The 72,089-nt window shown below is 41.0% G+C and overlaps 1 protein-coding gene and 1 pseudogene across 3 annotated transcripts; one reads left to right on the forward strand and one right to left on the reverse strand.

Moving 5' to 3' along the window:
• Positions 1-4,368: 4,368 nt before the first annotated feature.
• Positions 4,369-54,150, forward strand: LOC127486336 (zinc finger protein 717-like). Of its 3 annotated transcripts, none has more exons than XM_070054816.1 (4): positions 4,369-4,671; positions 48,337-48,463; positions 48,707-48,799; positions 52,216-54,150. In XM_070054816.1, the coding sequence occupies exons 2-4, from the start codon at positions 48,340-48,342 to the stop codon at positions 54,003-54,005; spliced, it is 2,007 nt and encodes a 668-aa protein (XP_069910917.1). In that variant the 5' UTR covers positions 4,369-4,671; positions 48,337-48,339; the 3' UTR covers positions 54,006-54,150. The 3 variants fall into 3 exon arrangements, with proteins under 3 accessions (XP_069910917.1, XP_069910918.1, XP_069910916.1); XM_070054817.1 differs by having other exon boundaries at positions 4,377-4,675; XM_070054815.1 differs by lacking the exon at positions 4,369-4,671 and adding an exon at positions 41,972-42,133.
• LOC127486337 (vacuolar protein sorting-associated protein VTA1 homolog) lies at positions 22,286-25,415 on the reverse strand (annotated as a pseudogene).
• Positions 54,151-72,089: the final 17,939 nt, after the last annotated feature.

Genomic DNA, 72,089 nt, shown 5'->3' on the forward strand with positions numbered 1-72,089 from the left:
GTCTTCCATACACTGGTTCACTTCACAGTTGGTGGCTGCAATAGGCAGAGCTGCACCGCTTAGAACCCAGGAGCCAGGAGATTCCTCCAGGTCTTCCCATGAGGATGCAGGGGCCTAAGGGCTTGTGCCATCTGCTTTCCCAGTCCACAGCAGAGAGCTGGATCAGAAGTGGAGCAGCTGGGAATTGAACCAGTGCCCATATGGGATGCTGGCACTGCTGGGGGTGGCTTTACCCTCTACACCACAATGCCAGCCCTGAGATCTGACCTTAACCTGGTGGTTCCTGCCTTATGGGCATGGCATCCACAAATGATGTAGGTGATTGTATTGTGCACCTACAACTTTTGTCACATTGTTTTTAATTATCTATGTCCTTGTCATCCATCTACCAGGACTGAAATTGCCTTTAGGGTAATCATGATATTCACATTATTCATGTTGCATCAATTATACCCCAGGAGAGTACCAGGCATAATGCAGACAAGTCACCCCTGTCTCCATTCATCCTCGGCTCCTCATTCCCACAGTGCTAGGGGCTCTTGCTCTTCTCCTCCTCCTCCACCCTTTCCTCTGCACAGCTACCACCACCATGAGTCCCTCACACACCTTGCTCCTATACTCCCTCTGACCCCATACGCTCTCCAGTTCCAGTGGATCCAAACAGGATGACATATCAAGTGTGGAGGATTAGTTGTACTCATGAAGCAAAGCTACAGTGCTCCCCTATCACTAAGTGAATTGTGGATGTTGGACTTGAAAGCTCTGATTCTTGTGCTCAGTTCTATGGTCCTAGAACAACTGAGAGTATGACAGAAATTAAGGAGATGCCTGCCTGCATATTACATTCAGTTAGGAGCCACAGAGCTCTGCAGCATTGTTGTTGGAGCCCTTTCCATTTATCCACTGCTCAAACCTATTGTTTTCTTTTCTGCTTTGTGTCCATCCACTCATATCAGAGTAGCCAGGACAGAGTGAGTTTTTATGAGTCAGGATGGTGAGCCAGTGGCTAGACACCTTACTTGGACTTTATAATGTGCATTTTGGCTATTCTAGGAAATTGTTTTTGAAAAGATTTATTTATTGATTTGAAATAGTTACACAGAGAGAGAAGGAGAGGAAGAAAGAGAGGGAAAGTCCTCCATCCGTTGGTTCATTCCCAATTGGCTGCAATGGCCAGAGCTGTGTCAATCTGAAGCCAGGAGTCAGGAGCCACTTCCAGGTCTCCCACATGGGTGCGGGAGCCCAAGGCCTTGGGCCATCTTCTACTGCTTTCCCAGGCCATAGCAGAGAGCTGGATCAGAAGTGGAGCAGCCAGGACTTGAACCGATGCCCATATGGGATGCCACACTGCAGGTGGCAGCTTTACCCACTATGCCATAGTGCCGGCCCCTCTCTAGGGAAATTTTTTTTACTTCTTTCCTGCTTAATTGTGCTTTAGTTACCTAAGGTTGGTGAATATATAAATTGTGAATTAGCGAGGTATTCCAAATTTAGCTTTGAATTATATGATTTTGTGGTTTTTTTAACTTAACTTTTTTATAAATATTGACCATTACTACTCTTTTTAAAAATATTTATTCATTTATTTATTTATTTATTTGAAAATCAGAGTTACACAGAGAGAGGGGAGGCAGAGAGAGAGAGAGAGAGCTCTTCTATCTGATGGTTCACTCTCCAATTGGCCACAATGGCCAGAGGTGTTCTGATTTGAAACCAGCAGCCAGGAGCCTCCTCCAGGTCTCCCATGTGGGTGCAGGGGAGCAAGTATCCTCTACTGCTTTCCCAGGCCACAGCAGAGAGCTGCATTGAAAGTGGAGCAGCCAGGTTTCGAATAGGGGCCCATATGGGATGTTAACTTGCTGCGCCAAACTTGCTGTGCCACAGCGCAAGCCCCTGAATTTTACTTTTTTCTTTAGACCTTTCTTATAGACACGGATTATGTCTTCTAGTCTCTAAGTAACTGCATCATAATGAGGACCATTGTAGATTGTAGCAGTTAAAAATATTTGGCTTGATGATCAACATAAGGCTTATAGATAGTAGCTACCCATGAGATTGTGTGCTGGATTTAGGGGAAGTTTATGTCAGTTGCAGGTAGCCTTTTATTACTGATGAACATGAATGTACTGAGAACTCCTTGTCCATTAAATAATAAAATCCAAATGAAGATTTACACATGAGTTCCCTCCTGCCTTCATCTACCACTGAAATCCTGTTGTTTCTGCCGTTTGGATCTCCCTGTAATCTGTTGCCTCTTCTTCATTCCCACTACCACCATACCTTGGTTCAGGTCCTACTAAATTACCATTGATATACTTTTTAATTGACCTCTCTGCTTTTTGTTTTTCTTACCTTTGTGTCAAAAACCTCTTAGTTCATCCCAACTTTTTCTGATTGCTCAGGTTCTCTTGCTCCAATATCTAGGAAAATCATGTTGCTGGTAGTTCTTTCAACACACCACACAAAAGAATGCTCAGTAAATGCTTACTAAATAGTGAATGGAATGCCTTACAAAGCTAGGGTGAACATTTAACCTGCTTGGCCCTGGATGGTTTCTGCTTATACATTTCAGCCCTGTGTCATTATTAATATGTCTCTTTTATTATCAAAGTTGTCTCTGAGCAACAAATTATACATTCATCTAATTGTGTCTGTTATCAAATAGATATCTATTTCATTGTCTCTTCAACTAGGTAGTTATTGGGGATCAAAAATTGTATTTGTTTAATTTTTATAGCCTCATTTATTCATTCAACTAACAGAATGACTATCAAGATGCTGAGTTTTAATGTCAAAGCAAACATGTTTCTTGCCCTCCTGAATTTTCAATCTGGCAAGAAAAAGCAGTCTACACAAAGAATATTGCCTGACATAATAAACATTAGTGTGAAATGAATGGATCCATTTAAGCATTCCTAATCCAGCAATTCTAATCCCATGAATTATAATTTTCAGAAGTAATCACAAATAGAACTCCATGTCATCCTGCTTCCATTTACATTTCTACTTAAAATCTTAAAAATCAAACACCACACATATACCTAAGAATGCATAATATTTACACTATCTTGATATTAAACTTGAGAAAAATAACCATACAGCAATTAGCAACTTTGAACCTCCTTTCTTTTTTAGATAAGTTATAATCCTATGTGTTTCTCTACAGTGAAGATTAGGATTGTAGATACTCCTCCTCTCCCTCACTTTTTATTTTAGAGATGAGAAATCTTGGGTTTTAGAAACTGAGCCCCAAGATAAAATAAATATTTCTTTTTTTAAAGAAGATTTTTTTTATTTGAAAGGCTGAGTTACAGAGAGGCAGAGGCAGAGAGAGAGAGAGAAGTCTTCCATCCACTTGTTCACTCCCCAAATGGCTGCAATAGCCATAGTTAAGCTGATCCAAAGCCAGGAGCCAGGAAATTCTGGGTCTCTGATGTGGATGCAGGGTCCCAGGCATTCAGGCCATCTTCTACTGCTTTCCCAGGCTAGAGCAGAAAGCTGGATTGGAAGTGGAGCAGCAGGGACTTGAACCAGCCCCTATAAAGAATGTCGGTGCTGAAGGTAGAGGCTTAGCCCACTATGCCACAGTGCTGGTCCCGAAAGATTTCTTAAACCAATATTTCACTTTGGCCTTTAACCTAGACTTTTTTACCATACTTCCATGGGCAAATTTAATTCGAATCTCTTTCCACCTCAGCTTTCTCTTTGTAAATTGAGAATACGGTCTCCAGAATTAACCTGAGGTATAATTGATACAAAGTAAGGCATTTACTCTGTTAATCTGGCCCCTAGAAGATACTTGGCAATGTTAGTCCTGTATCCAGTTCTCTTTTTTTCTTTTTTTTTTTTTTTGTACTTGGTGAATTAGAGGGTGGTGTAAAATACTTTGAAAAGAACCACAAATAAAAGACACAAGTAAAAATTGTATTCTCAAATCTAGATGTTAAACTGTGCCGTGTACACCTGTGCTGAGAGTTACATTGAAATCCTTGTCATGGGTTACTTGAGAGAAGCTGTCCAGGAATAAAGCAGCAGGGGATTTTCCTGGGGGAAACAGCATGTGTGAGGGAACCGGGATTTGGGACTCAGCAGCAGTGGCTGTCACTTCTTAAGATTTTGTTCAAGAAAGGAAGAACAGCAGCTGACCCTCGAGATCTGGGGTGGGAAGGAAGGGAAGGAGGGATGGAAACAAAAGCAAACACCCTCTGGTTCCCAGCCTGTCTCCACCCACCCCATACTGAAGTCCTAGGAGAGGGCCAGTAAGTCTATCTAGGAATGCCCTGGCCTGGATACCATTTCCCAGAGTCACCTGGTGCTCTAACATTTTCCGTGCTCTGAGCGCCTGTGCGTGTGCATGTGGGAGAACGTACGCATGCGCGTGCCTTTCCCTGTGGCCCGGGGGTTGAGAACAGAGGAAGTTCATTTACTGATCAGAGTGTGCCCTGAGAGGCCGCACTGCTCGTTCTCCCACATTCCCTGGGGAGTCTTGCTCTGCAAGTGCAATTGCAGGCGGTTCGGGAGCACACACCCCAGACCTGCCGCCCGCTGCTTCTGTGCCTCTGCATCTGCCACCGTGGGCCCCAAGTTCCAGCGACTTCTCCTGTCCCACACTTTCCGCTTTGCTCTCCAGCTGTCCTGAAGAAAGGGGACGTGCTCCCGAGAGTTTCCACGGCAAGTATGGAGAACAGGAAGGGGCATCTATGCGTGTGTGGGAGAGAGTGGGTGCGATGGCGGGTAGCGGCTCCCAGACATTGATCACTTGGTTCTCAGTGATCCTGGGAGCGTCTCTGGCAGAGTCAAGGCTGGAACCCAGGTGTTGTGTCTCCCACCGCCGCTTCCCAGTCTCCCGATGCACGGCCAGTCCCACGGGCTGCCTCGCTCAAATTCTCCTTACAGTACACTGGACGAGGGACAGCACAAGCAGGGCAGTTGAGAGCATGGCAAAGGAAGGAGTCCCATTCCCTAGATTTAAATTAGCCCAGTTCTCATTTAGGGTGGGTCAGAGAATGCCTTCTGGCTGGGCTTCCAGCAATACCCCATGGTTGTTCCAGCTGGGTGGGGCCCAGTGGCCCTCAGCTGGGAGCCTGAGGCAGCAGAGAGGTGGAGATGGAAGATCAGAGTAGGATCTGGCTCCTGGCCCCCAGGCTGGACCCTGTGGACACATCTGACAGCCAGGGCGCTATGAGTTTGGCTGTATTTCCCAGCGGCAATGTGAAGCTTGTGCAGTAGCTTAGTAGATTGATCTCTCCTCCGTGTTTAATTAACAGACTCTTTTTCAATCTGGAGCTTGAGGCCATGGAAATGTAGCTGATTTATTTTCCTGCTTTTCGATTTCTGTCTTCAACCCTTTTTTCTTATGTTATTAGGGATGTCAACTATTATTACCTGCTGCTAATCCCTTTGCAAAGTGAGAAGTGAACTGAAATTAATGCAAGTCTACCGTGTGAGTTAATAATGAGCTACTTTAATATGGATTTTCATAAAATGGAGAGCTATGAAGACATAAATACAGAAAAGTAGCAATTTTTCTCTTCTAGTTCTTTAAAGTGACTCAATGCTCCACCAAGCTGATTATCTTATGGTCCATATGGTTTTAATTAAGAGGGTCAGTTACTTTTTAATTTATTTATTTATTTATTTGAAAGGCAGAGTTACAGAGAAGCAAAGGCACAGAGAGATAGAGAGGTCTCCCATCTGCTGGTTCACTCCCTAGATGGTCACAATGGCCAGAAGTGCATGGAAGTCAGGAGCCAGGAAATTCTTCCAAGTCTCCCACACAGATGCAGGGGACCAAGCATTTGGGCCATCTTCCACTGTTTTCCCAGGCCATAGCAGAGAGCTGGATCAGAAAGTGGAGCAGCCAGGTCTCGAACCAGCACCCTTATGGTTTTACCTGCTCAGCCACAACACCAGCTTCAAATTACTTTTCTTATTCTGAGTTCTGTGTTTAACCCCATGCCATTTTCAACATGGGAGGATATTAATGACAGATTTTCATAATGACTGTGGTCTATGGAAGCTTTTATACAAGGTGTTAATGTGAGGAGGGGTAAGGAAGAAAAGAGAAAATATGCTCCCCTCCCCCCACAGAGATAGTATACTATACTTTTACTATACACAGTATAGTAAAAGATGTGGCTTTGGGCTGGCACTGTGACTCAGTATGTTAATCTTCTGCCTGTGGTGCCAGCATCCCATATGGGCACCCTTTGAGTCCCAGCTGCTCCTCCTCTGATCCATCTCTCTGCTATGGCCTGGGAAGGCATGTGGGAGGTCTCCATGTGGGAGACCCAGAAGAAGCTCCTGGCTCCTGGCTTTAGATTAATGCAGTTCTTCTGGCCATTTTGGCCAACTGGGGAGTGAACCAGCAGAAGGAAGACCTTTCTGTCTGTCTCAATATCTGTATTTCTACCTCTCAAATAAATAAATAAAACATCTTAAAAAAAAAAAAAAGAGACATGTGGCCCTAAAAACTATTGCTATAGACTAACTTTCAGTATAATGAAGTTATCACTTGATTAACTGAGTGGTTCATAGATTCTGTTAGAGTCCTGTTGTCACCAGATTATTAATCTGTGAAACTCATTTAGCATAGTAAGGTTACCTAGGAAGTAAAAATAGAAAGTGAATCCTGGATAGATGTTGTTAGGGTAACAACATCTTCCTCTGAAACCCAGTGTGTTTTTGAACTTTTCTCCCATGTACTCCCTAACACAGTGCTTGCGAGTGGACAGGCAGTTACGTGTTTCTGCTGAAAAGAGCTGCTTCACACCCAGGAAACAACTGTAAGACACTTTCTCAGCAACTATGTTGTGTGTACATTAATATGAACTTGAAAGGGCCGGCGCCGCGGCTCACTAGGCTAATCCTCCGCCTAGCGGCGCCGGCACACCGGGTTCTAGTCCCGGTCGGGGTGCCGGATTCTGTCCCGGTTGCCCCTCTTCCAGGCCAGCTCTCTGCTGTGGCCAGGGAGTGCAGTGGAGGATGGCCCAGGTGCTTGGGCCCTGCACCCCATGGGAGACCAGGAAAAGCACCTGGCTCCTGGCTCCTGCCATCGGATCAGTGCGGTGCACCGGCCACAGCGCACCAGCCGTGGCAGCCATTGGAGGGTGAACCAACGGCAAAGGAAGACCTTTCTCTCTGTCTCTCTCTCTCACTGTCCACTCTGCCTGTCAAAAAAAAAAAAAAATGAACTTGAAAACAGCCAAGAACAGGATTCCTGGACTACTCAGGCTAACTCACTGTCCTTGGCACATCATTCCCTGCTCTGTTATAAGTTTCTGGCAAGTTCTTTAAAATTTTTAGGAGAGATATGTTTCACACAAGAGACATAATCTGGTAATGTAGCAGTGATGTCTTTAAGGAAAAGTGCCTTATGAGGAAGCAGTCTGATGGTGTCCATTCATTTTCCCATTTTTTTTTTTTTTCTGACAGGCAGAGTTAGACAGTGAGAGAGAGAGACAGACAGAAAGGTCTTCCTTCCATTGGTTCACCCCCCAAATGGCCGCTACGGCTGGCACGCTGCACTGATCCAAAGCCAGGAGCCAGGTGCTTCTCCTGGTCTCCAATGCGGGTGGAGGGCCCAAGCACTTGGGCATCCTCCACTGCCTTCCTGGGCCACAGCAGAAAGCTGGACTGGAAGAGGAGCAACTGGGACAGGACTGGCGCCCCAACTGGGACTAGAACCTGGAGTACTGGCACCACAGGCAGAGGATTAGCCTAGTGAGCCATGGCTCCAGCCCATTCATCTCCCCATTAATAACTTTCATTGATGTCTACCACAGGGTGGCAGAAGGCAATCATCCTTCTGAATTGCATCAAGCCAGGAGGATTCATCTACAGTTTATCTGAGCTTTCTTTGTATGAGGAAATAACCAAAATACTACATTGTATACAGTGTATTTTCTTTTAGATTAATTTTATTTACTTGAAAGGCAGATTTACAGAGAGATTGAAAGAGAGGTCTTCCATCTGTTGGTTCACTCCTCAAATGGCCACAATGACTTGGGCTGAGCCAGGTGAACCCAGGAGCTTGGAGCTTCTTCTGGTTCTCACACTTGATTTCAGGGGCCCAAACACTTGGGCCATCATCCTCTGCTTTCCCAGGTGAATTAGTAGGGAGCTATATTGGAAATGGAGCAGCCACATCTTGAACCAGTGCCCATGTGGGGTGCTGGCACTGCCAGGGTCTGCTTAACTTACTATACCAGTCCCATGTGCATTTTTTCAATGGGGGAGGGATTAATTTTTTTCTAATATGACTCTCAAAATAAAGATTATAATGTGTAGTAGATGATGATTTTGGTTATTTTTGAGTTTCCTTAAATTTCTATATTTTTGAAGTTAATGAGTACTAGTAGTTATCTTTTTAAAAAGATTTATTTATTTTACTTGAAAGTCAGAGTTACAGAGAGGAGAGGCAGAGAGAGAGAAGTCTTCATCTGCTGGTTCACTCCCCAGTTGGCTTCAGTGGTTGGAGCTGTGCCGATCCAAAGCCAGGAGCCAGAGCTTCTTCTGTGTAGTAGTTATGTTATCCTTGCTTTGGATAAACAAACTCTCTCCCATCCCTCAGTTAAAATGCTTTTTAAAATAGGTTTATTTTGAGGGCTGGCATTGTGGCATGGCAGGTGAGGCTGCCACCTACAGTGCTGCCATCTCATATGGGTGCTTGTTTGAGATCCAGCTTTCTGCCATAGCCTGGGAAAGCAGTGAAAGATGGCCCAAGTTCTTGGGTTCTGCACCCGCATGGGAGACCTGACAGAAGCTTCTGGCTCCTGGCTTCAAGTAAATCCAGCTCTGGCCATTGCAGCCATTTTCAGAGTGAATCAGTGCATGGAAGACTTTTCTCTGTGCCCTGACTCTCTGTAACTCTGCCTTTTAAATAAATAAATAAATTTTTACATGCTTCACCATGGAGCTGGCCCTAAGACCTAACAGGTTTTCTGGGTGCTTATCCTGGGGTTGGTTCACTTTGAGCACTAAGCACAGTTATTCTGTGTGACTGAATATTTCATGTTCCTTCTTACGGAAAAGTTTTTCTCATGTTCTGAGTGATTGGGCTACATATGCCCATAGTGGAAACTAAAACTTAATTTGGCATTTGAACACCCAGAGTGCTGATTCCTGTAATCTTCTGAATTTAATCAGAAAATATGTTTTGAAACATTTGGTTTATGGGTAGGCAGGGCAGTTTTCCTGGATCCCTGTGAGAATTGATGAACTGATGGTGTGTTTCTACCCCATGTTATATTCTGAAATTACTTCCTTTTATTTTCTTAAAATAACTATATTTGAAATTTGCTCCTGCCTTCTGAAATGTTTGTGCTTCTGTCCTCTTTGTAACCATGGACATGAGTAGACCTTTTCCTTCCCTTTATGATGCTACAAGAGCAATGGGACATTGTAGCTCTCTCCCCTGGCAGCACATCTCCCTCAGTACATCTCTTTGAGTTAGACCCTGGGTTAACTTGGCTGCACAAAAGGCATATACCTAAACCCAGTGTACCTAATGAATGAAAGTCATCATAAAGTCAATATGCCTTGTAAACCTCTCATCTCTTGTTTTGAAATGTGTTTTGAATGTGTCTTTTATGTCAGTGTCTGTAAGCCAGAGATTTCCCACTTAAGGCAGAAGGCTGCTGAGGGACAGCACAACTGTAGCTTTGCTCTGTTACTTTACTGTGGACACTCTCTCACCCTTTCTCTTTATTTTATTAAGATTTAAAATTTTTATTTTAAAGGCAGAGTTACAGAGAAAGAGGCAGAGACAGAAAGATGGGGATCTTGCATCTGCTGGTTCACTCAAGAGACTGCAATGAATAATGCTGGCCCAGGCTGGAGGTCCAACCCAGTGTCCCATGTTGGTGCAAGGACCCAAGTACTTGTGCCATCTTTTTCTGCTTCCCCAGTTGTGTTAGCAGGGAGCTGGATCAGAAGTGGAACAGCTGTGATTCAAACTGGCACTCATGGGGCTGGCATTGTGGCACAATGGGGAAAGCCACCATCTGCAATGCCAGCTTCCCAGATGAGCAGTAGTTCATGTCCCAGTTGCTCCACTTCTAAACTAGCTCCCTGCTGATGGCCTGAGAAAAGCAGCAGAGGATGACTCAAGTGTTTGGGCCATTGTAACCCATGTGTGAGACCCGGATGAAGTGCCTGGCTCTTGGTTTCTGTGTGGTTCAGCCCTGGCCATTGCAGCCATGTCAGATGGCAGATCTCTCTCTTTTTTAGCATTTATTTATTTATTTGCAAGGCAGAGATAGAGAAAGGAAGAGAATGAGAAAGAGATTTTCCATCTGCTCGTCTACTCCCTAGATGGCTACAATGACCAGAACTGGGCCAGGCCCAAGCCAGGCACCAAGAGCTTCATTCAGGTCTCCCACTTGGGTGGCAAGGACCCAGGTATTGGGCCATCTTCTACTTTTCCAGGGCCATTGGAAGAGAGCTGGATCAGAAGTGGAGCAACCAGGACATGAACTGGTGCCTATACCAGATGCCAGCACTGTAGGCAGCAGCTTTACCTGCTAATCCACAATGCCATCCCATCTGACTCTCCCTCCTCTCTATAACTCTGACATTTTTTTTAAGATTTATTTTATTTATTTGACAGAGTTACTGATAGAGATAGAGACAGATAGAGAGGTCTTCAGTCTGCTGGATCACTCCCCAAATGGCCGCAGTGGCCAGATCTGAGCTGATCTGAAGCCAGGAGCCAGTAGCTCCTTCCAGATCTCCATGTGGATATATGGCCAAGGACTTGGGCCATACTGTGCCACTTTCCCAAGCACATTAGCAGGCAGCTGGATTGGAAGTGGAGCAGCCAAGACCTGAACCAGGGACCATATGGAATGCAGCCCAGGGCCTCAATCAGCTGTGCCACAGCACTGGTCCCCAAAACTCTGACTTTCAAATAAATCAATCTTTTTTAAAGGGTGGACACACATATTGGATCCCAGCATTTTATTTTGTGGTGGCTTAATCCACTGTGCCACAAAGCCAGCCCCACCCTTTATCCTTCTGATGACTGTGTGTCAAGATCTTGGTGATATCTGCTGAACAACTGTTGGTATTAGGTTAAACTCTTCTGTTTTATTTTGGTTCTCATTTGTTGAGTTTATTTTGGCTGCCACTTTTGGGTAGCAAGCTGTGATGTCATCAGTGGCTAAAGCTGCCATGTGTTAGGCTGGCATGGATTCTACTATTCCATTTCTTCAAATAGAAGTGGAAAATGAAATCCAGTGTCCCTCTCTCCCATCCCTCATTTAAAATGCTTTTTAAAATAGGCTTATTTTGAGGACTGGCATTGTGGCATGGCAGGTGAGGCTGCCACCTACAGTGCTGCCATCAAGCTTCCTTTCTTCTCACGTAACAGACCCAGCTGGTCTCTGTGTTTCTCATTTTAGCCCTAAACTATACCAGATTCCTAGAGCAGAAGGAAGCTTATTTTTCAAGGCAGAATTCATAGATGTGGTTGTCCATTCACCTCTGAGAATTAAAGCCATCACTCTGCTTTTTGACTGGTTTTCAGTCTGTGGTGGTGCCCTCTCTCACAGGAAGACAGATTCCTCACATAAGAATACACCTAGGTGGAGAAAACTTTATGGAGTGGGTTTTCCAAAGTGAAACGGAATTCTGGCCTGGACATCCTTGAGATCATGATCAGCAGAGTGGGGAAATTCTTAGCTATGTCCATTCACATCCTTTCCTTTTTGTTCAATGTATTCCTCCCTTGCATACTGCTCTGTGCTCTCCTTCTGTTGCACACACATAAGGTGTGTCTGTGAGGCTGTTTGTGTACTGCTGCAGTATCTGGAGTTGCCTTTGTCTCCCTCTCTAATCAGAAACTCAGATGCAGAGTGAGGAGGGGACTGCCAGCCGGCCACACAGGGTTTGGGCCCCTTGCTCCTTTACTTTTCTTCAGTGCAGGAGCAGCCTTGAACAGAGTTGCACTGGGTAGTATTATTTCTTTTAGATTTGAGTGCTTGGACAGCAAAAGAAATAAATGTATTTTGCTTATAGAAAAGATTGAGGAGGCACTACATAAAGTCAGCAGCAACTTTCTTGTCTCCTGTTACATGTCAAGATGAGTCAGAATATTTAGGGCCATTTGTTAAATTTAAAAAAAAATAAAAATATTTATTTATTTTTTGACAGGCAGAGTGGACAGTGAGAAAGAGAGACAGAGAGAAAGGTCTTCCTTTTTCCATTGGTTCACACCACAATGGCTCCTGTAGCCAGAGCACCGTGCTAATCCAAAGCCAGGAGCCAGGTGCTTCTCCTGGTCTCCCATGCGAGTGCAGGGCCCAAGCACTTGGGCCATCCTCCACTGCACTCCTGGGCCACAGCAGAGAGCTGGACTGGAAGAGGAGCAACCGGGACAGAATCTGGTGCCCCGACCAGGGCTAGAACCTGGGGTGCCAGCACCGCAGGCAGAGGATTAGCCTGTTGAGCCACGGCGCCAGCCAATATTTATTTGAAAGGCAGAGTTACAAAGAGAGAGAGAGAGAGAGAGAGAGAGAGATAAATCATTTATCCACTGTTTCACACCCCTAATGGCCACAGCAGCTGGGGTTGGAACTGGATTAAAGTCAGGAGCCAGTATCTTCTTTTTTTTTTTTTAACTTTTATTTAATGAATATAAATTTCCAAAGTACAGCTTATGGATTACAATGGCTTCCCCCCCATAATGTCCCTCCCACCCAGGAGCCAGTATCTTCTTCCACATTTCCCATGTGGGAGTAGGAGCACAAGCACCATTCTTTGCAGCTTTCCTAGGCAGATGAAGGAGCTGGATCAGAAGTAGAGCTGCTGTGGCCCGGGAATACAGTGGAGGATGGCCCAAGTCCTTAGGCCCTGCACCCGCATGGGAGACCAGGAGAAGCACTTGGCTCCTGGCTTCAGATCAGCATGGTGCACTGGCTGCAGTGACTATTGGGGGGTGAACCAACTGAAAAGGAAGACCTTTCTCTCTGTCTCTCTCTCACTGTCTACTCTGCCTGTTAAAAAAAAAAAAAAGAAGAAGAAGAAGAAGTAGAGCAGGTGGGACATGAACTCATGCACAATATAGAATACCAGCATCACAGGCAACAGCTTTCCCACTATGCTATACCACCTTTTTTTAAAAATTTTATTTATTTTATTTTATTTTATTTTATTTTATTTTATTTTATTTTATTTTATTTGAGTTACAGAGATGCAGAAGCAGAGAGAGAGGAAGAAAGGTCTTCCATCTTCTGGTTTACTCCCCAGATGGCTGCAATGTCTGGAGCTACCCTGAACTGAAGCCAAGAGCTGGGAGCCTCTTCCAGTTATCCCACATGTGTGCACGGGCCCAAGGACTTGGGTCATCTTCTACTGCTTCCCCAGTAGAAGAGAGTTGGATCAGAAATGGAGCAGCCGAGACTCAAAGCAGCACCCATAAGGGATGTCAGCAATGCAGGCAGTAGCTTTTCCTGCTAGGGCACAGTACCAGCCCCTCTATTGTCTGTTTTATAGAAATATATATTTATGGGATATTAGAAGGCCATTCAGGCACTCCCTACAAAACATTTTGAAATAATGATTGACAGCCTGCAAGACTGCTTCCAAAGGGAGAGAGCTGCAGGGACAGAGAGGCAGTGATATTGAAAGGGTATGAGGAACAAAGGAAGATGGGAAGGTCAGAAGAAATCTTGAAAAGTATTCCAAAGGATAAAATAATAGGACACAGGTCATTTGTGCAGATTGCCAAAATTAACCACTTCTATTTTAAGGTTTTCCTTTTTTATTTAAATTAGAGATAATTTCTAACATAGTTTGTGATATACTTGACTAACTTTTCAGTTTTTTTCTTACAGATAAGATGTGCTTATAAGATGTAGAGGGGCTGGTACCTATATGGGCCGCAGTTCTAGCCTCAGCTGCTCCTCTTCTGATCTGGCTCTCAGCTATGGCCTGGGAAAACAGTAGAAGATGGCTCAAGTGCTTAGGCCCTTGTACCCAAGGGGGGACAGAAAAGAAGCTCTTGGCTTCAGATCAGTGCAGCTCCATCTGTTATAGCCATTTGCGGAGTGAACCAGCAGATAGAAGACCTTTATCTCTGTCTCTTCCTCTCACTGTCTATAATTTGACCTCTCAAATAAATAAATAAAATCTTAAAAAATAAAATATAGAGAAGCACTGTAATTAAATGCAATAGTACACTCCTAAATATGCAGTTAACATTAATTTTCTTTTTACATTTATTTAATGAATATAAATTTCCAAAGTACAGCTTCTGGATTGCATGGCTTCTCCCCCATAACTTCCCTCCCAACTGCAACCCTCCCCTCTCCCGCTCCCTCTCCCCTTCCATTCACATCAAGATTCATTGTCAATTATCTTTATATACAGAAGATCAATTTAGTATATATGAAGTAAAGATTTCAACAGTTTGCACCCACACAGAAACACAAAGTGAAAAATACTGTTTGAGTACTAGTTGTAGCATTAAATTACAATGTACAGCACATTAAAGACAGAGATCCTACATGAGGAGTAAGTGCACAGTGACTCCTGTTATTGCCTTAACAAATTGACACTCTTGTTTATGGCATCAGTAATCACCCTAGGATCTATTCATGAGTTGTCAAGGCTGTGGAAGCATTTTGAGTTCGCCAACTCTGATCATATTTAGACAAGGTAGTAGTCAAAGTGGAAGTTCTCTCCTCCCTTCAGAGAAAGGTAGCTACTTCTTTGATGACCTGTTCTTTCCATTGGGATCTCACTCTCAGAGATCTTTTGTTTAGGTCCTCTTTTTTATTTATTTATTTTTTTTGCCAGAGTGTCTTGGCTTTCCATGCCTGAAATACTCTCATGGGCTTTTTAGCCAGATCCAAATGCCTTAAGGGCTGATTCTGAGGCCAGAGTGCTGTTTAGGACATCTGCCATTCTATGAGTCAGCTGTGTATCCTGCTTCTCATGTTGAATCATTCTTTCCCTTTTTTTTTTATTCTATCTGTTAGTATTTTCAGACACTAGTCTTGTTTATGCTATCCCTTTGACTCGTAGTCCTATCAGTGCGATCAATTTTGAACAGCAATTGATCACTTGGACTAGTGATATGGCATTGGTATAGGCTACCTTGATTGGATTGAATTAGAATTCCCTGGCACATTTCTAACTCTGCCATTTGGGGCAAGTCCAATTGAGCATGTCCCAAATTGTACATCTCTTCCCTCTCTTATTCCCACTCTTATATTTAACAGGGATCACTTTTCAGTTAAGTTTCAACACTTAAGAATAACTGTGTATTAATTACAGAATTCAACCAAAGTATTAAGTAGAACAACCAAAAATACTAAAAGGGATAAAGTATTAAATTGTACATCAACAGTCAGGGCAAAGGGTGATCAAGTCCCAGTTTCTCATAGTGTCCATTTCACTTCAACAGGTTTCCTTTTTGGTGCTTGGTTAGTTGTCACCGATCAGGGAGAACCTATGGTATTTGTCCCTTTGGGACTGGCTTATTTCACTCAGCATGATGTGTTCCAGATTCCTCCATTTTGTTGCAAATGACCAGATTTCATTGGTATTGACTGCTGTATAGTATTCTATAGAGTACATGTCCCATAATTTCTTTATCCAGTCTACTGTTGATGGGCATTTGGGTTGGTTCCAGGTCTTAGCTATTGTGAATTGAGCTGCAATAAACATTATGGTGTGGACATCTTTATTATTTGCCAATTTAATTTCCTTTGGGTAAATTCCAAGGAGTGGGATGGCTGGGTCGAACGGTAGGGTTATCTTCAGGTTTCTGAGGAATCTCCAGACTGACTTCCATAGTGGCTTTACCCGTTTGCATTCCCACCAACAGTGGGTTAGTGTCACTTTTTCCCCACATCCTGGCCAGCATCTGTTGTTGGTAGATTTCTGAATGTGAGCCATTCTAACTGGGGTGAGGTGAAACCTCATTGTGGTTTTGATGTGCATTTCCCTGATTGCTAGTGATCTTGAACATTTTTTCCTGTGCCTGTTGGCCATTTGGATTTCCTCTTTTGAAAAATGTCTATTGGGGTCCTTGGCCCATCTCTTAAGTGGGTTGTTGGTTTTGTTGTTGTGGAGTTTCTTGATTTCTTTGTAGATTCTGGTTATTAACCCTTTATCTGTTGCATAATTTACAAATATCTTTTCCCATTCTGTCGGATGCCTCTTCACTTTCCTGACTGTTAATTTTGCAGTACAGAAACTTCTCAATTTGATGCAATCCCAATTGTTAATTTTGGCTTTGACTGCCTGTCTCCAGGGTCTTTTCCAAGAAGTCTTTGCCAGTGGCAATATCTTGCAGGGTTTCTCCAATGTTCTCTAATAATTTGATGGTGTCAGGTCATAGATTTAAGTCTTTAATCCATGTTGAATGGATTTTTGTGTAAGGTATAAGGTAGGGATCTTGCCTCATGCTTCTGCATGTGGAAATCCATTTTTCCTTGCACCATTTATTGAATAGACTGTCCTTGCTCCAGGAATTGGTTTTAGATCCTTGACCAAATATAAGTTCGCTGTAGATGTTTGGGTTGATTTCAGGTGTTTCAATTCTGTTCCAATGGTCTATCCATCTGTTTCTGTACCAGTACCATGCTGTTTTGATTACAACTGCCCTGTAGTATGTCCTGAAATCTGGTATTGTGATGCCTATGGCTTTGTTTTTGTTGTACAAGATTGCTTTAGCTATTCGAGGTCTCCTGTGTCTCCATATGAATTTCAGCATCATTTTTTTCTAGATCTGAGAAGAATGTCTTTGGTATTTTGATTGGTATTGCATTGAATCTATAAATTGCTTTTGGGAGAATGGACATTTTGATGATGTTGATTCTTCCAATCCATAAGCATGGAAGATTTTTCCATTTCTTGGTATCCTCTTCTATTTCTTTCTTTAAGATTTTGTAATTCTCATCGCATTAAATTTTTGTTGAGAAAGGGATGAGCTTGGCTTTATGTGTGTCTTGCTTAGAGCAGAATTTTTATGACTGTATTTGAGATAATTAAAAATAAGTTTTATAGTTGAAACATTGACCATTTTTACTGCTGCAGCTTCCCCCTCACTCTGTATCTGCAGATAGTCCATATAAAGGTACACAGAAAGAGAGGCCTGCATATCTGGAGTAATGCAAATATGCCCTTTGCTGAAACCAGTGGATCAATCCACTGGAGTTCTTTGTGATTCAGTTTGCATTTTTCTGTAGAGTGAAATATAGTGACTTGGGTAAAGTATCTTGTCTTACAGTAGATGATTCCAGTTGGCTTTCTTATCCATCTACCTGGATCACAGGCGATTCCCAAGACAGGTGTTGGGCTCTATAGAAAAAAAAAAAAAAGTAGCCTCTTCAGAGTTGATGTATTTCTCCTGGAAAATTGGAGAAATGTTTTGTAAGAAGCAGTTCATGGAGGATGTATATTTCCCTAGAAATGAGATTGAAGTAATTCCCTTTACTTGCCCCTCCCTGAGCTAGCTCCTGAGGCTGATTGTTCAGGGCAAGAATGCTAATATTTATAGGCCAATTATGAATGATCCATGTTTGTCTTACACATGAGATGTCTACAGATCTGTTTCTCAAGGCCTTTAAGATAAAATAAGAAAATTTTGCAACAAAAGAGAAGGTTTTCATTGCCTGTTGCCTTGGTCTAGGATCTGTGCATTTATTACCCACTTAGTTCTCTGCCTCCTATTGTGAGCACCTCCTAATGGTACTTTTTTGGCCATTCCTGTGTCCAGATTCCTTAATGGGTAGCAGTCTTTGACCAGACTTCCAGTCTGATAACTCAGACCAAATTGGAGTTGAGTAGTTTGTGTAGCCACTTCAGGGTTAAGGTGGTCCAAAACTGCCAGTGCCCAATGACTGGGCTGCCTTTAGGCTCACTCAAGAGATAAGACTCTGGGCACAGGTCCCAAATGGCTTTGCTTGGTCCTCTTCCCTTGATCTCCCTGGTGACCAGGCTGATTCTCAGGTAGGCAGGGAACTTGTTGGCTCACAGAAGTCTCCAGATTTCTGTTTTGCATTCATCTGCAAAATATTTGAAAGTTTTCTCTTGGATCTCTAAAGTCCTGAGTAGAGAGTTTTATTTTGTATTGAGATGTGTCTTTATAAAGACAGGTGTCACTGAAGACTGTGTATCCTCAGAATTAACTGAACTCTCCCAGGCCTGCATGGAGTTCCAGGATCCTGGCTTCAGGCTGAACATTGCCTGCTGTTGTGAGCATTTGGGGATGTACCAGAAAGTGGAAGAAATCTCTCTCCCTCTCCCTCTCCCTCTCCCCCTGCCTTTCAAATAAAATGAAAAACAGATAAAAATTGGGAAAAAAATGTGTTTTGCCTTGTGTCCTAAAGAAAAAGTAATTACTGTTGTTATAGGTAGAACTCACTTGTACACTTCACAAATACTCATCAATCTCAGGTTAATGGCTTGGTGATCACTGCTGGCTGTGCTGCCTACTCAGCTCCCATTCTGTAATGCATCCCCTTCTTCATCTGCAGTTCACTTTGGGTGCTCATAAAACACCAAACTGCCTCCTGACTTTGCATCCTATGTTCTTTATACATAGCTTGGCCATAATCTCATTTTCTTTAGCAGCATGCTAATTTATATGAGTGCTTCACAGGCAAAGAATAATGGGGACATTGATTTTCTCTGAGCTTTTGCCCTAAGTGGTTTATTTTATGCAATTGATTCTGGGTAATGTGTAGAACTTTGCTGGATTAGAAGTTGTGGTGTAGAATTTGATATTAGAGAAATAAGTCTGTCACTGCCACTTGCACTGTGCCCCACCCTGCAACCTATGCCTGCCTTTGGATTCTGTTTTTATAGAGTGTTGGAATGAGGCAGTAGTGATTCAATAAAGGAATAAATTTTCAATTGTTAAACATTTCTATTTTTATTAATACAAAGAGATCAGATTGCATAAGAATGTAATTCCATAAGAACATAACCATACTTCTCTATTTCCTCCTCCTTTCTTCCTTTCTCTTTTTAAGGAGTTAATAAGCTGGCTTTTTTCCCTAACCTAGTCTTTACCCCTTCACCTCCAGCCTTCTTGTCTATTTGTTCCTACTTTACAATCTAGTACTTTAAGCTTTTCCCCCTTCTTTCATGCATGTTTTTGCCTACTCCTACCCCAATTCCAAAGAAGGAAAAATGAATAAAAATCATGACATATTGATTCGAAGACAGGAATCCTATCCAGAAATACAGAAAAAAAAGTTACCTCCTTTTCTTTTTATTAATAATTTATTTACTGATTTACCTTTCTGGAAGAGGCAGCTAGAAGTTCTCTGAGATCTGTCCTCAGAATGTGAGGAGAGCCAGAGACATTGGATAGACTCTTTACAGTCTGTTTGTTTTACTGTGAGAGATATTGTTCCACTTGCCTGTGGCAGAAAAAAATGAAATTTCAATGATTTTTTTCTGTATTACTAATTTTTATGATGAGTCTCTTCATTATCAATGGATAGAGACCTGTCAAATTTGCAATGAGCAAAAAATTTCACAGACACAACTGCTTCCAGAGGAGGTGCATGCCCCTCCATTCCCACGTGGCCTTCTCTGAGATCTCCAGGTGGCTTCTCTTGGTCTCCTGAAAGCAAAGAGAAAATTCAACCACAGAAAATGTTCACTACGACTGTGGTGTTGTTTCTTGGAAGTTCCTGTCCAAAAAGTAATCATTTAAGAACACCAGGGGCATTTTATTAGTTTCACAGGATTCTTGTCTTCCTGGATTCAGTGAAGAGGAAAAATAACCAAAGTTGAAGCATGATTCTAGGCAAAGCACAATTATTTATCTGCATAACAAAAATACTCATATTTTTTTCTGCACATTGTTAGTCTTACATGGATTAGAAAGAAAAAGTACTATTTAATGTCTTAGAACTCTCTAATGTTAAAAAGTACAAGAATTAAAAATTGATATTTTGTGCTCTTATAAAGCTCCAAAAGCATTAACATTGTGCATTTCTGGGTGATTTGAAAATTCTAAATTTGAAATCAATTGCATTGACTGGCTTTGCAGAGTAGGAAGAAAATAATTGGCTTATTAATTATTTATATAGAGAGACTGTAAAAGAAGCTATTCATTGGTACCAATTGTCTATGATAAGCTTTAATGTTTATGAAACCATGATTCATTTTATTTTATGAGCTATGTTCACTTGAAGTTGTGAAAGAAAACATGCAATAGTGGTTGCAATTCACTTTAAAAGATTTTTTGAAAGACTTTATTTATTGATTTGAGAGGTAGAGTTATAGACAGTGAGAGGTAGGACAGAGAGAAAGGTTTTCCGTCCATTGGTTCACTCCCCAAATGGCTGCAACAGCCAGAGCTGCTCAATCCAAAGCCAGGAGCCAGGTGCTTTTTTCCAGTCTCCCATGGGTGCAGGGGCCCAAGCACTTGGGCCATCTTATACTGCTTTTCCAGGCCATAGCAGAGAGCTGGATTGAAAGAGGTGTGGCTGGGACTGGAACTGGGGCCTATATGGGATGCCGGTGCTGCAGGTGGAGGATTAACCTACTGCACCATGGCACCAGCCCCACAATTCTCTTGAAAACAGAAACATTTATTCCTGAGTCTTTTGATGAGTCAGGCCAATGAAGTCCTGACAGGGCACATATGTCTCTAGCATTAGAGGAGTGCTCATCATTCTCATACTGTGTTCTGTTGCTGTTCAGCCTGTGACAATGAGACACGTAAATAAAAAACCAGAAATTCAGCATGTGGTTACCCCACAAGGAATCTTGTGAAGAAATTTTCTAGCCAGGTGTTTTTAAGTTGCTAAATATTCTCCTAATTTACTTAAAGACTATTAACTTAGTACCACAATTTTTGTTACAATACGGTGATTGCAGATAAGGAATTATCTTCTAGATAAAACTAGAAGTTTTACTTTGTAACAATCACAGACTAGCAGAAGTCATAAACCATTAACCCTCATTTTTCTAAAATAGGAGGTTGTAATTAATATGAGTATATAAAGAATATATTTTTTAAGATTTTATTTAGTTGAGAGGTAGAATTACAGAGAGAAAGGTCTTCCTTCTGTTGATTAACTCCCCAGATGGCTGCAATGGCCAGAGCTGCACGGATCTAAAGCCAGGAGCCAGCTGCTTCTTCCTGGTCTCCCATGCGGGTGCAGGGGCCCAAGCACTTGGGCCATCTTCCACTGCTTTCCCAGGCCATAGCAGAGAGCTGGACTGGAAGAGGGGCATCCGGGACTAGAACTGGTACTCATACTGGATGCTGGCACCACAAGCAGAGGATTTACCTGCTGCCCAGCAGCACCAGCCCCACCTACAAGAAGAATTTAGAACAGAAAATCTACCAACCTCATGGAGTTTATCTCCCTTTCAAAACTTTTAATAACCTTTGGTATGGAAAATGCTAATTTAAAGTACTGTACTTAAATTCACACAAACAAAAGATGTTTTATTATGTTTTTACTTCATTATTAAGTTAGATACTATTAGGAAATTCTAGATTATTTTGTGGGTAAATTGTAATTTCTTTTCACAAGTGTATTTGATTAGAAACACAAGCTTTTATAATCAATTATTTATGTTTAAAACATTTGCTTATGTATGTTTTGTATTAAAATAACAGCATGTTATGAAGTTTAGAAACATCTTGTTCCATACAAGCCTATACTTTTTTTAAGTTTTATTTAAAAAGAATCTTTGTATTTATTTTTTTAACACAGCAAATTCAGGTGACACCGTAAGTCCATAATTTCCCACAAAATTCATAAATTTAACAATTGAGTATCTTAAGTCTTATAAGTCTTCTGAATCATTCATAGTTATGCACTCGATGGAACGTACTCCTCAGCAGCTGAGAAGAATCTTAACCAACTCTTCAGGCATCTCTACAGACCTCTATTTTTCATTCTCTAAGACATGCAGTCAGACTGCTGATGCAGCAAATACCAATTCACCTTAAGCTTGACGGATAAGAGAAAGCATTTGGGAAACCAACATTATTAATATTAAGTCTGAAAGCACTTCTACCTCTTTACTGAATGACTTTTCCTTCTGTCAACTATAAACTCTAATGAATAAAAATTGTGTTTTGAACATAATTTTTTCAGGTTAATCTAACATTTTAGGACATTTGTATTTGTTTTATAAATCTTAAGGAAAACAAAAAGGTAATCTCTAATCTAGACAATTCTGGAATCTTTTATTAGATTTACAATTTTACTGCAAAGTAATATGATCTGTTTGTCCAAATATGGCTTTTAAAAAATTCTCTTCATGTATTTAAATTAATAAAGCTTATTTCCAATATATATTTTCTGTGTTTTCACTTGCTGAAACAGGGTTCAAAGGGTGTTTTTAGGATCTTGCCAACATCAGCCCTATGTGCCCATAAATTATTGGAGCCATTAAATGGACAATAAAAACTGGTTGAGGCTACTGATGAATGCTTCAAAAGGAATCTGATATTCACAGATTTTATCATCATATTCAATTCAACTGAAGTCTTTCTTAAAACTGTCCTCTTGATAGGCTGAAGATAGGGTAATGGAGTTAGTTCTTTATGCCAAAGATTCGTGGATCTGTTGTACAAAGTCTTCATTGTCTGTCAGTCATCAGTAACTTGAGGTCTTTCTGTAGATTCTGAATGGCAGTGCTTACATCTTCATATTGCAAAGCACTGCCAGCATATTTGCAGTATCTCTGAGCTCTCACAAACTCCTCAGGGGTGAGGTGGGTATCACCTTGGGAAACCGTACTGGAAAGTGCAGGATCAATGGCTGGCATAGTCTATAGAGTAGGTTGGATGGTATTCCTTGTTACACCCATGCTATGAGGCACTTTCGCTGGTGTGTTGGCTGGGGCATGTGCACCCAGAGGAATCTGTATTCAACTATAGCTGTCTGATGGCATGCTGCCTGGGTCAACTGCTGAAGATGATGATGGCTGAGGTGTGTGGAATGGGCAGAGATGCTACTACAGCATCTTCATTTTCTTCACCATCAGTATCTTCCTCAATTGCAATACGGCCTGCTTGAGGAGTCTCCTCATTCTTTAAGCAATTATGGATATATGTTGCCTTCCACCACCTTGCATACTTTCTGTGTTTCACATTTTCATCAGTGTTATGTCAAACACGGTTATGACATCTATTAAAAGACTTGCAGTATATGTTCCTTGTCTGCATATATAAACATTTTCCAAGAATAAATCCCCAAATGGGCAGAACCAACTGCTCCTTAGGTAATAGCTTCATTATCACTCAACTGTTTCTTTTTGTTGTTGTGAAGAACCTGAGCCTGGATCAATGTGCAGCTATTTTAGACTAGGCCTCTGTGGGGAGCAACTCGGACTATACTGTTACTGGAATTAAGACTTATTCTATACATCTGCTCTCCCACAATATGGTGCTGGGAGAGGAGGAAACAGCTTCTACCCAGCTGCCTCTCACGAACTTGACAAGCTGCAGGAGCTGCTCCTGATTGGAGGAGAGCAGCGCGCTCAGCGTGTGGGTAGCAGAGCACGGATTGGTGGAGAGGACTATATAGGAGGAGAGAGATGGCATGGTGGTGTGGGTTGGTTGGAGAGTGCGTTGGAGAGTTCGTGGGGAAGTTCGTTGCTTCGTTCTTTCTCATTTCTCTCTACTCATTCTTGCTTTGGGAGTTCGCTGTTTACTTATTCTTACTTTACTATAGAAAGGACTTGTAAAAAAGGGGAACATCAAGCGTCCGGTCCGGTGCGGCTCCTCCGCGTGCGGAGGAACAGCAGGCCTCCATCTTGTAACTCGGGCATGACCAGGCCCTGAACCCTAAGCCAAAAGCTCTGGAAGAAGAAAAATAAACTCCCCTTGTGATAAACTCTCCTAGCAACAGCCAATCAGCAGATAGCAGGGAAATATCTAAAGTTCCAGGTATCTTTTCAGGCGGTTAAGGTGATTGATAGCATCCCAAAACCCTGCAGTTTGGAACATACACCCTAGCGGCTCATACCCTATACTTTAGCCAATCATTTTAAAAAGCATCAACCCAGAGCCATCCAACCACCTTTACTAGTCTATTCCCACCACTGGATTTACTAAGCAATTTTAAGAGATGTTCTTTAAATTTCCCACAGAATGAGATGATTTGCTGAATGGTGCTATAATGTATAGAATGTCTCTGAAAACCCTATATAAACCCCACAAAAGAAATGGGATGGATTCTCATCAGAAGACTGCTGTGATGATTGGAGGAGTGGACCCTAGCTCGAGCTAGAACAATAAACCTCTTTGCTTTTGTATTATTGAAGTCTCTCATTGGGATAATTGAGTCCCATCCGAGTCCAGTCTAACAGTTGTTGAGATTTATTTATTTACTTGAAAGGCAGAGTCACAGAAAGGCAGAAAGACAGAGAGAGAGTCAGCCTCTGCCATCTGCTAGTTCACTCCTCAAATGGCTGCAATGGCTGGAACTGTGCTGATCTGAAGCCAGGAGCCAGGAGATTCTTCCAAGTCTCCCACATGGGTGCAGGGGCCCGAGGACTTGGGCCATCTTCATTATTATTTTTTTTTTGACAGGCAGAGTAGACAGTGAGAGAGAGAGAGAGAAAGGTCTTCCTTTTCCATTGGTTCACCCTGCAATGGCCACTGTGGCCGGCACACTACAGCCGGCACTCTGCGCTGATCCAAAGCCAGGTGCTTCTCCTGGTCTCCCATGTGGGTGCAGGGCCCAAGCACTTGGGCTGTCCCCCACTGCACTCCTGGGCCACAGCAGAGAGCTGGACTGGAAGAAGAGCAACCAAGACAGAATCCAGTGCCCCAACTGGGACTAGAATGCTGGGTGCTGGCACTGCAGGCAAAGGATTAGCCTAGTGAGCTGCAGCACCAGCTGGGCCATCTTTCTACTGCTTTTCTAGGGCAGAGCAGAGAGCTGGGCCAGAAGTGGAGCAGCTGGGACTTGAATTGGAGCACATATGGGATGCCAGCACTGCAGGCCAGGGCTTTAATGTGCTGCACCACAGTACCAGCCCCCCAATTGTTTCTTAAGAGCTTCTAACTGACCCATTAATTTTGATAAAAATTTACAACACTCAGTTTTATTATGAATCTTCATTCTAGTTTGCATGGCATATAAAATGACCCCCTTGGTGAGATACATAATGATCGAACAATGGCTGCCAACCACCTCTCAGATCAGTTCTTGAGCAGCTATTCAGTAACTGGCCACCACAGAGTCCTGTTTGTCATGCTCCTGACCATCAGGTGGTGCTGAATGTTCTTAATGTGTGGGGAGAGTGGGGGCAGTGGAGCAAGCTCGGCCATCTCCACTCTAGCACTCGAGCATATCACCACTTCCTCAAGCCTATACTTTTTTCAAGTACATATTCTTACATTCACAGAAAAGCAGTTTAAACCAGACTGACTATTGTAAAAATAATTCAATGGTTGTAGATGTCTGCTCATACAACATTTAAAATTGTTCAGTAAAATTCTTGGTGATTTTTAAAAAATGATTTATTTATTTATTTGAATTGCAGATTTACAGACAGAGAGAGAGAGAGAGAGAGAGAGAGAGAGAGATCTCTGCTGGTTCACTCCCCAAATGACCACAATGGCCAAGGCAGTGCTAGATTGAAGCCAGGAGCCAGCAACTTCATCCAGGTCTGCCACATGGGTACAGGGATCCAAGCACATGAGCCACCATCCACTGCTTTCTCAGGCTCATTAGCAGAAAGCTGGATCAAAAGTGGAGCAGCCAGGACTCAAACCAGCACTCATATGGGATGCCAGTACTGCAGGCAGTGGCTTAACCCACTAAGCCACAGTGCCTGTCCCAAAACGATTTTTGGTTTCTGTATGATAGCCATACTAACTGGGGTGAGGAGAAATCTCACTGTGGTTTCTATTAGCATTTCCCTGATGGCTAGTGATCCTGAACATTTTTTCATGTGTCTGTTGGCCATTTGAATTTCTTCCTTGGAAAAATGCTTGTTAAAACTGCCTGTTAATATAACAGGAAAAATGCCTGTTGCCCATTTCTTGAATTGGATTCTTTGTTTTGTTGTTGAGCTCATAGAGATTTTGGAGATTTTTACTAATAGTTTGTGAAGGTTTTCTTGCATTCTGTCAGTTGCTTCCTTAGTTGCAGTTCAGAAGCTTCTTAGCTTGATATAATCTCCTTTGGCTATTTTTCCTTTTATTGTCTGTGCTTCATGGGGTCTTTTTCCAAAAGTCTTTGACTATGACAATGTCTTGCAGAGTTTCCCTGATATTTCCCCCTAGATTTAGATGATTGATCCAATTACAGTTAATTTTTGTACAAGTTGCAATGTGGGGATCTTGTTTCCTACTACAGTGTGAAGAACAAATTTTCCCAGCACTATTTTTGAAGATTGTCCTTTCTCCAGAGATTGCTTTAAATTTGTTTGTCACAAACTAACTGGTTTTAGATGTGCAGATTAATTTTCAGAGGTTCTATTCTGTTTCATAGGTCTACATGTCTTTTGGCATGCCAATAACAAGCTATTTTTATTATAACTGCCCTGTAGTAGATCTTGAATTCTGGAAGTGTGATGCCTCCCTCTTTGCTTTTATTAAGATTGCCTTGGTATTTCATCCCAATTTTAACATCATTTTTTTCCTAACTCTGAGAAGAATGTTGTTGATATTTTGATTGAGATCACATTGAATCTGTAAATTGCTTTTGGGGGACTGGCACTGTGGAATAGTAAGTTGAGCCTCTGTGGCATTGGCATCTCATGGATGCCAGTTTGGGTCCCAGCTGCTCCTCTGATCCAGCTCTCTGCTCAAGGCAGAGGAAGATGGCCCAAGTGCTTGGGCTCCTGTATCCACATAGAAGATGAGGAGGAAGCTTGTAGCTCCTGGGTTCAGATCAGCCCAGCACCAGCCATTACAGCCATTACAGCCATTTGGAGAATTAACCAGCAGTTAGAAGACATCGCTTTCTGTCTCTCCCTCTCTTTGTCTATAACTGCCACTCAAATAAATAAATGATTGTAAAAATAAAATTAAAAACAATTTATTTTGGTAGTATGGGAATTTTGATATTAGTTCTTCCAATTTATGAACATGTATTTCTTTAATGTTTTGTGATTTTTCTTGTAAAGATCTTTCACACCCTTGACTAAATTTATTACAAGGTAATAAAAAATGTTTATGGTTATTGTGAATGGCACTGATCTGATAAGTTATTTTTCAGCAATGGCATATCTGTGTATGTAATGGTTATTGATTTTTGTGTGTTGATTTTATATCTTACAACTTTACCAAACTCTCTTATGAGTTTCAATAATCACTTGGTGGAGTCTTTTGGTTTCCCAATATATAGGATCATGTCATCTGCAAACAGATTACTGGACTTTCTCCTTTCTAATTTTTTTTTTAATTTCTCTTACTTGAATTATTGCCATGACTAAAACTGTTAGTAGTGATGGAGAGCAACTGTGGTTTCAGATCTTAATGGAAATGCTTCCAAGATTTCCCATTCAATATGATGTTGTTGAAGATTTGTCATATATTGCCTTGAATGTGTTAAGGAATGTTCCTTCTATACCCAACTTGCTTAAGGTTTTTATAATGAAAGCTTGTTTTTTGTCTAATACTTTCTCTTCATCTATTGAGATCATCATGTGGTTTTTATCCTTTAGTTTTCTAGTGTCACATATCACATTTATTGATTTGCATATGTTGAATGATCCCTGCATACCAGGGGTACATTCCACTTGGTCCAGGTAAATTATCTTTATGATCTGTTGTTGGATTTTTATTAGCTAGTATTTTGTTAAGAATTTTTTGCATCTGTGCTTCAGAGATATTGTTCTTTAATTCTCTTTCTCTATTGTATCATTTTCTGGTTTAGAAAATAAGGTGACACTGGCCAAATAGAAGGAGTTTGGGAATACTCTTCTCTTTCCATTGTTTTGAATAGCTTAAGAAGAATTGGAATTGGTTCTGTTTTGAAAGGCTGGTAGAATTTAGCACTGAAGCTATCTGGTCTTGGGCTTTTCTTTGGAGAGTTTTTGTTACTGATTCAGTATCTGTCTTGGTTTTTGGTTTGTTTAGGTTTTCCATATGTCTTCACGACTCAATTTTGTTATGTAGCATGTGTTTTGATTTCTTCTAGGTTTTCTAATTTGTTGCCCATTGCATGTGATGCCCACATTCTATATTGCAGTGCTAATCTAAGTTTTCAATGTTCCACTTCCAAACCAGTTTCCTGCTTAATATCTCTGGGAATCATGGGGTAGTGGTTCAAATTCTTCAGTTCCTCTCACCTAAGTGCAAGATCTACTACTTATTAGGGGACTTGAGAGCCTGGTTCAGCCACAGCTTTTGCAGACATTTAGAAAGTGAACTAACATATGGAAGACCTCTCTGCCTCTCTCTCCTCAACCACTTTGTGTGTGTTTCTCTGTCCTTTTTAAAATAATTTTAAGTTATTTAATTCTTTATTTGAAAGTCACAGAGAGAGAGAGAGAGACATAGAGAGATCTTCCATCATCTCGTTCACTCCCCTGGTGGCTCCAATGGCCAGTGTTGGGCCTTGTTGAAACCAGGAGCTTCTTCTGAGTCACCCATGGGGATGGCAGGAGCCCAAGTGCTTGGGCCATCTTCCACTCTTTATCAGACCATTAGCATGAAGCTAAATCAGAAGTGGAACAAGTGGGACTTGAACTGGTGACTATATGGGATGCCAGTATAACAGATGGCAGCTTGGCATACTGCAGCACAACACCAGCCCCCTCTCTACCTTTCAAATAAACAGATCTTTAAAAAATAAATGAAAATGTTCTTAAGGAGGCAAAAGTCATCATGATTGAGCACTGAGGAATCTATTGAAATGATTACATTTTAAAAGATTTATTTATATATTTGAAAGGCAGTGTTAGAGTGAGAAAGGGAGAGACTGATCTTCCTTCTGGTTTGTTCTCCTCCAAAATGGCTGCAATGACTGGGGCTAGACCAGGCTGATCTCGTAAGATAGGAGCTTCTTCCAGATATCACATGGGTTCAGGGGCCCAAGCATTTGGGCAAGCCTTTGCTGCTTTCCCAGACACATTAGCAGGGAGCTGGATAAGTTTGGAGCATCAATATCTGTGACATCCTCCTTGCAGTACAAGGATATAGAGCCCATCTGGGACAATTAACGTCCTATTTATGGGTGGGCCAAGTATAACAGCTTCCAGCTCTCAAGGTTTGGACTAGATGGGTTCTGAGGAATTGTGATATAATGGATACTAATTCTTCACTCTTGGTTTAAGCTTTTGTTAGCAGATAATGGCTGTGACTACTTTGGGTCTCTGGATTGTCATCAGTGAAGGCATCTGGATTAACAGTAACGAGATCAACAGTCAGCAAAATGGTGTCCAGCTGAACTTAAATGGTTTTTCTTTTTTATCATTAGAATAGTGACCTCCTGCTGTACCCTGGCATCTGGACATAGACAGCAGACATTGGAAGCCATCCCCTTTGCCAAATGGAGTATGCCAAGTTTGGGTCCATCATCTATTAAGGAGGTCTTAGTAGCCATTCTCATGTTTTACTGTTCTATATCCATGGCCAAAGTCCTACTAGATAACAAGGTTTGGAGAATCACAGGCTCAAGGTATGTAGGTGACTATTTTTCCAATATAGCACAATTAATAGAAATCTAATTTAATTTTACTGGCACATAGCAAGGTTCCAAGAGAGGTTATTCCTTGCATCACAGCCCTTGAGAAGTAATGGATATCACAAATGATCCAGAGAATTTAGAAGGCATATGAGCTCCACGAGTGAAGAAGTCACTGAGAGCACTAAGGATAGTGCCTACAGAATTCAATTTGACTTTTCATTGGAAGGGTGGCCATATAAGCTGGGCTGATTTATAGCATCCATGACAATTAATTTTTTAAATGAGGCATGCATTGCACCAAAACCCAGGAAGGACTAAAAGGTATTAGCATTGTATGTTCTTCACAAGTGTGTCAAATAGTCTCATAAAGGGAAGAAGTCATCAATGTGATATATTCTTGTGCTCCTGATAAAAGCTGGGTACAGTAAAATTCTTTGCAAAAATTATGTTTGATGGCCAAGTCAATGAAATGCTCATGTATACCCTAGAAAAAGAGTCTTTTCAAAGTGAAGGCAAACTAGACTGAGGAGCTGTTGGAAAAGCTTTCAGCAAAAACACATTTGCCACTTTTTTTTTTCTTTTTTTGGACAGGCAGACTGGAGAGTGAGAGAGACAGAGAGAAAGGTCTTTCTTTTGCTGTTGGTTCACCCCCCAATGGCTGCTGCGGGCAGCGCATCGCACTGATCTGAAGCCAGGAGCCAGGTGCTTCTCCTGGTTTCCCATGCGGGTGCAGGGCCCAAGGACCTGGGCCATCCTCCACTGCACTCCCGGGCCACAGCAGGGAGCTGGCCTGGAAGAGGAGCAACTGGGACAGAATCCAGCACCCCGACTGGGACTAGAACCCAGGGTGCTGGTGCCGCAGGTGGGGGATTAGCCGTGTGAGCCGTGGTGCCAGCCAACTTATAGTATGTTTCTTTCAAATGTATTTGCCAAGCCAGGAATTAATGAGGAATTGGAATATTATGCAAGCACTTCGTGTGGTTAGACAAGTTTTATGTATCCTCACTGTATCCTAAGAGGTTGATTTTCCAGCAAATTTCTTCCTAATGGAGGTGTGCATTGTTTTACAGGGAAAGTAGCTTCATCAGCCCGTGATGTCAACAGGGAAAGATGATGGAAAGTCTCCTTTGTTTTCCTTCTCAGCATATGCCATTGCGACTACTCCCACCATCTTTAGAGAATTTCTGGTCCTGAAGCTGTCCTCATATTGCTCAAGGACTGTGTGATTGGTTTCTATGTCTGTGAATGTTAGTGTGGGGGTAAAAGGAACTTTGGAGAGCAGGGCAGGTTCCTGTCTTTTGATGGCATAGGTGCAGTTGTAGATTGGAGGCATTATAATCTCTTTCAGGTACACCCTATAGACCTTGGCTGGTTCAGGAAGGGATACCAGTGGTAGATCCTTAGTTCCAAAGCCATGGAAGGAATAAATAATGTATTTTCAAGGATTTTTTTTTTTTTGGTCAGAAGATGAGGGGCTAGCACTGTGGCTCAGTGGGTTAGCGCCCTGGGCTGAAGTGCCAGCATCCCATATGGGTGCTGGTTCTAATCCCGGCTGCTCCTCTTCTGATCCAGCTCTCTGCTGTGGCCTGGGAAAGCAGTAGAAGATAGCCCAAGTCCTTGGACCCCTGCACCCATGTGGGAGACCCAGAAAAAGCTCCTGGCTCCTGGCTCCTGGCTTCAGATTGGCACAGCTCAGTTGTGGCCATCTGGGGAGTGAACCAGCATATGGAAGACCTCTCTCTCTGTCTCTACCCCTTTCTGTAACTCTGCCTGTCAAATAAATAAAAATAAATCTTTTTTTTTTAAAAAAGAAGATGATGTGTCTGACAGAAGACCAGTGGGTCTCCAGCAATACAGAAAGGGGTTCTAAAATTTCTGTAGACAACTAGTCTCATACAAGATGGCCATGGGATGGAGATGGGTATTCAGACCACTTGAGCCGAATTGTGTATGAACTGAATGTAGGTTGCACCTCTGTCACTGTTTACTCATCTTTAAGATGAGTATAGCAACAATACTAGTGAAATGTCTTTACTGTGAGATGTGTGCATGCTGACTTACACTGTGTTGCAATTACATTTATGGGATTTCTGGTGTATCTTCTTTAAATGAAGTTTCTCAATTCCTGCACTGTATAGCCTGCCCAGTGCTACTCATTCAAGGTTACAGAACTTATAGAATACATAGTTTCTGGGAACATGGAAGTTTGGGTACTGGGGGACAGTCCCATATCCTTTGGAAGTGAGAAGTTTTTATGGCATTTGAAGAAGGGAGCTCAATAAATAGGAATCTTTTCTAACAGAATACAACTTAATGCTCTCTGAGATAACACCTTCAGGCTCAGAGCAGAGACAAGAGTCATTAAAAAGTAAAGAACCTAGTTGCATGGTCCAAGCAGTTATGGATCATACTGACCAGAGTGAACAAGATATACTTGATATTACCTTATCTCATCCATTAGTTTTCAAAACTTGGTGGTAACAGAAGTTCTGGACCAGCATTCAAAAGAGAGTTGTGAGTGGATTAGAAAGACAGTGGTCTTAAGGGTGCAGCCTGGGGTGGAGGGATGACCTCTCCAATCTGAGAGTCACTATTTGCATTGCTTCCTACCACATGCCCATTACATCATTCCACTATCAGCATCTCTAGAAATGGAGGTCTGTAAAATCTAGTCTGTTATATATTGGTACCTGGGCTATGCTTCTGCCCCCTGTATTCTTTTTCTCTTTAACTTTTATTTAATAAATATAAATTTCCAAAGTACAGCTTCTGGATTACAATGGCTTTTTCCCTCCCACCTGCAACCCTCCCACCTCTGGCTCCCTCTCCCATTCCATTCACATCAAGATTCATTTTCCATTCTCTTTATATACAGAAGATCAGTTTAGCATATATTAAGTAAAGATTTAAACAGTTTGCACCCACACAGAAACACAAAGTGTAAAGTACTGTTTGAGTACTAGTTATAGCATTAATTCACATTGAACAACATATTAAGTACAGAGATCCTACATGGGGAGTAAGTGCACAGTGACTCCTGTTGTTGATTTAACTATTGACAGTCTTGTTTATGGTGTCAGTAATCACCCTAGGCTCTTGTCATGTGTTGCCAAGGCTGTGGAAGCCTTTTGAGTTCACTGACTCTGATCTTATTTAGACAAGGCCATAGTCAAAGTAGAAGTTCTCTCCTGCCTTCAGAGAAAGGTAGCTCCTTCTTTGAAGGCCTATTCTATCCATTGAGATATCACTCGCAGGGATCTTTCATTTAGGTTTTTATTTTTTTATTTTTTTTATTTTTTTATCCAGTGTGTCTTAGCTTTCCATGCCTAAAATACTCTCATGGGCATTTCAGCCAGATCCGCATGCCTTAAGGGCTGATTCTGAGGCCAGAGTGCTGTTTAGGGCATCTGCCATTCTATGAGTCTGCTGTGTATCCGGCTTCCCATGTTGGATCATTCTCTCCTTTTTAATTCTATCAGTTAATGTTAGCAGATACTAGTCTTGCTTATGTGATCCCTTTGACTCTTAATCCTATCACTATGATCAATTCTGAACTGAAGGTGATTAGTTTGACTAGTGAGATGGCATTGGTACATGCCACCTTGATGGGATTGAATGGGAGTCCCCTGGTATGTTTCTAACTCTACCATTTGGGGCAAGTCCAATTGAGCATGTTCCAAATTGTACATCTCCTCCCTCTCTTATTCCCACTCATATTTAACAAGGACCACTTTTCAGTTAAAGTTCAACACTTAAGAATAACTGTGTGTTAATTACAGAATTCAACCAAAGTATTAAGTAGAACAATCAAAAAAAAAAAACTAAAAGGGATAAAGCACTAAGTTGTACATCAATAGTCAGGAAAAGGGGTGATCAAGTCACTGTTTCTCAAAGTGTCCATTTCACTTCAACAGGCTTCCTTTTAGGGGCTTGGTTAGTTGTCACCGATCAGGGAGAACCTATGGTATTTGTCCCTTTGGGACTGGCTTATTTCACTCAGCATGATGTGTTGCAGATTCCTCCATTTTGTTGCAAATGACCAGATTTCATTGGTATTGACTGCTGTATAGTATTCTATAGAGTACATGTCCCATAATTTCTTTATCCAGTCTACTGTTGATGGGCATTTGGGTTGGTTCCAGGTCTTAGCTATTGTGAATTGAGCTGCAATAAACATTATGGTGTGGACATCTTTATTATTTGCCAATTTAATTTCCTTTGGGTAAATCCCAAGGAGTGGGATGGCTGGGTTGAACGGTAGGGTTATCTTCAGGTTTCTGAGGAATCTCCAGACTGACTTCCATAGTGGCTTTACCCGTTTGCATTCCCACCAACAGTGGGTTAGTGTCCCTTTTTCCCCACATCCTCGCCAGCATCTGTTGTTGGTAGATTTCTGAATGTGAGCCATTCTAACTGGGGTGAGGTGAAACCTCATTGTGGTTTTGATGTGCATTTCCCTGATTGCTAGTGATCTTGAACATTTTTTCCTGTGCCTGTTGGCCATTTGGATTTCCTCTTTTGAAAAATGTCTATTGAGGTCCTTGGCCCATCTCTTAAGTGGGTTGTTTGTTTTGATGTTGTGGAGTTTCTTGATTTCTTTGTAGATTCTGGTTATTAACCCATTATCTGTTGCATAGTTTGCAAATATTGTTACCCATTTTGTCGGTTGCCTCTTCACTTTCCTGACTGTTTCTTTTGCAGTACAGAAACTTTTCAATTTGATGCAATCCCAAATGTTAATTTTGGCTTTGACTGCCTGTGCTTCTGGGGTGTTTTCCAAGATATCATTGCCGGAACCTATATCTTGCAGGGTTTTTCCAATGCTCTCTAATAATTTGATGGTGTCAGGTCGTAGATTTAGGTCTTTAATCCATGTTGAGTGGATTTTTGTGTAAGGTGAAAGGTAGGGGTCTTGCTTCATGATTCTGCATGTGGAAATCCAATTTTCCCAGCACCATTTATTGAATAGACTGTCCTTACTCCAGGGATTGGTTTTGGATCCTTGATCAAATATGAGTTGGCTGTAGATGTTTGGATTGATTTCTGGTGTTTCAATTCTGTTCCATTGGTCTATCCATCTGTTTCTGTACCAGTACCATGCTGTTTTGATTACAACTGCCCTGTAGTATGTCCTGAAATCTGGTATTGTGATGCCTCCAGCTTTGTTTTTGTGTACAAGATTGCTTTAGCTATTCGAGGTCTCCTGTGTCTCCATATAAATTTCAGCACCATTTTTTCTAGATCTGAAAAGAAGGTCTTCTTTATCTTGATTGGTATCGCATTGAATCTATAAATTGCTTTTGGGAGAATGGACATTTTGATGACGTTGATTCTTCCAATCCATGAGCCCGGAAGATTTTTCCATTTTTTGGTATCCTCTTCTATTTCTTTAAGATTTTGTAAATCTCATTGTAGAGATCTTTAATGTCCTTGGTTAAGTTTATCCCAAGGTATTTGATTGTTTTTGTAGCTGTTGTGAATGGGATTGATCTTAGCAGTTCTTTCTCAGCCATGGCATTGCTTGTGTATACAAAGGCTGTTGATTTTTGTGCATTGATTTTCGACGCTGCCACTTTGCCAAACTCTTCTATGAGTTCCAATAGTCTCTTAGTGCAGTTCTTTGGATCCCGTAGATAAAGAATCGTATCATCTGCAAAGAGGGATAGTTTGAGTTCTTCCTTCCCAATTTGTATCCCTTTAATTTTTTTTCTTGCCTGATGGCTCTGGCTAAACTTCCAGAACTATGTTGACTAGCAGTGGTGAAAGTGAGCATCCCTGTCTGGTACAAGATCTCAGTGGAAATGCTTCCAACTTTTCCCCATTCAATAGGATGCTGCCCCTGGGTTTTTCATAAATTGCTTTGATTGTATTGAGGAATGTTCCTTCTATACCCAATTTGCTTAGAGTTTTCATCATGAAATGGTGTTGTATTTTATCAAATGCTTTCTCTGCATCTATTGGGATAATCATATGGTTTTTCTTCTGCAGTTTGTTAATGTGGTGTATCACATTGATTTGCGAACTTTGAACCGTCCCTGCATACCAGGGATAAATCCCACTTGGTCTGGGTGGATGATCTTTCTGATGTGTTGTTGCATTCTATTGGTGAGAATTTTATTGAGGATTTTTGCATCTATGTTCATCAGGGATATTGGTCTGTAATTCTCTTTCAATGCTGCATTTTTTTCCAGCTTAGGAATTAAGGTGATGCTGGCTTCATAGAAAGAATTTGGGAGGACTCCCTCCGTTTTGATTGTTCTGAATAGTTTGAGAAGAATTGGAGTCAGTTCTTCTTTAAATGTCTGGTAGAATTCAGCAGTGAATCCATTTGGTCCTGGGCTTTTCTTTCTTGGGAGGGCCTTATTTGTATCTTAGTTATGGGTCTGTGTAGGTTTTCTATGTCTTCCTGGTTCAATTTAGGTAGATTGCATGTGTCCAGGAATCTATCCATTTCTGATAGGTTTCCCTGTTTGCTGGCATACAAGTCCTTGTAGTAATATCTGATGACTCTTTTTATTTCTTTGGTGTCTGTTGTTATGTTTCCTTTTTCATCTCTGATTTTATTGATTTGGGTCTTTTCTTTTTTTAGTTAGTTGGGCCAATGGGGTGTCAATTTTGTTTATTTTTTTAAAAAAAACAGCTGTTTGTTTGGCTGATCTTTTGTAATTTTTTTTTGATTCAATCCTGTTGATTTCTTCTCTGATTTTAAATATTTTTCTTCTCCTACTAGATTTGGGTCTTATTTGCTGTAGTTTTTCTCTTCCTTGAGATGAATTGAAAGCTCATTTATTTGGTGTTTTTCCAATTTCTTGGTGTAGGCACCTATTGCTATAACCTTTCCTCATAACACTTCTTTTGCTGTATCTCATAAATTTTGATATGTTGTGTTGTTATCCTCATTTACTTCCAGAAAGTTTTTGATTTCTCTTTTGATTTCTTGAATGACCCATTGTTCATTCAGGAGCATGTTGTTCAGTTTCCATGTTTTTGCATACTCTCTAGGGATACCTGAGTTGCTAATTTCCAACTTCATTCCTCTATAGTCTGAGAACCTGCATCGTATGATTCTAATTCTTTTAAATTTGCAGAGACTTGCTTTTTTTTTATTTTTTTTTAACTTTTATTTAATGAATATAAATTTCCAAAGTACGACTTATGGATTACAATGGCTTCCCCCCAATACCGTCCCTCCCACCCACAACCCTCCCCTTTCCCACTCCCTCTTCCCTTCCGTTCACATCAAGATTCATTTCAATTATCTTAATATACAGAAGATCAGCTTAGTATACATTAAGTAAGGATTTCAACAGTTTGCTCCCACACAGAAACATAAAGTGAAAAATAATAGATGATTTTTTTTAAATGATGATGAAATCAGATCAGACCTATTTTCATGTTTAATCCCAGTGAGAGTCAAGTTGGGAATTGATAATTTCTTTTTTTTTTTTTTACAGAAGATCAGTTTAGTATGCATTAAGTAAAGATTTCAACAGTTTGCACCCCCATAGAAACACAAAGTGAAATATATTGTTTGAGTACTCGTTATAGCATTAAATCTCAATGCACAGCACATTAAGGACAGAGATCCTACATGAGGAGTAAGTGCACAGTGACTCCTGTTGTTGACTTTACCAATTGAAACTCTTGTCTATGGCATTAGTAATCTCCCTATGCTCCAGTCATGAGTTTCCAAGGCTATGGAAGCCCTCTGAGTTCTCCGACTCTTATCTTATTTAGACAAGGTCATAGTCAAAGTGGAGGTTCTCTCCTCCCTTCAGAGAAAGGTACCTCCTTCTTTGATGACCTGTTCTTTCCACTGGGATCTCACTCACAGAGATCTTTTGCCAGAGTGTCTTGGCTTTGCATGCCTGAAATACTCTCATGGGCTTTTCAGCCAGCTCCGAATGCCTTTAGGGCTGATTCTGAGGCCAGAGTGCTATTTAGGACATCTGCCATTCTATGAGTCTGCTGAGTATCTCACTTCCCATGTTGGATCACTCTCCCTTTTATTTATTCTATCGGTTAGTGTTAGCAGGTACTAGAAGTGTTTATGTGCTCCCTTTGACTCTTAGTCCTTTCATTATGATCAATTGTGAACTGAAATTGATCACTTGGAGTAGTGAGATGGCATTGGTACATGCCACCTTGATGGGATTGAATTGGAATCCCCTGGTATGTTTCTAACTCTACCATTTGGGGCAAGTCAGCTTGAGCATGTTCCAAATTATACATCTATTCCCTCTCTTATTCCCACTCTTATGTTTAACAGGGATCACATTTCAGTTAATTTTCAACACTTAAGAATAACTGTGTATTAATTACAGAACTAAACCAGTCATATTAAGTAGAACAGACAAAAAAACTACTAAGAGGGATAACATATTAAGTTGTTCATTAACAGTCAGGGCTATGCTGATCAAGTCACCGTTTCCCATAGTGTCCATTTCACTTCAATAGGTTTCCTTTTTGGTGTTCAGTCAGTTGTCACCGATCAGGGAGAACATATGGTATTTGTCCCTTTGGGACTGGCTTATTTCACTCAGCATGATGTGTTGCAGATTCCTCCATTTTGTTGCAAATGACTGGATTTCGTTGTTTCTTACTGCGGTATAGTATTCTAAAGAGTACATATCCCATAATTTCTTTATCCAGTCTACCGTTGATGGGCATTTAGGTTGGTTCCAGGTCTTAGCTATTGTGAATTGAGCTGCAATAAACATTAGGGTGCAGACCGCTTTTTTGTTTGCCAATTTAATTTCCTTTGGGTAAATTCCAAGGAGTGGGATGGCTGGGTTGAATGGTAGGGTTATCTTCAGGTTTCTGAGGAATCTCCAGACTGACTTCCATAGTGGCTTGACCCGTTTGCATTCCCACCAACAGTGGGTTAGTGTCCCTTTTTCCCCACATCCTCGCCAGCATCTGTTGTTGGTAGATTTCTGCATGGAAGCCATTCTAACCGGGGTGAGGTGAAACCTCATTGTGGTTTTGATATGCATTTCCCTGATTGCTAATGATCTTGAACATTTTTTCATGTGCCTGTTGGCCATTTGGATTTCCTCTATTTGAAAATGTCTATTGAGGTCCTTGGCCCATCTCTTAAGTGGGTTGTTGGTTTTGTTTTTGTGGAGTTTCTTGATCTCTTTGTAGATTCTGGTTATTAACCCTTTATCTGTTGCATAGTTTGCAAATATTTTTTCCCATTCTGTCGGTTGTCTCTTCACCCTTCGATAGCTCAGTTGGTAGAACGGAGGACTGTAGAACAGACATGCATCGTATGATTCTAATTCTTTTAAATTTGCAGAGACTTGCTTTATGGCCTAGTATGTGGTCAGTCCTAGAGTAGGTTCCATGCACTGCTGAGAAGAATGTAAAATCTTTAGCTGTAGGATTGAAAGTTCTGTATATATCTGTTAGATCCATTTGGGCTATAGTGTCAATTGAATCTGCTGTTTCCTTGTTGATCTTCTGTTGGGTTGGTCTATTTCTGAGAGTGGAATATTGAAGTCCCCCAGTACCAATGTATTGGAGTCTATGTCTCCCTTTTAAGTCACTTAACATATCTTCTAAATAAACTAGTGCCCTGTAATTAGGTGCATATACATTTATAATTGTTATGTCTTCCTGTTGAATTGTTCCCTTAATCATTATATAGTGCCCCTCTTTGTCTCTCTTAATAGCTTTTGTGTTAAAGTTTATTTTGTCTTCGGCCGGCGCCACAACTCACTAGGCTAATCCTCCGCCTAGCGGTGCTGGCACACCGGGTTCTAGTCCTGGTTGGGGCGCCGGATTCTGTCCCGGTTGCCCCTCTTCCAGGCAAGCTCTCTGCTGTGCCCAGGGAGTGCAGTGGAGGATGGCCCAGGTGCTTGGGCCCTGCACCCCATGGGAGACCAGGAAAAGCACCTGGCTCCTGGCTCCTGCCATTGGATCAGCGTGGTGCGCCGGCTGCAGCGCGCCGGCCGCGCCGGCCATTGGAGAGTGAACCAACGGCAAAGGAAGACCTTTCTCTCTGTCTCTCTCTCTCACTGTCCACTCTGCCTGTCAAAAAAAAAAAAAAGTTTATTTTTTCTGATATTAACATGGCTACACCTGCTATTTTTTTGGTTTCTGTTGGCATGGAATATCTTCTTCCAACCTTTCACTTTCAGTCAGCATGCATCTTTGTTGGAAAGATGTGTTTCTTGTAGGCAACAAATAGATGGGTCTTTTTCCTTAATCCATTCGGCCAGTCTGTGTCTTTTAACTGGACAGTTGAGTCCATTAACATTCAATGTGACTATTGATAAGTAGTAACTTTGCCCTGCGATTTTCCCAAAGATATTTCTAATATATGCTTTGAACTTCCTGTGATCTTTTACTGGGAGATTTTCTTCCTTTACCTTTTTTCATATTTATGGCTGTGTTTCTGTGTGTAACACGTCTTGAAGCATCTTTTGTAGGGCTGGATGAGTGGTGACAAATTCTTCCAATGTCTGTTTGCTATGAAAGGTCTTTATTTCACCTTCATTCACAAATGAGAGCTTTGCAGGAGATAATATTCTGGGCTGGCATTTTTTCTCTCTTAGTACCTGGGCTATATCTCGCCATTCCCTCCTATCCTGTAGGGTTTCTGATGAGAAGGCTGCTGTGAGTCTAATTGGAGATCCTCTGAGAGTAATCTGACATTTCTCTCTTGCACACTTTAGAATCTTTTGTTTATGTTTCACTGTAGTGAGTTTGATTACAACGTGTCAAGTCAAGAATCTCTTTTGGTCATGTTTATTAGGGGTTCTATGAGCTTCCTGTACTAGGATGTCTCTGTCCTTCTCCAAACCCAGGAAATTTTCTGCTAGTGTCTCACTAAAAAGGCCTTTCTCTATCTCCATGCCTTCAGGAACTCCTAGAACCTGAATGGTGTGTTTTTTAATAGTATCCTGAGGATTCCCCACAATATTTTTTAGATTTCTAATTTCCTCTTCTTTTCTTTGGTTTCACTGTATGCTTTCCTGTGCTCTCTCTTCTGCTTCACAGATTCTGTTTTTAAGGCTCTCAAGTGCATTTGTCATTTGATCCATTGAATTCTTCATTTCATTTTGATTTCTCTTCACTATCTCAATTTCATGTTCTACTAATTGCTTCATTTCATTTTGATTTTTCCTTAAGATTTCATTTTCATGAGAGAGATTTTCTACCCTGTCTAGTAAGGATTTCTGTAGTTCAAGAATTTGTTTTTGAGAACTTCTAAGTGTTCTTATCATATATTTTTGGAAATCCGTCTATTGCATTTCTTCTATCTCATCACCTTTACAATCTTGGCTTGGGGTGTCTTGTTCATTTTGGGGCATCATAATGTCTTCCTTGTTCTGGTTTCCTCAGTTTCTGCATTTGTTGTTTGGCATTATGGAGATATTCTTTGGTGTCGTTCCCCCTCTTCGTGGAGGAACGACACTAAACCCTGCCTAGGCTTCATATCTGAGTCACGGCACCATTATGTCGCTCCCCCTCTTCGTGGAGGAACGACACAGGACCCTGCGTTGTTCTTTCATCTGCTCAGCCCTCCCCGGGTTTGCTGCTGGTTCTTCCCGGGTTGGCTACCGTCCCTTCCACCTCCGTGGAAGGGCGGCTCCCCCTGCCACTTTCCCCACTTCCACGGGGGAGCGGCACACCGCCAGCCGGCTCTCTCGGGGGCTGCACAGGTGTTCCTTCAGATAGATGTTCCTGGTGCATGTTGTCTCTCTCCTCCTTTATAGTCCTCTTCCACCAATCCCAACTCTGCTACCCACACGCCGAGTATGCTGCTCTCCTCCAATCAGGAGCAGCTCCTGCAGCTTGTCAAGTTGGTGAGAGGCAGCTGGGTAGAAGCTGTTTGCTCCTCTCCCAGTGCCATATTGTGGGAGAGCAGATGTATAGAATAAGTCTTAATTCCAGTAACAGTATAGTCTGAGTTGCTCCCCACACTTTGGTTGCTTCTTTTTTTTTTTTTTTTGCTGTTGTGGTTTTTCTTGTTATACTATGACTTGATTAAGTGGACTGTCTGCTTTTGATGGATCCTTAGAGGCTTGTGATGGGTGTGGCCAGAGAGCTCAGTTTGATTCTTCAGGGTTAAGGGTGACATACCCAGGTTAGGCGTATTAAATTTTTTCTCTTTCTCTCTCTCTCTCTCTCTTTTTTTTTTTATTAAGAAGGGAAGTAATTCCACACAGCTGAGTGGAATTGAAGGCAGTCAATGTCTGAGCTCTGGCCCCTGTGGGTGTAATATTCATCTGCTCTGTCCCAAGGACCACACAAAGGATCTGTTCAGTCCTCAGTGTAAGCTCAGATTCCCCTGCAGTCTTCCACCGGGTTGCCAAGGTTACCAAGTTTTCGGCGTCTCCCAAGAGTACTCACATCTCAGAAACTCCATGAGTTCTCTCACACACCCTCAGTTTTTTTTTTTTTTCACAGTCACAGTTCATAAGCTCCCACACATTCACTAGGTCCTAACCTCCTTTTATTTCTCCCCACCAGAGTCAGCACAGCTTTTACGTATGTCCAAAATGGTGCCTGCTCTTTGTCTTGCTCACCTTTGTAAGGTGAGTGGAGACAGAGAATCATGTCCATACTGGTCCCTTTTATTTTATTCTATTTTATTTTATTTATTTTATTTCTCTCTTTTAGTTAGCCTGGTAGACTTTCCCCCACAGGGTTTCAAGCCTCATTCCCTCTAGGCTCTTCCTGTGACTTCCCTGCAAATGTCTTGGGCTACTGAGGTTTTGCCTCACCTCCCTTTCCAGTGCTGGTGTGTAGACTCGGCAGCTGGGGTCCCGAGCCATGGGCACCTATGCCCTCCACGTAGGTCCACCATGTCCCACTAGTTCTGGAAGAGTTTCTTCTGCAGTTTTTCCCCTAACTTCCCTGAAACTATAGTATCTCCACTTTTATTAAACTATTTTTTCCTGGACTATCAGTGTGCTCCCTCCCTATTCCACCATCTTGGAGGACTCCTGCCTCCTGTATTCTAATAGTCCTTCCTGGTAGCTCAAGGAAGTTTTGCCAGGATCTCTGTAAAAAAAGATGAAACAAATTGTATTTCAGAAGAAAAGTGCTTTGTGTAGTTTCACATGATTTGTAAATACCCAGCACCTTAACTTCTGTCTAATGTTCTCTATCTTGCCACACTTAATTAAAAAACATTTATTTTTCAGATCCATTTCAGAAATTGTCACCAGTTCAAATAGTACTGCTTTAGAAAACTTTCATGAGCATGTCTTCCCTTTTGCTACTAATGCTATGTTTTGAGTGTATGACTTCAAAAAACATATCATGAGGCTGGTGCTGTGGCACAGTGGGTTAATGCCCTGGCCTGAAGTGCCCACATCTCATATTGGCATGGGTTCAAGACTCAGCTGCTCCACTTCTGATCCAGCTCTCTGCTATGGCCTGGGAAAGCAATAGAAGATGGCTCAAGTCCTTGGGTCCCTGCACCCCTGTGGGAGATCTGGAAGAAGCTCCTGGGTCCTGGCTTTGGTTGGTGCTGCTCCGGCCATTGCAGCCATTTGCAGAGTGAGCCATCAGATGGAAGATATCTCCCTCCCTCTCTCTCTCTCTCTGCATAAATTTGACTTTCACATAAATAATCTTTAAAAAAAAAACAAAAAGCATATCATAAAAATTTTCCCATTTCAGTAATTTCTTCTTGAATAATATGCAGTATACATGCAGCTACAGAAAATTACTGTGAACCTTTATCCTGCCTTCTGAGATAGTAAAATTATATTAAATTAGATTTCATATGATAATAAGCTTCTTAAAATATAAACCAAAAGAACACAATGAGCATATATAAGCCGAAATGTGAAGAACAACCTTATGGTCTCCAGATAATTTATTTTTATGAATCCCAGGACTCTTTTTTTTTATTTTTATTTTTTTGTATCAGCAGCTTTTCTAAGGTCTAATTGATAGGCAAAGATTTTGTTTATAGGAGCTTTTTTCTAAGTTTTTTAAAAAAATTATTTGAAAATATTGTATATAGAGGAGAGACCCAGAGAGATCTTCCTTCTGCTTGTTCACATCACAGATGGCTGCCTTGAGCAGGGCCAGGAAAGAATGAGGCCAGGAACCAAGATCTTCATCTGGGTCTCCCACATTGGTAGCATTTGCCCAAGTATTTGGATCATCTTCCATTGCTTTTCTCAGGCCATCAGCAGGAAGCTGGGTCAAAAGCAGAACAGCCAGAACATGAACCAGTGCTCATATGGGATGCTTGTATTGCAGACAGCAGGTTTACTTGTTTACAATGCTGGCCCTGCTTTATAGGAACTGCTAAATGAAATTTTGAAGTTGTATGCATTGTAGTTTGCATGTAATTCAACTTTCTGCCATACTTACTGATATATATCAGCATTTGATGTAGGACAAATCAGAAAACACAATGGCTTAACAAATAGCCAGTTGATTTGCAGTTCTGACTCTGTGTTATGGGCTGTAGTCAGCTGGGCAGTTCCTATGATCAGTCCAGGAGCAGAAATGAGAGTTTAGCCATTTGGGGAACTGATTGAGGCTTCACTTAAGTGTCTGGGGTTTGTGGTGAATCTTGGCTACATATTATCTCTTTTTTTCTTTTTTTGACAGGCAGAGTTAGTGAGAGAGAGAGACAGAGACAAATGTTTTCCTTCCATTGGTTCACCCCCCAAATGGCCACTATGGCCAGCATGTTGTGCTGATCCAAAGCTAGGAGACAGGCACTTCCTCCTGATCTCCCATGTGGGTGCAGGGCCCCAGAACTTGGGCAATCCTCCACTGCCTTCCCAGGCCACAGCCGAGAGATAGACTGGAATAGGAGCAACTGGGTCAGAACCGGCACCCAAACTGGGACTAGCACCTGGAGTACCAGTGCCGTGGGCAGAGGATTAGCCTAGTGAGCCACAGCGCCAGCCTACATACTATCTCTTCAACAGGCAGGCCCCAGGGTTTTTCAGAAGATAACTGTCAGAAAAAGAAATCTGAGAAGGAAAATACTTTACAAATTGTCTATTTCTGGGGCTGGTTCTGTGACACCACCTGTTGTGCCAGCATCCCATATGGGTGTCAGTTTGTGACTCGGCTGCTCCACTTCTGATCCAGCTCTTTGATACAGCCTGGGAAAACAGTAGAAGATGGCCCAAGTCCTTTGGCCCCTGCTCCCTTGTGGGAGACCTGAAAGAAGCTCCTGGTTCATATCTTTGGATCTACACAGCTCCAGCCATTGCAGCCATCTGGAGAGTGAACCTGCAGTTCAAAAACCTCTCTTTCTCCTCCTTCTCTCCCTCCCTCCCTCCCTCTCTCCATCCCCCTCTCTCTCTTCTCTGCCTCTCCTTCTCTCTTTATGTAACTCTTTCATACAAATAAATATTTTAACAAATTGTCTATTTCTATCACATTTACTGGTATCTCATTGGGTAAATCAAGTGAAATGGTGAAATTCAGGGTCTTTTTTTTAAAAAGATTTATTTATTTATCTGAAAGAGTTACACACACAGAGAGAGGGAGAGGCAGAGAGAGAGAGAGAGAGCTCTTCCATCTGCTGGTTCACTCCCCAGTTGGCTGCAATGGCCAGAGCTGTGCCAATCCAAAGCCAGGATCTAGGAGCTTCTTCTGGGTTTCCCACATGGGTACAGGGGCCCGAGGACTTAGGCCATCTTCTACTGCTTTCCCAGGCCATAGCAGACAGCTGGATCAGAGTGGAGCAGCTGGGAATCAAACCAGTGCCTATATGGGATGCCAGTCTGCAGGTGGCAGTTTTACCCGCTAGGCCACAGTGCCAGCCCCAATCCAGGGTTTTGTGAAGGGATGAATACAGGGAAAGGTGCTACTTGGAATCATTACTGGTAAAGTGCACTGCATTAAATATACATTATGTGCATTTGTTAACTTTCTTTAGTATAAACTTTAATAACAACATAATGTTTACCTCTGATAACCTCATTCATTTGAACACTCAACATTTCTTTTTACTTTTACATTATTATTTTACAAAATTCGTAGATAATGCTTTCGTTAAACCAATGATAACTTCTGTTTAATCTCTGCCACTTAATATAGGTGGGTGCATTTTCCTATGTATTTCTATTTTTACAGGTTTATTCCTCCACAGTGAAGCTGATGTTTTCTTGGTTAATGTATTTATTATTCTTTATTCATTCTATTATATCCTTTTTTTCCCACTGTTCAGTGCAGAAGGAAACCAGAGGGTTTTTTTTTTAAGATTTCATTTATTTATTGAAAGAGTTGCAGAGAGAGAAAGTCTTCTATCTGCTGGCTCACCCTCCAAATTACTGCAAAGGCTGGAGCTCAGCCGATCCAAAGCCAAGACCCAAGAGCTTCTGGGTCTCCCATGCAGGTGCAGTGGCCCAAGGACTTGGACCATGTTTCACTGCTTTCTCAGGACATAGCAGAAAGCTAGATTGTAAGTTGAGCAGGCAGGACTCGAACCAGAACCCATATGGAATGTTGGCACTGCAGGCAGCAGCTTTACCCATTATGCCACAGCGTTGGCCTCCAGAGTTTTCTTTGAACTCCTGCCATTCACCTTCTCTCCCAGGTATGATTCTGGGTCCTCCACATGTTTCTAAGAGGAAAGAAAATTAATATATCACCTGTAAGTGTTTTTTTTTTTATTATTCCCCAGCTTGTCAGTACTCATTTTAGGTGTTTAATGCTAGTTTATTTATTTATTTTTTAGATTTTTTTTATTTACTTGAAAGTCAGAGTTTCAGAGAGGCAGAGGGAGAGAGAGAGTCTTCCATCTGCTGGTTCACTCCCAGTTGGCCACAATGGCTGGAGTTACACTGATCCAAAGCTAGAAGTGAAGAGTTTCTTCTGGGTCTCCCACATGGGTTCAGGGGCCCAAGGACTTAGGCCATCTTCTACTGAATTCCCAGGCCATAGCAGAGAGCTGGATTGGAAGTGAAGCCACTGGGACTTGAACTGGCACCAATATGGGATGCCAGCACTGAAGGCAGTGGCTTCACCTGCTATGCCACAGTGCCGGTCCCAGTATACTAGTTAATTAAAATGGAAAACATGGGGTCAGCTCTGTGGCTCAGTGGGTTAATGTCCTGGTCTAAAGCATTGACATTCCATATGGGCACCAGTTTGAGACCCAGCTGCTCCACTTCTGCTCCATTTATTTATTTATTTGAAAGGTGGACTTGCAGAGATTGGGAGAGACAGGGAGACAAAAGGAGATATCTTCTATCTACTGTTTCATTCCCCAAATGCCCACAATGGCTGGGACTGGGCCAGGCCAAAGCCAGGAGCCTGGGACTCCATGGGTCTCCCACACTGGTGGAAGGATCCAAATACTCAAGCCATTTTCACTGCTCTTTCAATCAGATTAGCAGGGAACTAGATTGGAAGTGGAGCAGCAAGGACTCAAGTCCTCTGTTTACATGGGATGCCAGCATTGATGGTGGAGGCTTAGCCTGCTGGATCACAATTCTGGTGACTATTGCAGGTTCTGAAATAAATCTCTAAGCATTTTTCTCAGTGAGTCACAAATGCAGATTGTACTGCAGACATTCCCAGGTTCTCTTTTTGGGCAAATAATTCTATTGCTTTCACTTTAATTAGATATAATGTTATTTCTTTATTTCTTTCTTTATTTTTTTTTTTACAGGCAGAGTGGACAGTGAGAGAGACAGAGAGAAAGGTTTTCTTTTTTTTTTTTTTCTTTTTTTTTTTTGCCATTGGTTCACCCTCCAATGGCCGCCACGGCTGGCGCGCTGCGACTGGTGCACCGTGCTGATCTGAAGCCAGGAGCCAGGTGCTTCTCTTGGTCTCCCAGGGGGTGCAGGGCCCAAGCACTTGGGCCATCCTCCACTGCACTCCCGGGCCATAGCAGAGAGCTGGACTGGAAGAGGGGCAACCAGGACAGAATCTGGTGCCCCAACCGGGACTAGAACCCGGTGTGCCGCACCACTAGGTGGAGGATTAGCCTATTGAGCTGTGGCGCCGGCCGGTATAATGTTATTTCAATTGTTTATCAGTAGAATAATCATAGACAAGGGCAAAAGCTAATTTGTATTCTTTGTCTTACCTGTATTTTCTTACTTAAAAATATTTATTAGCTTGATAGAGAAAAAAGTTGATGGACTGAGAGAGCTTTGACACATTAATTCACTTCCTAGATAACCATACCAAATAGGTGGGGTAGGACTGAAGCCAGGATTGAGGAATGGAATCTAGGCCTCCTTCATTGGTGACATCACCATTGCTTCCCCAGGTTTGCATTATCTGGGAGCTAGAAACTAGAGCTGGCATTGGAAATCATAGATACTCTGAGGTGGCATCATAAACAACACTAAGCTAAATGTCTGCCCTGTCTTTTAATATATTTTTTCTCTGACATATTGGAAATGATATGCATGGTGTTTTCCTGGAAATTGTTTTCTGTTCATTCCCATCGTAATTTCACTGATGGTTTCTTGTCTTTTTTTCTGGATGCTTCTACATACTTCTCCTTGACATTGCCCATTCAAGAGTCAGTATTGCCCCTCTTCTAGCCTGCTGTGCAATTCCCCTTGACAGATGTGGCCTTTGTGATTTGAACCTCCTGTTTCCCTCTAGCTTGGGCATTTCTCACAGCCAGTAGATAAAGGGTTTGACTCTGTTGAATGCTCTGTGTGGCTTTCTAAACACTCAACAAGTCTAATGTGACACCATATCCTTCCTTTTTTCCTTCATAACCATACACAACTGTCAGTGTTTATTTTGTGTCAGAGTTAATATGTTGACTGGAAGTGTATTATTATAGGTGATGACAGCATTTGAAGATGTGGCTGTGTACTTTACGTGGGAGGAATGGCAGAAAATGAACAATGCTCAGAAAATTCTGTACAGAGATGTGATGCTGGAGACCTACAGCAGCCTCTTCTCCTTGGGTGAGTGACACCCTTCACATGCCCAGTGATAATATTTTTTGCTATTTGATAAATAAGGGAACAGTTTATAATGTTTAATATTGGGCAGGATTAGAATTTGAGTCCATGAATAATCTGAACATCTACCATCTAACAAAAGATTCAAATTGGAACATTTGTTGCATAGCTCCTGAACCAAACTGTAGTCCTTTAAATAACCCAAGATAGTGATTTCACAAAGTCTTACTTTGTTTCCATTAATAGGGCACTGCATTACCAAACCTGACTTAATCTTCAAGTTGGAGCAAGGAGCAGAGCCATGGATGGTGGACGAATGCTTGAATGAGAGCCTTCCAGGTCAGTCTGCACATAAGATACAGGGAGGCCAAGGCAGAAAGTGTGCAGGTGTTGACTGGTGTTCTTTCCATGAATTTTTCTCAAGCCTTACTCCTGATGACAGCTGGTTTTGTGCATCAGACACAGGCATTTAGAGATACCAATATCTTTCTAACTTTTGTTCTTAGTGAAGATGTTCTTTGATTAAAAAAAAATCCAGTCATTTTCTGATGTTACTAAGGCTTTTATTTAGGTTTGATACATTCCCCAACTTCTAACTTGTCCTTCTCTATACTTTCATACCTTTTCCTTCATGCACTTATTAGTTCCTTCTATGCATGTTAATTAGGCAACATAAAGAAACTTTTTTTTTAAGATTAATTTTTCTGGTTTTTTTTTTTTTTTGACAGGCAGAGTGGACAGTGAGAGAGAGAGACAGAGAGAAAGGTCTTCCTTTTGCCATTGGTTCACCCTCCAATGGCCACCATGGCCAGTGTGCTGTGGCTGGTACACCGCGCTGATCCAAAGCCAGGAGCCAGGTGCTTCTCCTGGTCTGCCATGCAGGTGTAGGGCCCAAGGACCTGGGCCATCCTCCACTGCACTCCCTGGCCACAGCAGAGAGCTGGCCTGGAAGAGGGGCAACCTGGACAAAATCCGGCACCACGACCAGGACTAGAACCTGGTGTGCTGGTGCCACAGACAGAGGATTAGCCTATTGAGCTGCCACGCTGGCCTGTTTCTGTTTTTTTTTTTTTTTTAAGATTTATTTATTTGAAAGTCAGAGTGTGAGAAGGAGGAGAGACAGAGAGAGAAAGAGAGAGAGGTCTTCCCATCTTCCATCCACTGGTTCACTTCCCAATTGGCTGCCATGGCTGGAGCTGTACTGATCTGAAGCTAGGAGCCAGGAGCTTCTTCCAGGTCTCCCACATGGATACAGGGGTCCAAGGACTTGGGCCATCTTCTACTGCTTTCTCAGGCCATAGCAGAGTGCTGGATCAGAAGTGGAGCAGCTAGGACTTAAACTGGTGCCCATAAGTGGTGTTGGCACTGCAGGTGGTGGCTTTACCTGCTATACCACAGTGCCAGCCCCTGGAAACTTATTTCTAACTCATTGCTCAGATTGAGTTCCCACTCATGATTTTGCCCAGGCATAGAACTTGCTCAGGACTGCATCAATAAATGTGAGCTCTCTCTTAGTCTCTTTCTTTTTTTTCCTCTGTGCCTCTCAAATAAATAAGAAAATTATAGTCTGTTGGAAACATTTGAGAAGTGAGCCTACAGTTGGCAAACCTCTGTTTCAGTCTGTCTTTATCTCTCATTCTGTCTCTCTGACTCTCAAGTAAGTAAATAAGTAAATGCTAAAAGATGATCATGTTTCTGGTGCTGTGGCATAGTGAATTAACACCCTAGCCTGAAGCACCAGCATCCCATATGGGCACCAGTTGTTCCACTTCTGATCCAGCTCTCAGCTATGGCCTGGGAAAGCAGTAGAAGATGTTCCAAGTCCTTGGACCCCTGCACCCGAGGGAGACCCAGAAGAAGTTCTTGGCTCCTGCCTTCAGATCAGCACAGTTCTGGCCGTTGTGGCCAATTGGGGAGTGAACCATTGGATCAAGACTTTACTCTCTCTTTGCCTCTCCTCTCTGTGTAACTCTGAATTTCAAATAAATCTTTAAAAATAAAAGATGGTCATGAGTAAGCCTCTGTGCTGTGACATCAGAAATTATGAAGCTAGGAATGATACTATGATGCAGTGTGTTAAAGCTCCAGCCTGCAACACTAGCATTGCATATGGGTGCCAGTTCAAGTCCCAGCTAGTCCTCTTCTAATCCAGCTCTCTGCTAATGCACCTGAGAAAAGAGCAGAGGTTGGCCCAAGTCTTTGGCCCCCTGTACCCATGTGGGAGACAAGAAAGACACTCCTGGCTCCTAACTTCATCTTGGCCCAGCACTGGTTGTGTCCATATGGGGAGTGAACCAGCAGATGGAAGACTTCTCTCTGTTTCTATCTCTCTATATAATTTTAGCTTTCAAATAAATAAAATAATTCTTTGAAAAAAAGAAATCCTAAACTAAGCATGAACTTATAAAAACCATGAAAATAAGTGATCCTAGACTCACCAAGAAAGTAATGAGATTTTGAGACCCAAGGTCAAGTAGCCTTGTGGGTTTATGTTGGGTGGCTCAGATTTCTTTAAGGGTGGAGTTTGAAGTATGATTTCTCTCTTATTTTTCAGTATCATTGAAAAATAAGCAAATAAAAAGATAAGAAAAGCATAGGAAATGGAGCTTTCAGTGAAAATAGGAGGCAACTGATCAAAAGCCTCCAGAAATTCAAATTATCACACAGGAATGCTTCTAGAAAGAATTGAGAGGAGGTAACCAGCACTGATGATTTCAGAATGAGCTAGAAAACACTTTTCAAAGAAGATGAGCACATCCCAGTTTGCAGAAACAAATTCTTCAAACTGATTGGGAGTGTGTAACTAAAGTGGTATATTGGGAATTTTCTGTACCTGTTGTACTTCTGAGAAGCTGAAGGTGTTGGGTGTCCTTAGGAATTTAGGGAAGCTGTCATAGAGTAGAGACAAAGTAGTTTTTCATTTGAAAAAATCCCACAAATGATGTTTACCTAGGAAGACTGAGCATGAGACACTCATAGATTCAAATCCTACTCCTTAAATGTTGTCCTGCTTAAAGTACAGGCACATTTCACTCTTCTCACCTGCAAGTAAATGATCAGTAAAACTTTTTCATGTTTATGGTTGAGATATCAGAGAAGCAAAAAGCACACAATTTTTATAAAAATAAACTGGAGAAAAAGGACAGGGAAAAAAATGGTTGCTAGGTAGTGGGTGAATATTTTTATTAAATACTTTTCCATTCTTTAAAATATTTTATAGATATTTCATCTTTGTGAAAGGCAGAGTGATAGTGAGAGAAGAGAGAGAAAGAGGTCCTCTATTAGCTCACTTCCCAGATGCCTGCAACACTTAGGTCTAACTAGTCTGAAGCCAAAACTCTAGAATCCCTCTAGTCTTCCCTGGTTTCTCACAGGTTCCCAGGCACGTGAACCATTATCTGCTTCCTTCCAGTTTACATAGGCAGAGAGCTGTACTGAAAGCAGAGTAGCCAGGGCTCAAACTGACACTGTTTTGAGATGCAGGCATCCCACACATCATAGCACAAATGTCATTCTACCATCCTTGACAAATTCCCATAGTAAAAAGGATCATGTTTGAACATTGGGAAACCTCATGGTATATTAATGTATTAAGGAGAAAAACCATATAATGGTCACAAATAAGTACTTCATACTGATTTTGTGAAAATCTTATGCCACTTGGATAACAAGTAACTTCATTGCCTTTACATGAGTATGCCAGGAGAAACAGTTACATGTGATTCAGTGACATGATTGCTTTTTTCTCATTTCAGTGGGCATGAAAAGGGATGACCTGATTAGGATCAACCAGGAAAGTCAGGACAACAATCTGAATCAGGATTTTATGAAAAATAAGAAGACATCAGCTCTCAAGAGAGTTGAATTAAGAAAAACACTTAGTTTAAATTCAAGCCATATTCCAACACTGATTATTAAAAAGGGAATCTATTCAGGATTGAAGCCTGAGGAATGCAATAAATGTCACACTGTGTATCCCCCCAGTGGGCCTGATCAACTACAGGGTGAAGAGAAATTTGATAACACTAAGATACCTGGAAAACCTCTCCAGTTCTGTGAGCCTCTTGGTCAGCATGACAAGATTCACATCATGAAGCAGCCATTTGGACCCACTGGACAAGCAAAAGTCTTCACAAGAAAGATGTTCTGTAAATCTGAGAGGGTTCATATGGCAGAAAACTGTAATAAATCAACTGTCACTTTTGGAAAAGCAACTCAAATAGAAAAGGATATCTATGGAAATTCTAGCCTCAATATGCATCAACAAACTCACACAAGAAAGAAATTTTATAAGTACATTATGTATGTTGAACCTGTCATTCACCAGTCACATCTTACAATAAACCAGAGACTAAATACAAGGGAAAAACTTTACACATGTAAACCTTGTGGAAAATCACTCAGTTTTAATTCACCTTCTGAATGTAATGACTGTGAAAAAGCCTTTGGACAAAAGTCAGTCCTCAGGAAATGCCAACAAATTCACACCGGGGAGAAACCTCATGAATGTAGTGACTGTGGAAAAGCCTTTGGACGAAAGTCATACCTCATAAACCATCAGCGAATTCACACAGGAGAGAAACTTTATAAATGCCTTCATTGTGGAAAAGGCTTTCTATGGAAGTCAGACCTCATCAAACACCAGAGAATGCACACAGGGGAGAAACCTCATGAATGTAATGACTGTGGAAAAGCCTTTGGACGAAAGTCACACCTCATTGTGCACCAACAGATTCACACAGGGGAGAAACCTCATGAATGTAATGACTGTGGAAAAGCCTTTGGACGAAAGTCACACCTCATTGTGCACCAACAGATTCACACAGGGGAGAAACCTCATGAATGTAATGACTGTGGAAAAGCCTTTGGACGAAAGGCAGATCTCATCATACACCAGAGAATTCACACAGGGGAGAAACCTCATAAATGTAATGACTGTGGAAAAGCCTTTGGACAAAAGTCAGTCCTCATCCTACACCAGCGAATTCACACAGGGGAGAAACCTTATAAATGTAATGACTGTGGAAAAGCCTTTGGACAAAAGTCACACCTCATCGTGCACCAGCAAAATCACACAGGGGAGAAACCTCATAAATGTAATGACTGTGGAAAAGCCTTTGGACGAAAGTTATGCCTCAAAATACACCAGCGAATTCACACAGGGGAGAAACCTCATGAATGTAATGACTGTGGAAAAGCCTTTGGACGAAAGGCAGATCTCATCATACACCAGAGAATTCACACAGGGGAGAAACCTCATAAATGTAATGACTGTGGAAAAGCCTTTGGACAAAAGTCAGACCTCAAAATACACCAGCGAATTCACACAGGGGAGAAACCTCATGAATGTAATGACTGTGGAAAAGCCTTTGGACGAAAGTCAGACCTCAGGAAACATCAGCAAAATCACATAGGGCAGAAACCTCATGAATGTAATGACTGCGGAAAAGCCTTTGTATGGAAATCACACCTCATATCACACTGGAGAATTCACACAGGGGAGAAACCCCATGAATGTAATGACCAAGGGAAAGCCTCTGGATAAAAGTCAATCCTTTGGAAACATCAGAGAATTCCCACAGGGAAGAAGCCTCATGAATGTAATGATTTTGGAAAAGCCTTTGGACAAAAGACAAACCTCATATCACAGCAGAGAATTCACACAGGGTAGAAAACTCATGATCGTAATAACTGTGAAAAGCATTGAGCCATAAGTCAACCTTCATCATGCATCAGAGAATTCACACAGGGCAGAAACCTTATGAATGTAATGACTGGAAAAGCCTTTGCACAAAAGTCAAACCTCATAATGCACCAGAGAATACACACAGTGTTGAAACTTCATGAGTGTAATGACTGCGGAAAAACTTGATTTTAAGTTCCAACTCCAAATGCATCAGAGGATTCACACAGGGAAATAACCTTATAAATGTAATGACTGTGGAAAAGCCTTTTTCTATAAGTTATACCTCATATCAAAACAATTCACACAGGGCAGAAACCTTATGAATCTAATGAGTGTGGAAAAGCCTTTATAAATCATATGTTATATGGAAATCATATGTTATACAGGAAAGTATACAGTCAAACCAAACACAAGACCAGGAGATTAGAAATCTAAAAAAGACTGTTGGGAATCTACAGGATACTATAAAAAAAAAATAAGACCAACATTCTGGTTCTAGGAGTTCCTGCAGGCATGGTGAGAGAGAAAGGATTAGAAGGCATTTTTAGTGAAATACTAGCAGAAAACTTCCTGGGTTTGGAAAAAGAAAGAGACATCCAAGTACAGGAAGCACACAGAACTTTGAATAGACATGGTCAGAAAACATCCTTGCCATGACACATTGTAATCAAACTGCCACAGTGAAACAAAAAGACAAGATTCTAAAACGCGTAAGAGAGAAACATCAGATTACTCTCAGAGGATCTCCAATTAGACTCACAGCAGACTTCTCATCAGAAACCCTGCAGACTAAGAGAAAATGGCAAAATCTAGTCCAAGTCTGAAGAGAATAAAGCTGTCATCCCAGATTATTATACGCTGCAAAGCTCTCATTTGTGAATGAAGGTGAAATAAAGACCTTTCATAACAAACAGAAATTGAAAGAATTTGCCACCACTTGTCCAGACCAGCAAGATTTCTTCTTTTTTATTTTTTTTCCACTGTGGCAGATTTTATCTTTGTACTATGACTGTAGATAAGTGGACTTTCTGCTTTCTCTGAATCTCTGGAGGCTAGTAGTGGATGTGGCCAGAGAGCTCTGTTCAGTCTCCAGGGTTAAGGGTGTGCCTCAGGTGACACACCCAATTTTGGCATGTCTTATTTCTCCTTTTTTTGATCAGAAGGGAAGCATCTTCTGCTCAGTTGGGCTCTTCTCCTCAATGGAGACCAGTGCCTGAGTACTAGCCCCAGTGGGTATAATATTTGTCTGCTCTGTCCAAAGAACCACACAAAGGATCTGTGTAGTCCTCAGTATAAGTTCAGATTCTCCAGAAATGTCTCTCATCCCCTTGGGCTAGATGGTGAAAGTGACATCTTAAGTTTTAATATATATATATATATATATATATATATATATATGATTAAGGTTAAAAGTGACTGTATTTGATTGCATTAAGTTTTAAGTTGGTCATATAGAAGGCACCAATTGTTAAAGTGATCATATCAATAGAATTAACAGAATTAAAGAGAAGTAAATGCTTCAACATGGGAAGCAGTCCATACAGCAGACTCATAGAATGGCAATTGCTCTAAGTAACACTCAATGACCTCAGAGTCCTCCCTAAAGGCATTCTGGTCTGGCTAAAAAGCCCACAAGAGCATTTCAGGCATGGAAAGTTAGGACACTTATGCAAAAAGGTGTGCCTACATGGAGAGTCTCCCTGGGTGAGAGTCCTGAGGAAAGAAGTGGTCATCAAAGAAGGATGTACTCTCTTCAAAGGGAGAACTTTCACTTTGCTTACAGCCTTCTCTAAATATTGATGGAGCTTGTGGATTCAGAAGGCTTCCATAGCCTAGACAGCTCATGTCAAGAGCCTTGGGTGATCACTGATAGCACACAAAAAAGTGTGAATTCTTAAATTAACCATAGGAGTCACTGTGCACTAACTTCCCATGCAGGACCTTAAGACTATGCTTAAAAAACAGAGGGGAGAGTACGGTACCCCCACTATGAGTGTATGAACTTTGCTCCTTTCACTGTAAAATTCTTACAGGTCTCACCCCATGGAGAGCCACCAGCAGTGAGACACTGGAGGCCTCTCACAGGTGCAACCCAATTGCCTCTGGTTTGATGGAGGGACCCAACCACCCAACAATGGAAGGGGTCTGATCCCCTCATAATGATGGGCAAAGGTTTTCCTTGTGTTTCCCAGGCAGTTAGACAGTGAGAGAGACAGAGAGAAAGGACTTCCTTCCATTGGTTCATCCCCCAAATGACCATTACAGCCAGTGCACTGCTCCAATCCAAAGCAAGGAGCCAGGTGCTTCCTCCTGGTCTCCCATGCGGGTGCAGGGCCCAAGAACTTGGGCCATCCTCCACTGCCTTCCCAGGCCACAGCAGAGAGCTGGACTGGAAGAGGAGCAACCAGGACAGAACTGGCACCCCAACTGGGACTAGAACCCAGTGTGCTGGTGCCACAGGCAGAGGATCAGCCCAGTGAGCCATGGCGCCAGCTTGAGTAGTAGTTTTACCATTAATTCACATAGTACAACACATTGAGGACAGAGATCCTACATGGAAAGCAGGTGCACAGTGATTCCCATTGTTGATTTAACAATTGACAGTCTTATTTATGATGTCAGTAATCACCCAAGGCTCTTATCTCAAGCTGCCGAGGCTATGGAAGCCTCTTGAGTTCACAAATTCCAACTTTATTTGGATAAGGCCATGATCAAAGTGGAAGTTCTCTCCTCCCTTCAGAGAAAGGTATCTCCTTTGATGGCCCGTTCTTTCCGCTTGGATCTCACTCACAGAGATCTTTCATTTAGCAACCTGGTTAATTTTAAAGTAACAAGCTGATATAAGTGCATATGAAAATGCAAAGAATCTAGGATAGCCAAAATAACTCTGAAAAAATAATAAAATCAAAGGGATGATTTTTAAGTGTTATAAATTTATACTAATCTAAAGTGTGCTGTTGTCATATAGAAAGCCAGACAGATGAATGGAACACAAAAGAGGTTCCATAGAAGATCCAAACACAAACGGTGAGCAGGTTTTCTACAGAGGCACTATCGCAGTGCAGGGGAGAAAGTGTAGCCTTTTCAACACAATGAGATACTAATTTCCAATAAAATAGCTTCTATTTACAAAATTGAAAAGAAAATATGCCACAGATCTAACTGTAGTACTGAAAACTACAATACTTCCAGAAAAAAAAATCATAGAAGAGTTTTTTTTTTTTTTACTTTAAGTTAGGCAAAGATTTCCTAGATACAAGAAAAAATTAAAATCTATAATTGAGTACAGGGATAATTTACACTTAATCAAAGTCTAAAACTTCTTTTCTTCAAGACTTATTTATTTATTTGAAAGGCAGAATTACAGAGTGGCAAATGCAGAGAGAGAGATTGATTGTCCATCTGCTGGTTCACTCCCCAGATGGCCACAATGACCAGAGTTGGGCTGATCTGAAGTCAGGAGCCAACAGATTCTTCTGGATTTCCCATGTGGGTGCAGGAACCCAAGCACTTGGGCCATCTTCTACTGCTTTCCCTGGCTATAACAGTGAGCTTGATCAGAAGTGGAGCAGCCAGGACTCAAAGTCATACCCATATGGAATGCCGGCACTGCAGGCAACAGCTTTACCCACTATGCCATAGCATGGCCCCAAAAACTTCTTTTCAAAATGCTGTTTAAAGAATGAAAGTCAAAGCAAAAAAAAAAAAAATCCTTGAAAAATATACTATGAGACCAGCTCTGTGGCATAGTGGGTAAAGCTACTGCTTAGAGTACCAGCATCCCATATGTGCACCCGTTTGAGTACCAGTTACTCAACTTCTGATTCAGCTCTCTGCTATAGCCTGGGAAAACAGTAATAGATGGCCCAAACCCTTGGGCCCCTGCACCCTCATGGGAGATCCGGAGGAAATGCTTGGCTCCTGGCTTTGGATAGGCACAGTTCTGGCCATTGCAGCCAACTGGGGAGTGAATTAGCAGTTGGAAGACCTATCTCTCTCTGCCTCTCCTTCTCACTCTGTGTAACTCTGACTTTCAAGTAAATAAATAACTCTTCTTTAAAAAAGGAAAAATATACCTGATAAATTAAATTTTATAGTGCAATACATAAGATGCCACCAAAACAACCCTTAACTCTAAAATAGTGAGCATGTTAGAAATAGTTCACCACAGAAGACAGGAGAGGGAGCTGTTGTTTAATAATGGGTTGAGCCATCTCCTATAATACTGGGATTCTATATGAGTGCTGATTTGAATTCTGGCTGCTCTACTTCCAAACCAGTTATGTTAATGCTCCTGGGAAAGCAGCAGTGGATTCCACACATATTCTAACCCCTGGCACTTATGTAGGAGACCGATATGCAGTGATCCTCACCAGGTAATCAGCGAGCCCTGAGTACATGTAACTTCCCACAGTGACTGCCCAAAGTCCCAGCCATACCCTGAGCCCTCCATGCAGCATCAGTGTTCTCACAGTCCCAGCACACAAGCCTCCCACAGTGATGAGCACCCAGCCCCCCATTAGTTCTTCCCACCAAATTCAAGTTTCTCTGCTCTGCTGTTTGCTGGGTGTACAGACACTGGTGCGTCTATTACATATGTCCAAAATGATGCCTGCTCTCTATCAGCTTGTTACAAAATGCCAGTTTCAGGGTGGTCAGGGAGAGAGAAACACAGCAGGTACACTGTCCTACCTAGGGCTCCTAGCTGGATTCCCACCAGGATCTTTCTGCAACTTTATCACCAGTGGCTTGGGTTGCTCCAGTCTGGTCTCACTTCCTGAGCTGCTGCTGAGGTTCTTGGCTGCTGGGTTTCTGAGTTGTGCATGTCCACATTCTGCACATGGTCCACAGTGTCCCTCATTCGTGTGGAGTTTCCTCTGCCATTTTTTCCTTAACTCTTCCTTGAGACTGTACTCTCTCCACTTTTTTCATACTATCTTCTACAACAGTAAGCTCCCTCTATTCCTCCATCTTAATCTAATCCTTGGTTTATTCTTTCTCAAGAAATTCATCAATAGGCTTTTACTCATCTGTCCAATTGTTTATTATTGGGTTCAATAAATACTTATTGAACAACCAATGCATGTCCATAATAGTCACAGTGGACAGAAACATGGCTTTTAAATTTCAAAATTTTATAATAAAAATGATCATCTGTAATAGATTGCCAATATTTTATTGTCTAAAGTACATATACCAAGTCTTCTCATTTTCCCTAGAGTATAAACAACTATTATACAGCACCCTGAAAAATCATAGCCATTTATGATAACAGGGTTAATGACACTGTCATACATATAATGCTAAGGAATGGCTAAATTTCATCTTTCAAATTGCTTTTATTGGATGCATGCTTGTGAGAACACTATTAGAAAGGCTTCACCCTTAGTTCATTTTTTTGACCACACCTCCCTCCCTACAAACAGCTCTCTCTAACTTGGATTCTGTATCATCTTCACTTTCTGAAAAAGAATGCACCTGCCAACTAATGTGAAGAGCAAATCACTTCATCTCCTGTTTAGATGCTGCTTTTTGGACACTTGTGTGCTTCTACCTCCAAAAACAGCCACTCTGTCATTCAAAGGTTACTGTTACCTCCTTCAACAAACAGGCACTAAAAAAAAAAAAAAAAAAAAAAAAAAAAAAAAAAAAAAAAAGGAGCAATCCCACACTTCATGGGTTTTGTGTCTTCCCAGAGCCTGTAGATTAAAATTCTCATGGTCACCAAGGAGTTAAATCAAGACAGACAGCATAGAGTTCCCTATTAAAAAAAAAAAAGTCAGGTCTTCCTCTAACACATTTGTGTTAGCCAATTAAAATTTATTAGATTATTAGATCAGCTACTTACTACATTAGGACAAAGAGATAACATAGCATCATGGAACGAATAAGAAAATGAACCTAGGGTGCTGCTATTTTTTCCTTTTTTCATGGAGGCAGCTGGCAGTTTGAGGAAGAAAAGAGTTTGGACAAGAGTGCAAGCTCTGAACCAGCAAAAGCCAATCCTACCTGAAGAGTGATGGTCCACACCAAAAGTTCTTGCTTTCCAAATTTCAGAAACAAGCTTCCCAGAAACTGAGATGCCCAGGAAGAAAAGACAGCTAGAGAATCCAGTTAGGCTGACTCCAATGAGACAAGAAGAGAAACATATTTTTCAGCATGATGCTTGAAGTATGTTCTGCACCTCATGAAGCATCTGTCCAGGGTCTGGTGCCCTCTTGGTAATGTCAGCCATCAAACAGCTGCCATACTTCCCCCTTAGCTGAACTGTAGCCATCATCATTCATCAGCTGGCCTCTACCCTGTTCAGCAGCATTGAAGACTATCCCCAAGCCCTACTTCAACATCCCCAGCTTCAGTAGCTGGATGGACTAGAGAGACTGGTAAGCCAAACTCGAGTGAAGACAAGGCACAATAAAAAGAAATATGGAGAAGTGTGTAATTCAGGTTTGAGTAGTAGAGACAACATGTGCTTAACTAACCAGTCCTGGTTCCAATACAGGTCCTGCAACATGTTAGTCTGTAACAAGACTTTGAGCCAATTATCTTGCTCCTCGGCATCTGTCTCCTCATCTGCAGAGATAAAACACCGACTTCGAGAACTACTATGAAATTTAAATACATATGAAGTTGGCCTTCAGAAAACAGTAATTAAAATTCTTATTTCTTTATTAAAAGACAATCCCAAATGCACATGAGGCAAGAATTAGATTTTACTTGACACAAATCCTACAGTATAAGAATATAAAAAAATCAAATCTGAATAACATATAGCAGCTACTTTGATGCAGCAAAATATACATGCACACATAACAGTTGTACAAACTCCCAGTTTGTGAGATCAGAATTATCTAAACAAAACAGATGTTAATAACCAAAGTGTATGATGAGTTCTGCTCATTTCTTCACCACAAGTAAAGACCTTCCAGGATGAAATCAATGTCATCATTTGCTTTCTCTAAGTTTGGGGGTGGTTAGGATCACTTCATTGGCCTCCTGGGGTTTCCAAGGCAACTGTTAGGGTAATTCTCAAAAGGATGAGAACACCAAGTCTGTGGCAACTATTCTGAAGACACTCATACAGTAATAGACATTATTACTGGAAATGCACTGCTCTCAACAGCAGCTCTTTCCTTTGAATAATTTACTACATTCAAAGCTCTAAGTAGGTAAATGTACACTTCTGCATAAAAAGTAATGATTATTACTACAAGAAACCATCAGAACTCTAAATGGAAAATAAAATTAATTTCATGAAAGTGAATTACAAAACCTAAAGTCCAAATTTGCAGCATAACCCAGTATTGTCTTTTCAAAAAAATAAAATAAAAAAAGTTAATTCTCATCTGTCTACTCCTAAGAGATTCCCACAGCTGCCTCATGTCATCCTTCTCCAGGAGTCCTAGGGAGGGAAAGAACTGGCTAAATTATATTCAGCATGTCCTTAGTGTTTCTGTTTATTATCAAATAAATTTATGATAGGTCAACTTTCAGTTCAGCATTTCAGTGTTCAGTTATAGAATATTTCATTTGTGGAGCAGGTATGTAACCTAGCAATTAAGATGCCTGCATCCCATGCTAGAGTACCTGGGTTTCATTTCTGGCTCTAGAACCTGACTCAAGCTTCCTGATAATCCAGACCCTGGGAGACAGATAACTGCTCTTGCTACCCACCTAGGCGACCTTGATTGAGTGCCTTTTCTGCTGACCTAACCCCAAGTGTATAGGCACTCATGGAGTGGACATGAAGAGTTTAACTCTTTCATTACATTCCTATCTCTTTGTCTCTATGCCTTCCAAATTAAAAAAAAGTAATTCTATTTCTGAGCCATTTAATAAAGAATCACATATAACCATGAACTATAAAGCAATTGAAGTTCTAAATAGAATTCTTTTTTTAACTTTTTATTTACATAAGGTCAACAAATTCCATGCATTTCATATGTACTGATTTAGGAGCATAGTAATACTTCCCACCAACCCTCTCTCTCACTCTTGCTCCCTTCTTCCCTCTTCCTTCTTTTCTTAATCTTTCTTTCAATTTTTACTATGACATACTTTTAAAACTCCACTAAATAAAGAATTCAATAGGTATCAAGTAAGAAAACCACTATTCTTCAAGAGTATAGACAAGGGCAGTAAACCATATTCACATTTTTTTTAACTTTTATTTAATGAATATAAATTTCCAAAGTACAGAACATGGATTACAATGGCTTCCCCCCCATAATGTCCCTCCACCCTGCAACCCTCCCCTTATCCACTCCCTCTCCCCTTCCATTCACATCAAGATTCATTTTCGATTCTCTTTATATACAGAAGATCAGTTTAGCATACATTAAGTAAAGATTTCAACAGTTTGCTCCCACACAGAAACATAAAGTGAAAAGTACTGTTTGAGTACTAGTTATAGCATTCAATCTCAATGTACAGCACACTAAGGACAAAGATCCTACATGAGGAGAAAGTGCACAGTGACTCCTGTTGTAGACTTTACAAATTGACACTCTTGTTTATGGCATCAGTAATCACCCTAGGCTCTTGTCATGAGCTGCCAAGGCTATGGAAGCCCCCTGAGTTCACTGACTCTGATCATATTTAGACAAGGCCATGGTCAAAGTGGAAGTTCTCTCCTCCCTTCAGAGAAAGGTACCTCCTTCTTTGAAGACCTGTTCTTTCCACTGGGATCTCACTTGCGGAGATCTTTCATTTAGGTTGTTTTTTTTTTTTTTTCCAGTGTGTCTTGGCTTTCCATGCCTGAAATACTCTCATGGGCATTTCAGCCGGATCTGCATGCCTTAAGGGCTGATTATGAGGCCAGAGTGCTGTTAGGACATTTGCCATTCTATGGGTCTGCTGTGTATCTCACTTCCCATGTTGGACCATTCTCTCCCTTTTTGATTCTATCAGCTAGTATTTGCAGACACTATTCTTGTTTATGTGATCCCTTTGGTTCTTAGTCCTATCATTATGATCAATTGTGAACAGAAATTGATCACTGGGACTAGTGAGATGGCATTGGTACATGCCACCTCGATGGGATTGAATTCAAATCCCCTGGTATGTTTCTAACTCCACCGTTTGAGGCAAGTCAGCTTGAGCATGTCCCGAATTGCACATCTCTTCCCTCTCTTATTCCCACTCTTATATTTAACAGCGATCACTTTTCAGTTAATTTTCAGCACTTAAGAAGAATTGTGTATTGATTACAGTATTCAACCAAAAGTATTAAGTAGAACAAACAAAAAAATACTAAGAGGGATAACATATTAAGCTGCTCATCAACAGTCAGGGTGAGGGCTGATCAAGTCACCGTTTCTCATAGTGTTCATTTCACTTTAACAGGTTTCCTTTTTGGTGCTCAGTTAGTTGTCACCTATCAAGGAGAACAAGTGGTATTTGTCCCTTTGGGATTGGCTTATTTCTCTCAACATGATGTTTTCCAAATTCCTAACAGGGATCACTTTTCAGTTAAAATTTAAACACCTAAGAACAATTGTGTGTTAATTACAGAGTTCAACCAATGGTACTAGAACAAAAAAAAATACTAAAATGGATAAAGTATTACATTGTACATCAACTGTCAGGAAAAGAGCTGATCAAGTCACTGTTTCTCACAGTGTCCATTTCACTTCAACAAGTTTCCCCTTTGGTGCTCAGTTAGTTGTCACCAATCAGGGAGAACATGTGATATTTGTCCCTTTGGGACTGGCTTATTTCACTCAGCATGATGTTTTCCAAATTCCTCCATCTTGTTGCAAATGACTGGGTTTCATTGTTTTTGACTGCTGTATAGTATTCAATAGAGTACATGTCCCATAATTTCTTTATCCAGTCTACTGTTGATGGGCATTTGAGTTGGTTCCAGGTCTTAGCTATTGTGAATTGAGCTGCAATAAACATTAATGTGCAGACTGCTTTTTTGTTTGCCAATTTAATTTCCTTTGGGTAAATTCCAAGGAGTGGGATGGCTGGGTCGAACGGTTGGGTTATCTTCAGGTTTCTGAGGAATCTCCAGACTGACTTCCATAGTGGCTTGACCAGTTTGCATTCCCACCAACAGTGGGTTAGTGTCCCTTTTTCCCCACATCCTCGCCAGCATCTATTGTTGGTAGATTTCTGAATGTGAGCCATTCTAACTGGGGTGAGGTGGAACCTCATTGAAGTTTTGATGTGCATTTCCCTGATTGCTAGTGATCTTGAACATTTTTTCATGTGCCTGTTGGCCATTTGGATTTCCTCTTTTGAAAAATGTCTATTGAGGTCCTTGGCCCATCTCTTAAGTGGGTTGTTTGTATTGATCTTGTGGAGTTTCTTGATTTCTTTGTAGATTCTGGTTATCAACCCATATCTGTTGCATAGTTTGCAAATATATTTTCCCATTCTGTCAGTTGTCTCTTCACTTTCCTGACTGTTTCTTTTGCAGTACAGAAACTTCTCAATTTGATGCAATCCCAATAGTTAATTTTGGCTTTGACTGCCTATGCTTCTGGGGTGTTTTCCAAGAAGTCATTGCCAGTACCTATATCTTGCAGGGTTTTTCCAATGCTCTCTAATAATTTGATGGTGTTGGGTATAGATTTAAGTCTTTAATCCATGTTGAGTGGATTTTTGTGTAAGGAGAAAGGTAGGGGTCTTGCTTCATGATTCTGCACGTGGAAATCCAGTTTTCTTAGCACCATTTATTGAATAGACTGTCCTTACTCCAGGAATTGGTTTTAGATCCTTGATCAAATATGAGTTGGCTGTAGATGTTTGGGTTGATTTCTGGTGTTTCTATTCTGTTCCATTGGTCTATCCATCTGTTTCTGTACCAGTACCATGCTGTTTTGATTACAACTGCCCTGTAGTATGTCCTGAAATTTGGTATTGTGATGCCTCTGGCTTTATTTTTGTTGTACAGCTTTTTTGTTTGCCAATTTAATTTCCTTTGGGTAAATTCCCAGGAGTGGGATGGCTGAGTTGTATGGTAGGGTTATATTCAGGTTTCTGAGGAATCTCCAGACTGACTTCCATAGCGGCTTTCCCAGTTTGCATTCCCTGCAACACTGCCTGCAGTGCTGGCATCCCATATTAGTGCTGGTCCCTGTCCTGGCTGTTCCTCTTCACATCCAGTTCTCTGTCTTGGCCTGGGAAAGCAGGAGAAGATGGCCCAAGTACATGGGCCCCTGCACCCATGTTGGAGACCTGGAAGAACATCCTGGCTCCTGGCTTCGGACTGCCTCAGCTCTAGACATTGCAGCCATTTAGGGGGTGAACCAGTGGATGGAAAACCATTCTCTCTGTCTCTGTCTCTGTCTCCCTCTCTGTAACGCTACCTCTCAAATAAATTAATAAATTTTTGAAAATAAATAAATAAAATCATTAAAAAATACCAGCATGGCTGATATCATATATAAGGTAATGAGTAGCAAAAGATAAAAGTCAACATATTGTTTTACATTTCATGGAATAATTTCAGTTACTCTTAGATTCTGAAAAGCAATGTAACTTGAAAACTTGAACATTCTATTAACAAGCATTTTACTACTGAGAATTAATGTAATTTGCTTTGTAGTTTTATATGCCTAAGTTGAAATGTTCATTTCAATCACTGAAAAGTAGAGCAGTGACAAACCTATACCATTCTGTACTGTTTTCTGAGAATGACTGCACACGCTTCTACAAGTTTGTGTCATACAATAATGCTTTTTTAAATGCTACTTAATGAAAAGTGAATATAAGAAAACTCTTAGCTTACTTCTAATTTCACTTGTTAAAAAAACACCAGAATATATAAAATTCCTATTACATGTTTATAAAGAGTATTTATAGATTGTTACCTCAGTTCCTTATTTTTCCTTCTATAGTTTTACCTACTTCTCTGTGGAAGACAGACTTTCAATTATCTATCACAATGTTTTTATTTATGTGTCCTGTATTCCACAATATTCAAAAATTCTCTTTCTCACCCACCTTAAGAATAAGATAGTTCATATGAAGAGAAGTAGCTCATGTTGGTAACCCCTTTATGCAGACTTAATTCTTTTTGCTCATTCAAATAATCTTGGGCAAAGGTTTATGAACTAGAGTCACACTGAGGAAAGGTCCTCTCCAGGCCTGTGAATATCCACTGCCATGGCTGTACTGGCTCTCCCCATCTGTTGGTTTCAAGCCAATACATTCAATATGGTACTGATTCAGAGAGTAGGAGTGAATACTATGTATAATGACAGTAGCTCCATCACTGGCCACTTTTATAATTTGAATACAGTATATCATGACTACTGGGGACTAAGAAAATATACCAAATAAGAATACATAAATAAAATTAGTTTTATTGAGATGTTAAATCCATTATTTTACTGTTCTCCCTGCTTTTCACTTCAATGTTCCATTTCTAATGTGCCAAAGTATAAACACTATATTTGTTAATTTTTGGAATTATCTAGAACAAATGGTTGTTTTTTTAACTTTTATTTAATAAATATAAATTTCCAAAGTGCAGCTTATGGATTACAATGGCTTCCCCCGCAATAACTTCTCTCCCACCCACAACCCTCCCATCTCCTGTTCCCTCTCTCATTCCATTTACATCAAGATTCATTTTCAATTCTCTTTATATACAGAAGATCAGTTTAGTATATATTAAGTAAAGATTTCAACAGTTTGCACCCACATAGAAAGAGAAGTGAAAAATACTGTTTAAGTACCAGTTATAGCATTAAATCACAATGTACAGCACATTAAGGACAGAGATCCTACATGAGGAGTAAGTGCACAGTGACTCCTGCTGTTGACTTACCAAATTGACACTCTTGTTTATGGTGTCAGTAATCACCCTAGGCTCTTGTCATGAGTTGCCAAGGCTATGGAGGCCTTTTAAGTTTGCTGGCTCTGATCTTATTTAGACAAGGTCATAGTCAAAGTGGAGGTTCTCTCCTCCCTTCAGAGAAAGGTACCTTCTTCTTTGATGACCTGTTCTTTCCACTGGGATATCACTTGCATGGATCTTTCATTTAGGTTTTTTTTTTCCAGAATGACTTGGCTCTCCATACCTAAAATACTCTCATGGGCTCTTCAGCCAGATCCAAATGCCTTAAGGGCTGATTCTGAGGCCAGAGTGCTGTTTAGAACATCCACCATTCTATGAGTCTGCTGTGTATCCTGCTTCCCATGTTGGATCATTCTCTCCCTTTTTTATTCTATCAGTTAGTATTAGCAGACACTACTCTTCTTTACTTGATCCCTTTGACTCTTAGTCCTATCATTATGATCAGTTGTGAACTGAAATTGATCACTTGGACTAGTGAGATGGCATTGGTACATGCCACCTTGATGGGATTGAATTGGAATCCCCTGGCACATTTTTAACTCTACCATTTGGAGCAAGTCAGCTTGAGCATGTCCCAAATTGTACATCTCCTCCCTCTCTCATTACCACTCTTATATTTAACAGATCATTTTTCAGTTAAATTTCAATACCTTAGAATAATTGTGTGTGAATTACAGAGATCAACCAATAGATTTAAGTAGAACAAAAAAATACTAAAAGGGATAAATTATAAGTTGTTCCTCGACAGTCAGGACAAGGGCTGATCAAGTCACTGTTTCTCAAAGTGTCCATTTCACTTCAACAGGCTTCCTTTTAGGTGCTCAGTTAGTTGTCACCGATCAGGGAGAACATATGATGTTTGTCCCTTTGGAACTGGCTTATTTCACTCAGCATGATGTTTTCCAGATTCCTCCATTTCGTTGCAAATGACAAGATTTCATTGTTTTTACTGCTGTATAGTACTCTATAGAGTACATGTCCCATAATTTCTTTATCCAGTCTACTGTTGATGGGCATTTAGGTTGATTCCAGGTCTTAGCTATTGTGAATTGAGCTGCAATAAACATTAAGGTGCAGACAGCTTTTTTGTTTGCCAATTTAATTTCCTTTGGGTAAATTCCCAGGAGTGGGATGGCTGAGTTGTATGGTAGGGTTATATTCAGGTTTCTGAGGAATCTCCAGACTGACTTCCATAGCGGCTTTCCCAGTTTGCATTCCCTGCAACAGTGGGTTAGTGTCCCTTTTTCCCCACATCCTTGCCAGCATCTGTTTGTTGGTAGATTTCTGAATGTTTGCCATTCTAACCGGGGTGAGGTGAAACCTCATTGTGGTTTTGATTTGCATTTCCCTGATTACTAATGATCCTGAATGTTTTTTCATGTGCCTGTTGGCCATTTGGATTTCCTCTTTTGAAAAATGTCTATTGAGGTCCTTGGCTCATCTCTTAAGTGGGTTGTTTGTTTTGTTGTTGTGGAGTTTCTTGATCTCTTTGTAGATTCTGGTTATGAATCCTTTATCTGTTGCATAGTTTGCAAATATTTTTTCCCCATTCTGTTGGTTGCCTCTTCACTTTCCTGACTGTTTCTTCATTTCCATATATAGCTAAGAAGTCCAATCTATGAATTGTTAACTCAGCTTTCTATCAACTCAGAACACCCTGGAGCTGAAACACAACTTCAATTTGTTTTTGGCCCTATTTCTATGAGTTTTTTGACTATTTTTTTCATGCTATTAGGGAACAGTAAAAAAATCTTTCACTACAAATATATCTCATAGTTAAGGGAGTTAGAATTCAAGTCAATAAGTACTTCTTAAATATAAGATTCAGTAATGTATTAAGTATAAACATAGTTATTCATAAAGCAGTAGTTACATGTAACTGTATATCATGTGTAACTAGTTTAAAATCTCATTAATTATTTACAACAGGGGCTGGCATTGTGGCATAGAATGTAAGGCTGATGCCTGCTATGCTGGCATCCCTCATGGGTGCTGGTTCAACTCCTGGCTGCTCCACTTCTGATCCAGTTGCTCTCTAATTGCCTGGGAAAGTAGCAGAGGATGGCTCAAGTGATTGGTCCCCTGCACTCATGTGGGAGACCCAGAAGCTTCTGGTTCCTGGCTTCAGTCCAACCCAGCCCTGGCTGTTGCAGCCATCTGGGAGAGTGAACCAGAGGATGGAAGACTTTCTATCTCTCATTCTTTCTCTCTCTCTGTGTAACTCAGACTTTCAAATAAATAAATTTTAAAAAATCTTCACAACAATCCAGTGAGGTATAAATATTTGTCACCAATCAACAGGTGAATAAGATGAATTACAAAACCTCTAAGTGATAGTGGTAAACTTGAACCTAAAGCCATTCAACTCCAAAGACTGCCTCTTCAGACACTATACTACATTTTCATATTCATTTGACTTTATAATCTATATGTGATTTCAGGTATAAAGTTTTAAAAAGATTTATTTATTTGAAAAGCAGAGATACAAAGAAGAGATAAAAAGACAGATAGAGATCTTCCATCCCCAAATGGCTGCAATGGCTGGAGCTGTGCCAGGCCAAAGACTGGAACCTAAAGCTTCTTCTGGTTCTCCCATATGGGTGTAGGGGCCCAAGTACTTGGGCCATCTTCCACTGCTTTCCCAGGCACATTAGCAGGGAGCCAGATCGAAAGCGGAGCAGCCTGGACTCAAAACAGATTCAATATGGGATGCCAACACTGCAGGCAGATTTTGCCACAGCAAACCCTGACCCCCAGGTATAATTTTTTAAATCATGATTTTTACAATAGCACTAGGTTCACATGATTAAAAAGTCAATAGCGGGCCAAGAAGAATCCTAAACTGAGAACAATAAGCATACCCAGTACTTAGATCATGATTTCAAGCATTAAACAAAACTAAGATTCCTTAGAGAAAATGCATATTTGAAGGACTAAGGCAAGAAATGTTTAAAATAAGCCTGCGATATCTCATTATACCAGAAAATAAGAAAATAATCAAATGACAATGGGGAGATTCAGAGGAACAAAGAGGCTTCTACTGGCTAACCTTGGGAACAATAGGGCATTAAAATAATGTGAAATCACTAGGTTCATACTGATACAGTTTTTTTAAAAGGAGAGAAGGAAAAGTTTTTCCCATAGCATAACACCAACTAATTAACAAAGAAACATTAAAACTAGAAAACAACATTTGGCTTGTATCATTTCATAGATTTAGTCAAAAAGCATCAGTATATAATGGTACTTCAAAAGTTTGTCAAAAACAGAAATAAAAGACAAGTTTATTTTCTGTGCAAAAATTTTGAAGCTTATGATGTTATTCATGATGGACATTTTCCACAAATATTTTGCAGGACATTCATATATATTTACAGAGAGAGAGGGGAGGGAAGGATGAAAGGGATTAGAGACAGTGGGAGGATGCTAAAAAACAAATATGGCAAAATGTTAACTTGGGCCATCTACTGCTTTCCCAGGCCATAGCAGAGATCTGGATTGGAAGTGGAGCAGCCAGGACTTGAACCTGCACCCATATGGGATACCTGCACTGCAGGTGGCAGTTTTACCCCCTATGCCACAGTGGTAGCCCCAAAAATTGCCATTTGTGAAAACATATGGAACTGGAAATGATTATGTTAAGTGAAATAAGTCAGACACAGAAAGACAAATACAACGTTCGATCAATTTTAATATAATCTAGAGAAGGGGTATGGTATGGAGTTATAGAGGAAATAGATGGACCATGTGTTGATAATTATGGAAACTGTTACATAATATAATGAAAAGATTTTAAACAGTCAATTATATATTTTTAAAATAAAAAATCTTACCCCCACTCTTACCATTTTCATATTTCCTACAAACTCATCCCAACAGGTAACTGTTTTATTAGTTGCTTTCTAGTTTCTTTACAAAAACATATGGAAATACAAATATATATTTTTATTTCTCCACTCTTCTTCCAAAAGGTAACAAACCAAACACATTGATGTCACTTTGTTTCCCCCCTCCCCACTTTCATGTATTCTGGACATCTCTCCATACCATTTATACAGGTCTATTTTTTGTGTGTGTGTGTTTGTGTGTGTGTGTGTGTGTGTGAGAGAGAGAGAGAGAGAGAGAGAGAGAGAGAGAAAGCTCATAATTTATTCAACCAGTCCCTTACCACTGGAATTTTATTTTGAATCTTGTATTCCTCCAACAATACTACAATAAATACCTTGTATAATTCTATCATTTTTGACCTGTGCAGATTTTGCTCTAGGGCAGATTACCAGAGGGGATTTGATGAATCAAAGATATGCTTGGCAGATTTTACTAGATTTTTTACCCTTTCTCCCACTGATATATGAGAGCGCTTATTTCCTCACAGCCTTGACAACATAATATATTATTGAACTTTTGTGTGGGTTTTTATCCATCTGATAGATGAAATATTTTGTCTCAGTATTTTTTCATTTGCATTTTTTCTATTCGTGGGCAATATAATTGCTATTTCCACTACCTTTCACACTAGAGGATCAGTATTATCTCCTAACTTATAAGTACCCACCTATGTCTTTGACTTACTTTCCTCCTTACCTCTCCAGAATTCTCTATCCCTTCAATACCTTTAATATCTCCCCTGCTCCATTTCTTTTCTTGCTAAGTTCAAGTATTTATCTTCATTTTTTGGCAAGATGTTACAATCCAACAACATGGTATAAAAGGCAAACCATGAAAAGCATGTTTTCATAATTTGGTTTTTTTTTGTTTTTATAATTTGAATATGAACACTGCCCACCCTTAGAATAGACCACCATCCTCACCTTCTTAGGAATTCCTTCAGCCACATTCAAGGCATACAGAAGCATACGTGGATACATTCCTTTCCATAGATAGATTCAAGTGGCAACATACTGCTCAGTTAAGGTAATGCCAGCTGCTGTAGTAACTTAACCCAAAGTCTCAGTAGTTTCACACAATGAAAGTTTATTTATGCACTCGCATGGCCGTCTGATGGTCAATGGGCAGATTTCCCTGTGGACTTAAGGGGCACAAGTCTGCCATAGTCTAGCATCTCAGTGTTTACTTCAGCATCACATTCACCAGGGTGGCTGCAGGAGGAATGGAAGGAAAAGATGAAA

This window comes from Oryctolagus cuniculus, chromosome 12 (genome assembly GCF_964237555.1).
Source record: "Oryctolagus cuniculus chromosome 12, mOryCun1.1, whole genome shotgun sequence".
NCBI classification, from domain to species: domain Eukaryota; kingdom Metazoa; phylum Chordata; class Mammalia; order Lagomorpha; family Leporidae; genus Oryctolagus; species Oryctolagus cuniculus.

Coding starts and splice junctions, on each gene's coding strand:
- LOC127486336 (XM_070054815.1), top strand. CDS start 42,089: ATGTCCAAAATGGTGCCTGCTCTTTGTCTTGCTCACCTTTGTAAG. Junction 42,134..48,336: donor GTCTTGCTCACCTTTGTAAG/GTGAGTGGAGAC, acceptor GTATTATTATAG/GTGATGACAGCATTTGAAGA. Junction 48,800..52,215: donor CTTGAATGAGAGCCTTCCAG/GTCAGTCTGCAC, acceptor TTCTCATTTCAG/TGGGCATGAAAAGGGATGAC.